General features: G+C 47.3%; 1 protein-coding gene across 3 annotated transcripts; it reads right to left on the bottom strand.

Moving 5' to 3' along the window:
- Positions 1 to 7716: 7716 nt before the first annotated feature.
- Positions 7717 to 56049, bottom strand: ZCCHC2 (zinc finger CCHC-type containing 2). 3 transcript variants are annotated; one of them, XM_037156429.2, is made up of 14 exons: positions 54730 to 56048; positions 43033 to 43144; positions 40859 to 40935; positions 38296 to 38367; positions 33932 to 34044; positions 29394 to 29488; positions 26923 to 27006; positions 25215 to 25272; positions 22853 to 22988; positions 21713 to 21777; positions 21239 to 21333; positions 16151 to 16279; positions 10886 to 12292; positions 7717 to 9788 (listed from the first exon to the last, which is right to left on the bottom strand). In XM_037156429.2, exons 1-14 carry the CDS (start codon positions 55675 to 55677, stop codon positions 9721 to 9723), a joined length of 3459 nt encoding a protein of 1152 aa, XP_037012324.2. In that variant the 5' UTR covers positions 55678 to 56048; the 3' UTR covers positions 7717 to 9720. The 3 variants fall into 3 exon arrangements, with proteins under 3 accessions (XP_037012324.2, XP_053520129.1, XP_053520130.1); XM_053664154.1 differs by lacking the exon at positions 38296 to 38367; XM_053664155.1 differs by lacking the exons at positions 38296 to 38367; positions 40859 to 40935; positions 43033 to 43144 and having other exon boundaries at positions 54730 to 56049.
- Positions 56050 to 68392: the final 12343 nt, after the last annotated feature.

Here is a 68392-nt window from a genome sequence, read left to right as displayed (position 1 = left end):
AGGCAAAATTAGGGAGATGGTGAAGGACCAGCGGTTGGGAGGGAGGTGGGATGAACAGGTGGAGCACAGAGGGTGTCGGGGCGATGGAGCAACCTGCGTCACACTGCGGTGGTGGGGACACAGGATGAGGCGTCTGCCGGAGCCCACAGAACGTAGGACACGGTGAGCGTTGGCGCGGACTGCAGGCGTTAGCGATAAAGAGTCAACACTGGCTCACCCATTGTGAAGAGCGAGGTATAAAACGGATGTAAAGGGTGATCATGAGAAATAAAAGTGGCTAACCCAAACAAAAGACAAAGCACAGTCTAATCTGAGAAGGGGGCAGTCCTAGTGCTGACATCGGAAGGCCCGTCTTCAATGGGAAGACATTTTTAAAGGAAGAGAACCACGTGCTGCTTCTACCTGCGGGGGCGGGGGGCACCCCATTGGAGCGTATAAGCCCTCCCACAGCCCAGCAGGTGGACACTGTTGTCACCTTCACTTACAGGTGAGACGCTGTGCCCAGAGGCCCCAGCTCTGGTGGCAGCTTTGGAGACCAAACACCCGTGCAGATAACCACTATGTTATCCTACCTTCAGACAATGTGCAACCAGACTGAGGTTGAAAGGTTGTTCAGGGACCTCCCCAAAACCAGAGCTGAATTATACTCACTGCTTTGGCAGTAAACGGGCCCTTCTGAGATGGTCGTCCTGGCAGTTTGCCCCCGGAACGGCAGTGGCACTCTTGTGTCCAGCAAACTGCTCTCCCGCCCCTCTCCCCGACCGAGTGACAGGCACAGTCAGCCACTCACCTTCTCGGGTTTTTCTGTACATCCAATCAGTGCTGTTTCCCACTGGCCGGCTGCTCCTGCATTAAGTTTAGTCTGTCCCACTTGTACTGTGTTGAGAAGACAGGTCTTCTGGTGGCCGGGGACTCTCTCCTGTCCCCAGCTTGTTGAACTGCTGGGAGTTACTAGTGACTTGCGGACAAGGTTTGGGTCTCCTGGGACTTACCTGGGAACCGTTCCCTAGAAGCCAGGCACAGATGGAGAGCCGGGAAAGTGAAGGCGGAGGAAGAGGGAGGCGGCAGCATCCTGGGGGCCTGGCAGGAGCCACTGAGGCCTGACTTCTGTCAGCAGACACCCCCATTCCTTTCCTCACCATTGTCTTAGTGTCACCAGTGACTCACTGTCACAGAACCTACTGGGCACGATTCCTTCTCTGGGCTGCACGTGGCAGTAATGACCACTTCATTCGTGAGAGCTTGCTTGCTTTCTTTTTTTTTTTGGTCTTCAGGGCACGTTCAATTCTCACGATCGGCCTCTGCTCGGCCCTCCCCTCGAGTTTTGGAACTTCCATTCTGAACGTCTGCATCAGTGGAGGCAGAGCCAAGGCATCCGTGGTTTTATTTAAGCCCCAGCTGGTGCTCCCAGGTCACGCTTGGGGATGAACACGGGGCTACCAGATGTCACTTGGGCATCTAAAGTTCAGCCTGAGCAAGGGACTGCAGGCTTTTCTCTTTCAAACCTACTCCTCCTGTGGCCTTTCTGGGTTAAGGGGAGGGTTGGCACTCTCCTGTCCTCACCCCTGGCCACCCCCTGCCACCTGGACCTTGCTCCCTACTCCGCAGTGCTTTCTCTGAAATACACCTTTGATGACGACTCTTTCCTTTGCCACCATTCACCCCTTCACTGAGGAATGAGTATCTCAGGTCTCCGCCCACCTAAATTGTTGTCCTTTGAAAATCCTCCCCCCACCCCCGTCTCGGCGGGCAAGCTCACCTCCGTTCTCACTGTGACCCCACCGCGTGTCACCGTGTTGCAACACGCCTGCCATGCCCCTGGCTCCCCCGGGCTCCCAGCCAAGAGACTCCGCCATGCGCACGCCCCACTCGAGCCCCAGCTGCTCTTCCACGGTGCGGTGTGGACACAGCACCGACAAGGACAGAGTGCAAATTGCTACTATACTCACAACATTAGGGCCCGAGAGGCACTGGCAAGGGCGTCTCTATTCAGGGCAGGGAGACACATCAGGGTCGGCCAGTTCTTCCCACGCGGGGCAGACGCAGGAAGTTTCAGGCCCCGAGGCCCAAGGCCTGCCTGTCAGAACTGCTCCCCTCGGCCGGGGCAGGAACCAAGGCCCCGGAACTACGAATGCACTTTCTTGTAGGGCCCGCTTGGGTTGGGTGAACTTCACTGCTAGACACTGAAACGTGAATTTCATCTAGTTTTCCTGTGTCATGAAAAAGGATTCCTGTGTTTGTTTTTCAACCACTTAAAGAGGTTCGGCCTTTCTCAGCTGCCGCTGTGGTTTGTGCCCTGTATGGGGCCCCTCCGAAGGCTGGGCCTCACCCTGTGCTCAGGTTGAGGCTGTATACAACAACGAGCTTGACCTTGACGGTGTGACCGAAGGGGCTCACAAACACAAGCAGCAAAGAGCCTGGCTGGAGACTTGACCACCAGGGACGAGGCTGTGGGCCAGTGTGGCTGGAACGCCTGTTCGTGCTGCCATCTAGTGGCTGGCCTGCCCAACGCGCGCCCTTCCGTCCCGGCTTGTCCTGGAGCCAGGAAAACATTCTCCCCTCCAATCAGCTGTGGTGACAGCTGGGGGTCTGTGTCCCGACCACACCAGTAAGGACTTCAAGTCAGTTAAGCCCGAGGTAAATGTAACAGCAGTGAGTTAGAAAGTCTTGACAACTCATTTAAAGTGAACAGCTTCCAGCCACAGAAGTTTGAGATCATTGAGTTGGGACCGAAAACACTCAGCTTCCAGAGGAGGAAAAGTCTGGGAGGGCCTGCCGCTCTCAAGGACAGCAGCAAACGCAGAGCCTGCCTGGGGGGCAACCCACCTGACCCCCACACAGGCTTGGGGTCCTTGCCCTGACACAGCCCAGAGCAGAAGCGGAGTCTCCCAGAGGTAAGGGCGGTGGGTTCCAATCTCAGCCTTGTCACTTAACTTCTGAGTCCCTGGACACATGCTTAGCCTTTTGCCTCAACTTCCCCAACTGTAAAATGGGGCACAGTACCTACCTCTTAGGGCTGTTGTGAGGCTAATAGTGGCCAGCCACTAAAGGGCACGGCGGTGTTGGCTAGCGTTAAGAATTTACTGTGCGCCCACTATGCGTCCCACATTCAGCACTTTACGTACATTGCCAAAGGTAACTGCTGTCCCTGTTCTACACAATGAAGGCCATCCCCATTCTGTAAGTCAGCCGAAGGAAGGTCATGTGTATGGTGGGTGGTGTGGGAACAGTCATGATGGCTGCCACCTCCTGTACCAGTTAACAGAGGTGTCCCATGCACAACTGGGTTACCACTTTGCAATGTGACCCAATCCCGACCGGCCAGCAAGAGTGAGCACCAGGGAATACCTGGCAACCTGGTGGCGTTCTTAGGCTTCCTTTGGGGGTAGGTGTGACTTTCATTGCTCCTGCTCCAAGGCCACGGCTGTCCTCCTGGGTGTATCTGAGTAGTGGCGGCTGCTAGAGGAACAATCTTCATGCAGATATAAAAGCTTGAAAAATACCAGCCATTGCATGCATCTCTTCTGCCTGCCCTGATACTTTCTTAATTTCTGACGTCTGCACAACCCAGTGTTTCAACAGGGGGGTTTGTGTTTGTGTAGGTTTACAACCTTGGACACAGGTGAGAGTTGAAGCTCATTAGTTCTGAGATAAGCATGTGATTAAAGCCTGGTTCTGAGAACCCTGAAGTTCCCACTCTGCAAACGTTCCTTCATCCCATGTCTTCAAGTCCTTCAACAGACACACAGAAAAGAGACGCTCTGATCAACTAGGACCCGGCCCAATCCTGTCTCAGGAGTCCAGGACGCCCATGGTTGTTAAGACTGTGGCTCCCTATTGTTTTATATGGTTTTTAAAGGCTATTGTCTTTGCCTTGGCTGGTGTGGTTCAGTGGGTTGGAGTGTCATCCCATAACCAAAACATTGTGGGTCAGGGCACACACCTAGGTTGCGGGTTTGATCTCCAGTTGGGAGTGTCCGGGAGGCAAGTGATCAATGTTGCTCTCATACATCGATGTTTCTCTCCATCCTTCTCTCCCTGCCTTCCCTTTTCCATAAAATCCATGATCGTGTCCTCGAGTGAGGATTACAAATAAGTCAGTAAACAATAAATAAATGGGAGGTTGCTGCTCTCAGTTCTGCAGAGAAGCACCTGAGGCAGGGGGCGGTGCAGGAGGTGAACACTGGCCTGCAGTTGGGGCCTGGCCCTCATCGCTGGCATGTTTGTGGCCCTCAGCCCCTCTGCACCCCGAGTGTGCACCATGTACCATAGGGAGGAGGGCGATTCCAGGCCTTTCACAGTTGTGCTGACCAGTGACTACAGAGAAAAACTGCCAAGTACCATGGATGCATTTAAGATGTTCCAAACAGACTCAGACCGCAGTGGCCTGAGGAGGAGATTGCTGATTGCTTCCATGGCCGTCTGCCTGCACTCTTGAAGGTTTGGGGCACAGGCTTGCAATCTCAAACGTTTTCTGTCTCATGCTCAATGTTCTCTAAATTCGATCAGTGGGAAATGGCATCTGCTTGCATGCACTATCCTCGCCCACCACAAGGTGGCGCTGCTGCCCAATGAGCAATTTTTTTTTTTTTTCCGGGGTGAGGCTGGTGGAGACCGGTGCCAGCAGATCAAGTTGGAGCTGCCAGAGGAAAAAGAAAAACAATGAACAATCGCCCCACCCTAACCGCTCCCCGGTCACCCCCCCCCCCCGCCCCCGCCATCTCCAGGAGCAAAACGGGATCCCGGGAATTAAGAGTGCTGGTGGCCGAAACCTGCAGTCACAGCAGAAGAGTTGTGACTGCTTGGATGTCTCCACTGTGTGGTACCCCACCCCCCAGCGGGTGAGGGGAAGCCTACAGCGCCCCTGCTCCCGGGATGGGCAGACGTTCGCAGGCTCAGGAGGCGTGTGCCGATGGCTCGCGTTTCCCAGAAGAGGACTGATGAGACACTGACCTTAAGAATCCGCTGTTCCGGGACTGCACGGTACTGCCCTCTGCCTCCGGGTGAAGGGTCCAGGGCGCTGCAGGGGGGAAAAAACCACCCAACCAACAAAAGAAAAACAAAAACAAAACAAATGCGCCCTCGGCCTGAGCGCACACCTGCCCCTCCACCCTCACCCCACAGCCCTTCCTTCTCCTGACAGCTGACCTGAGATGCAGTCACCATGTTTGAAGTCAGAGCACCCCCAGACCTTCACCCCCGACACCTCACTCCTTTCTCTAAAAATAAATAGGCCGTTGTGGAGCGGTGGGTAGGGTGGAGGAAGTTGGCGCTTTTTCTGATCTGAGATGGAACGGCGGGGGGTTCTGGGGCTCAACTCTCCTCTTGGCTGGCCGCCATCTGGTGCCGGCCTCCACCTTAACTGGTTTTGTGATCAGTACGGAGAATTGAAAAGAGGTGTCTTTCAAGCTCAGAGGGATGGTGCTCGCAATTACTAGATGCTGGGGTTTTTTTAAAAAAATATTTTACAAGGGTGCTTTAATGTTTTTGAAACCATTGCAGAAAAAAATTTAATTTTTAGCACTGACGTAAGAGAATTAAACGTGAGTTTGTTATTCTATTTTGGTGCTAAAAATTCAGGACTGTGGGACAGAGCTCCTGTATTAAGAGCCCATCGCTGCCTTTGATTGGGAAGCTCTTCGACCAGATATAATCTTTGAGGACCAGGGAGGTTTGATGTCTCTTATGTTCAGAGGCGAGAGCTGAAATAATGACACTTGATAGAGCGGAGAGCTGCTTGCTCTCCAATCACCAGCCGCCAGTCACGGCCTTCGCTCAGACTAATCCTCTTCCACTGCTCCTGTCTCTTAAACCAGGATGCCCATCTGTTCGTCAAAATTGAATTCCACGAGCATTTGAGTGCCTTCCTGGTGCTTCTGGGTGCATTGTGTTGGACCTTTGCCGTTCATTGTTTCATTGACTCTCCAGAGCCTCTATTTAAAGGCAACAATCGCACTGCACGTCCATGGAAAACAAAGCTTGGGGGCCGAGTTGCGGTCTGCTTGCCTCTTCCATCCCCCCCCCCCCCAAACCTACCCAGCTTCTGAACGCCCAGGTTTTGTGCAGGCTCAGCCATCCAACGGTTTCCTCAGAATCTATGGTCAACATGTTTCCGACGGTTTCCTCAAAAACTACCGTTAACGTGTGTTCCCTGTTCGAAACCTGGTAACGTCCACCTTTTCATTCAGTTGGCTCGCAGACCTCCACTCCAAGTCTGTTCTGTTGAACCACATCTCTCGTAACCCTTTCAAAATGTTCCCTGGGCTTCAGCTGCCCTCGTCTCCTCCTACCTCCCAGTCTGCGCCCCTGGCACACTTCCTCCCCAGACTGCAGTCCCTTCCCCAGTAGGGGTCCCCCCCAGACCTGCCCCTACTGGAAGGCTCTGCACACTCACCTCTGAGCCTCACAGAAACACGCCCAGGCCGCCCTGGGTCCCCCTTGCCAACCTCCCGTGGCACTGTTTCTGTACCACTTCGGGAGGGTGTCAGGAGGCGGACTGAGGGACTCGTGTGCCTCAGGTGGGAGAGGAAACCTCTTGGAAAGTGGTACGGCCTGTCTTGCGATGTTTACATGTGCACCCCGCCCCCATGCAATGGAATATTGTAAAGTTAGTAAAAATGGCTAAACCTCGGGAAGGTAACATCAGCTACAACCTTTCGACCCTCAGAAGGCATGTTTCTTATGGCTGGCTTTCATCTTGGTGGTGGTGGATATTAAAATATGAACGTTTGAGAGAACAGTGCTTTTGACTTTTAAAATTGCAAATTACATTTCTGCCAGTTAACTCAGGAAGGCACATGGAGCAGGATGACCGAGTTTGCAGAGGAGGCCGGGCCCAGGATACGCCGTCTATGACGTCGAAGCCTATTTGAAGGAGGAGGGCGTAGAATGTGTGAAGAATGAAATTTAGAGTGGTTCTTCCCTTGATGAGGGGGTGGGGAGGGTGAAGGAACAAGGGAGGGCACAGGTAATGATGCTGGAGACCCACACGCCAGCTCAGAGGGGCTCGAGTGTGCGTCATGCACAGGTGCGCGCTTGCTGGCCGGAGCGGGAAGCTGGTGCCCTGTACACCACTCTCCCCCCAGCCTACTGGGTGCAGAGGGTCTTCCATCAGATGGCTCCAGACGGTCATTCGGTGCCCTGAGAGCTGGGGGACACCCGAGGGGTCTGGGCTGAGTGACATTTGTCGTTGCCGGAGGCCATGACAGATGCACAGACACCTGGGAGGTGCCGCCCCATCATCTCTTAGCAATCGAGGACTGTGTGAAAACTGACCTGAGACTGGGTCATGGATGATTTGACCAACGAAATAAAGATACGCAGCATTGTGCTGGGAGGGTGGCTGGGCAAACAAAATCGTATTAATATGTCTGAGAAAGCAAACTGTGTCCTCTACATTCTCAGTGAGAAAGGCCCAGACCAGCGACACGGCTCCAGGGTGACGAGGACTCTGTCCTGGCTACCAGGGCAGCACAGTGTGTGTCCAGGGAGCACAGGCGTGCAGCCGCCTGGTTGAGGGGCCACACGCCAACCACAGACAGGACCAAGCTGCCTGGGGGACTGACGGGCGTCCGACGGCCACTGACGCGGGTTCAGCGCCTGCGCTGCCGAGCGATGGTGGGTTGGTTCTTCAGAGAGAAAGACGTAACCAGCGATGTGGCATTTACTCCTACGGCTCAGGTTTGTAACATTCGCAGTAAAGCACAACTCTCAGGCTGTTTTTCATTTTTTTATTGCTGTTAATTCAAGGAAAAAAGGTTGCATAAAATCCAATCTGTTCTAGAAATATAAGTGGCCTTTCCAGTACATAACATTTCAAATATCAAAGTATATGGTAAACATACAAATAAGGAGAAGGCAGCACACCCCCTATGTACAGTACAGTATTTCAAATCATAAAATAAGCTCCGTAAAGTACAACCGGCAAGCGACTCACAACGCGGCCCATCCGTGGCTCATCAGAACTCAGTGGAGTAACTCAGCGGCAGCGTAACAATTAATTTAAGAACGTGGTCCAAAGGTACCCAGATCAAATAAAATATAATTAATCAAAATAATTTCCTTTACTCAAACTCTGCTTCTCTTTAAATTAAAGCTTTCCTCGGCCCCTTCCCACCCCCCCTCTCCCCTCTAACACCCAACCCCTGAAAGGAAGTTTCAAAATGTACATCGGTGCTATAAATATAAATGCTACCTAGGAGGCATGACATGAAGCTTCTTTTTTCTTCAAGTTTTTCCTTTTGTTTAGCAATCTGTTAGGCTTCTGAACCAAGACCAAACACCGACATTCCTTGGCTGCGCACCGAGGTACTGCGGACGACAAAACCCTTCCGTCCGGGCTCCGGGCTCCATGCCCAGGCGCAGGGACCGGCGCCCACCTGGCCCCCGACCCCGCAGCCGCGAGGCGCAGGCGCCTGTGGCCGCGAGGCGCAGGCGCCTGTGGCCGTGGGCTGCGGCAGCCCGAGGAACGCACCTGATCTCCCAGATAACCTCAGTGCACTTTAGGAAATCAAAAATTACCCGGAAGCAATTTAGTGCGTAGATTGGCTTTAAAAAAAACCTTTTTTTAAAAAAAACAGCAGCATTAAACTTAGTGACAGCACACACATGACTGACACGGTCTTGCGCTCGGCGGCCTTGCACATTGTCGTCACGCAGAGCGGTGGCTGGTCAGGGAAGCGGCTCTGTGACCAGGGGCAGGTCAGGGCGCACAGCCCCCCGCGCCGCTGTTCGGGCTGCGGTCAAGCCCACGCATTTCCACCGCAACGTGACGCTGTGACAGGTGGTGCGGGAGGGAGAGCTGCCACTCGGGCAGCGTCCGAGCGTGACGTCAGGGTGAACTCCAAGTACAATCGGCTGCCACGACCAACACAGACACGCAGAACACGCACACGCACACGCCAGTTCATCCACTTTCTGTCTCTCTGAGGCAACAGGCTAAAAAGGGTGATGGGTTAAAAAAGTCGTTTGTTTGTAAGAAAGAGCTCTCTGTCCACTTCACACATCACATTTTTCCTGGGTTATATTAAGGTTTTACTTTTTCCATGTATTTAAATTTGCACTGGGACAACATGCACTGCACGTATGCATTTCTGTGATGTTGTTCGTCACACACACACTCCTTCGTGAATCTGACTCCTGCCTTATGATTCCGGTGAAACAGCTGCCCTTCAGCTTGTGTGCAGAGCAGTTCACAACGGTGGTGGGGACCAGCGCACCGGCCACCCGCCCTGCAAGGGGCCACTGGGAAGCAGGAGGGGACAGGGGGAAAAGTGTACTTTAGGGTGAGAGTGAGAAAAGCTGGGGAAGAAGCAAAGTATCTTTTTTTTTTTTTCCAAAACCATACGACTGTCACCAGTGTTGTCAAAAAAAAAAAGGTCAAATACACAGTTTTAAAGATTCAGTAAACATTGCACACAGCGAGTATTCAGTGTAAAAAAAAACACCACGCATCCATTTTCTTTTGATAGTTCGGATGTTTAAATTACACGTGTCACAGAGACAAGCCTGTTGTTGACCTAGGAGACTGGAGGCTCAAAAGCAACGCGTTCTTTTCTGTTTTGGACATCAGTACAGGAAACATGAGAAACCCCAACTGCATAGAAATTTTGGAAATGTGTAGACAAAGAAACGTGAACAAAATACCTTTCCTTTCCTGCCCTCCACACCCCACCAGGACCCCCCACACTTCCTGGATTAGGCAGGCAAGCTTTACTCGGTTCAGTCTGCAGAGTCCAACGTATCACTAGGAGGGGGGAGGGGAGGTGCGTACCTCAGTCTGTAAGTGCCTAAAACGGGAAAGACAGAACTGCTAAGTCACTGCTCACAAGGCAACGCATCACAAACCACTACAGACAGCAAACGAGCATGCTCACTAAAGGCCTCTTTCTCCGCACTACTACAATTCCAAAGTGGGAATACGGTTACTTTTCAAAGGTGGCCTGAAGTTTGTGCTCTAAGTTCAACCTAAAGCTATCAAACTCCAGCTTTTAAAAACGCCAAGTAGCCCTGGCTAGTGTAGCTCCGGGGACTGAGCACCAGCCTGTGAACCTCAAGGTCACCAGTTCGATTCCCAGTCAAGGCACATGTCTGAGTTGCAGGCCAGGTCGCTAGTTGAGGGTGTCCTAGAGGCAACCAAATGTTTCTCTCCATCTTTCCCTCCCTTCCCCTCTCTCTAAAAATAAAATAAATGAGTAAAAAAACTTTAAAAGTGCCAGGTATATACCCCCAATTTAAGACTCTTTTTGGCAAAATGACAAAAACCAAACACAAGTGGAAGATAATGGTGTGAGGTGTATCTGGAGTTTTGTAGCTTACTCATATGCTTATTTAAGAACATCTTGGTTTTTTTGGTGGTAATAATAATCAACTTAGGTCAAATTCCCTCACTACCAAACCAGTGCTTAACATATTTTGTTCCTTAAAATGCAATAGCATTTAATTTAAAACACCTGCTGGGCAGGAAAAGCGCGTGGGGGTTACGCTGGGCCCCTTGGTAATGCGCAGAGATACTAAACACCTAAAACCTTGCACGTCAGGTGCCTGTCTCACTTCCTAGCTTTTCAGTACGTAAAAACTTTGCTTACTTCATGAAAGAGGGCTGAGCCTCCTAGAACAGTGCTGCGAGCCAGAGACTGGTGTTCTATGACGCAAATTCCCACTCTGCTCCTCCAAAGCGCCTTTCTGGTCTCCTCCGGACTCGGAGGCCGAGCCCGGTGGACTCCCTGGTGCCGTGACCTGCGCCTACGCTAGGCTCTGCCGCCCCGTCCGCAAGAACCACATCCGTGAACGCACACCACGGCTCTGCCGGGACACAGCCCTCGCGGACAATAAGGCCGGGGCGCGACCCACTAAAAGCAAGTCCGCTGCGAGCCCTGGGGATTACCTTGTTGGCTGGCCTCCATGGACGCCTGCTTGCACTCCTGGGCAAAGTGTCCGCTGACGCCACAGTTGTAGCACGAGACGCTGCCGCTCTTCTTCGGCCCCGAGCCGCTGGTGTTGGCAACCACACTGGGCGCTGCGTAGACAGCGTAGTACCTCCCAAATCCCGCCACCTGCTGCAGGCCGTAGCTGGCTTGGCTCCCCAGGACCGGGTCGTGCACCAGCCCGTTTGCATACGGAGCCGGAGGCAGAAAGAAAGGAAGCTGGTTTCCGTTGCTCTGATGTGCTTGGTTGAGGTAGCTGCCGTTGCAGATGGACGGCAGAGGGAAGAGAGGAGGGACTCGGTACATGGGCACGTGGTTGGGGTAATAGTAGCTGCTCAGCTGGAGGTTGCCGTTGGTCCCGCAGCCGCACCTTCGCCCGCAAGAACCGCAGGGCCCCGAGCCCATCTGCGGGGGCGGCAGCACCGCGCCGCTGGTGTTCGTGCTCCCCACCGCACTGATGTAGGACGCGCCCTCGCTCTGCGCGGTGCTGTGAGTCAGCGCGGGGCTCGGGCTGGGCGCGGGGCCCGGTGTGTGCGTGGGGACCGCGGGCTGGGCCTGCGCCGACGGCGCGGCGGCGCCCTGGCTGGCTAACCCTCCCGCGGCGGCGAGGGGCGAGCCGGCCAGTGCATAGGGGGCTGGTGGCTGCGCGGCAGAGAGGCCGGCCGCTGAGAGCACTACGTTCACACTGCTGGGCTGAGGGGCTGTCCCTGCGTTTCCCTCCATTTGAGGCACCATTTGATTGAGTCCCACCACCTGGGAGGGGGGTTTGGTGGTGGGGTCCGTGGCAGCCCCAGGAGAGCCTGGAAACCCTGCTGGGCTGTGCAAAGGGAGGAAGGCAGTGCTCGGTGACCCCAGGCTCAGACCCCCGGCCGGCTGCTGCACGCTCAGCGCGCAGCCCTCGGAAGGTCCCTGCTGCGGGGGCAGCTTCAGCCTCTGAATGTGCGGGAGGAATGTCGCCGGGAGCGGTAAGGACGAGGCCAGCAGCTCCAAGTGCTTTTCTGAATCTCCGGCAGAGGCTGCGGGCCCTAGGAGCCCCATGGGCGTCGCGCCGGACTCCCTCAGTGCAGAAAGGGCGACAGGACCGGGAACCAGCACGCCCATCGTTTTGCCATCGCCAGGTTTGGGGGTAGGAACGACCACGTCCGACTTCTGGGCACCGCTGTGCACGACACAGTGTAAAGTCGGCACGAAGGAGACGTGCTGATACTTGGGCGCGCTCGTGGTGTCCTCCATGAGGCCTCCGCTCTGGTCTCCCAAGGAAGCGGCATCTCCCGGCGGAGGGACCGCAACCGCCTGGGCGACGGGGCCGGGAGCGGCGAACCTGCACGGGGCCGGTGTCCCTGAGTCCTCGGAGTTGCTGTCGGTGTCTGCGGGAGAGGACGGACATGCGCGTTGGCACGGGTGCCACTCCCACCGCCCCTGCTGGAGGGGGAGGCCTCGGTGCGTCTGACACTGACTCTGACATCTGGGGCTGCAGTAAATGTGGCCCCTCGGCTCCCTAACCACCAGCCTGGCCTTCTTTTCATCTTTGGCTCTCTATGGACTTTATCTAAAAAACAGAGAGATTCCGGAAAAGGCAACACCATGGACACAAAAGAAGACCAACGGCGGCCAGGAGTGGGGGGTGGCCGAGGGCGGACTGGGGGCAGGGAGACTGTCAGGCCAGAAGGCTCTGCGCAATGACGCAATGACAGACTGTGTCGCAGATCCTGCGTCTTAAGCCACCAAGAGGGAGCCCGCAGGAACGGGGCTCTGGGCGGTAGCCACGCACCTAGGTTGGCTCATCCTTGGTTTAAAAAAAAAAAAAAAAGATGCCATTGTAGTGAATTATGTTGAAAATGGAGGAGCTTGTACATGTTTGGAAAATCTCTGTACTTTCCTTAATTTTATTGTAAACCTAAAACTGCTCAAAAATTTTAAAGTCTTTAAGAAAATCAGTGGAGAGAAAAGCAACAAAAGGTTAATTGGAGACAATGAAGTACAATACAAAATACAGAGATTTATTAATTTCACCTTATTACTGATTAAAGGATCAGATACTTTTAAATGTAATCAATTTTAGGCAATTCATTTAATTTATAGTCTGCACTGCCAAAGCCATGGTCTTTTATTTGTTGCACATAAATGATACAATTTAAAGGAGCTCAATTCAGAGTGTATTTAACTCAAATATCAAGAGGTAGGAAGTGGAAGAGAGCTTTTCCAGAATAAAATAAACATTCTTAGGCTGAACTACTTCAGTGGTGCAGGCGAGCGAGCGAGCGCACCAAAGGCGGGGAGCAGGGGCCGGGAGTGGGGGCGTGGAGCTTGGCGCCAGGCGCTCGCCTTTCTCAGCAGCAGTGGGAGAAAGGGGTGGGGGAGGGGGGCAGGAGCCACACAGGGTTTAGTGCCGCGTGGCCCTATGCGGAAAGAGCTTCAATCCAGATTCCCGCCTCCCTGACTTCCGTGTAGGGGGCAAAAGATCAGATCTCAGTCACAGGGTTGGGACACGCGAACCCAGGTGTTGCAGTAACAGGTACAGAGAGCGTGCAGTTAGCCGTGGTGTCTGTTCTACCGCCTCCGTTCTCAAATATAAGCAGAATTGCAAAATATATGTAAATGTTCACACTTCTTAAGGTAATAACTAGTTCTCTGCAGCTAAGATGTGAAAAGTATTTTAAACAGAACACTAAAAACAAGTCATTCAGGCCTTTCTGGAGAAAGGTTAACCAGAACCTGCTCAGTGTCAGGCTGTCCACAGTGTCACTAATTCAACGACCAGAATTCACATTTGAGGGAAGAGATTCAATTTGTGAGTAGATGGTTCTAGTATAAACTCCCCTTAATGAGTGTTTATTGCTAAACTTTACAAAACAAAAAGTATCCAAAAATGAATAAGTTATTTAAGGCATTATATCTGTAACTGTACCATAATTATGAGTACAGTTAAACATTTGGTCAGGTAAATTTCTATGAGCTGAACACAATCTTCTTGGCCCTGCCCTCAATTATAAGAGGACATTTACTTAGAAAGTTACAGAGGAAGCAGAAGTGAGCGCTGGGCTGTGTGGGCTCAGGAAAAAAGTCTCAGAAGCAGAAGGGCCCTGGGAGCTGAGCAGAGAGCAGGGCACCGGGCAACGCGAGGGGGCAGCGGGGGCCCTGCGGCCTCCCGGGAGAGCGAGCCTAAATCCTCCTAATTCAGCAAACAGCCCCTGATTTTAGATGGTCCCAAATGGTTTTCCGGGCATTGTAAGCACCCATCTAGCTATTTAGGAATTGGCTCTGTCCTTTTTTTTTGATGCTGACTTTGAAAGGTACAAAGTCTCAAAACAAGACCCCATTAGGACCAATAAGAACAATAGCAACAGTGCCATATGGTTTTCAAAGCCACCATTTCATTCACTCAAAATCAAAGCTTTTTAAAAAAATTTAATTGCAGTGGGTATTTACCCTCTTCTGGTTTTAGACAGTCCCAAAGGAGTCCTCAGTTAGAGAAGGCTCGTGCAGTCACCACTACCTACGCCCACTGCAAGAGGGTGAGCCCTCGCACAGGCCACCTCAGCCCACCCGTGGAATGGGGTGCTGTCCAGTGGCCCCAGTGTGCAAGTGTGCTCTGCAGATCAGAAAGGCCACATGGCTGCAGACTGGGACACGCGCAGGGAGAGTCACCGCATGCAACTTTTGGCAGGACTTGAAAATGACTGCAAAAGTAAAGAGTGGCTTTAATAGTAATGACATAGCAGCACAAGTGCCACTGTCCCTGAGACCTGACACTGTTGACGCAGAAGCTAGGGTCTCAGAGAGCGGTGGGCTGCCCAGGAAGAAGCCGCACACGGCTGCTCCCCAGTTCCAGGGTGAGCCCGGGGGCATCACTGACTACTGCCGGCAGCACAGGACACCTTACGACCAAAGGCTACCGCTCAGATGTGGACAGCGTGTGCAAAAAACGACGTCCTCATTCAACTTGCATGTTTTGGGGGGCCTCACTTCTGGAATAGCAGAGTAAGGACTTCTCACACTCGACTCCTTAAAAGCAACAAGAGTCCTGGCAAAAACTGTCAAAATCAAAACTTTCAGAACTGTGGAAATTAACTAAAGACTTGAGGCAGTCTGAGGAATGTTTATTCAAGAAAAACAGCTGAATCGCTCAAGAACTGCAAGTACTGTGGCATCTTCCCTTGACTAATTCTCTCTCCCTCTCTCCATCTCTGATGAAGCCTTAGAACCTTCCAGTCCTACAGCTGTGGTCGCCGGGAAAACCAGCAGCTGGGCAGCTGCTAGGAGCAGCTTGGGTGTGGAGCTCCACAGAAGCCATCCCTACAGAACGGTCACCATCTGACGGTCTGGCAGCTTGAGTTCACTCTTTCACTGCCCTTTACCCACAGGCATTGGTCACTTAGATCAGCAGCAACTGTTTAACCGCCTGATGGCCTGAGGCAGCATTACCAGTTAGGGCCAGCAAGGAGGAGGACCGACACACTTGGGAGGAAAAACTGGAGAACGAGACATCCACAAGGAGTTCTGAAAAGCTCTGCTGTATCCCTGGGAATCTAGAAGGCCACACTCACGTCTAGGGAAGTGTGTGTGCCCAGGAAAGACCCTGAACTCTCATTTCTGGCTGACTCTGAGCCTCTGTTTAAGGAGGAATTGAAGATGTAATTCATATAAAACCCAAAACCCAAATGGCAGATGTAAATCCTAACTTATCAATCATTACAGTAAGTTTAAATACATTAAACACTCCAATCAGTTGACAGAGGTGGACCGAACGGCTGACACACCAAAACCCAACTAATGCTGTAACAGACACGCCTCAGATTCAAAGACACAAACTCTGGTTTAAAGGACAAGGATGAAAACGGAGGTGCCCTGCAGACAGTAAGCGAGACGAAAGTTGTTACCTGACACAAAGAAGGGTATGTTATAAGGATAAAAAGGGTCAGTCCGTCAGTAAGCAAAGAATTATAAATATATGTGCACCTAAATTTTCAATATCTCTGCACGAACTCTCCATTTGGTTATCACTGTCTTCTTGCTATTTAATTTCATATGCAGTCAAGTGATCTTTTTTTTAAATCAACACTGCCAGGACCTGCTACCTCACCGGTCTACATATTCTTTACACCAATTAAATTAAAAATCAGTGGTGATGTTCATGGGAACATAAAATTACTTCTCTTTGACTGGTTTTAAGAGACAACACACATTTTCCTCCACGACCCCCATGTTCCCTCCAGAAAGCAAACCTCTGTCTTTTTCCTCTTCGCTTTCAAAGCTTTCTCTTCCATCATGTCGGGGACTAGAGGGAGAACTGTAACTCTCAGAAGACGTCTCTCCGCATGTGTCATGTCCAGATCCAACGTCCACATTCACATCTAGAAATAATAATTCTATTTTTAAAAATAATGTTGAGTAGTTAAAGTAAATTCCAACTTAAACCGTTAGAAATTAGTTCCAGCTATAGTTCTTTTTTCAGTTTTCCTGCAATCACCTAAAAAGCTGGTCCCACAGCTTTATAATAATGAAAAAATTCATTATTAAATCACTATTTTAATTGAAAGTAATTTATAAATACAGTCTTAAAGCAACAAAGGCAGAAGAAAAAGTCAAGCTTATTGACTCTAAAAACTCAGAGTTAAGGCTCTGTCCAATACCAGCATGTTGGGCCACTTTCAAAGTCTGGATATTTTAACTTCTCAGAATTTGTTGCACATTCACTCTTTAAAAGACCTTAAGAATAGGACTGACTGCCAAAAAATGCCTCCTCAGTTAGAATCACTGCGCCTGCGCATTCAAACAGAGTCCAATCCTACCCAGCAGGCTGAGTAGCTCTCTGAGTTCTGCCCAGCAGGCGAGGAGATGCTGAGGAGGGTGGGGGTTGGGGTCATGGTCAGTTAGCTACATCTGTTTGGAGCACACGGCAAGGTTATTGGCATAACTAGTGCTGGCCAATCCTGTACTGGCCCCCACTTGGGGGGCTGTCCCACTCATTTCTGTAAATCCAGTAGCCTGCAGAGTTTCCGCCTTGCAGCAAGCATTCAACCTGCTCGGTGTGTACTTTAGTGTATAAATCCCCATGCGAGGGCTTCCAGAGGGATCTTCAGCACTAGAGATAAGTGAGTTGTTTCCATCACCAGCTGGCAGACACAAACAGAGGTTGCAACTATTGATCGCTTAGACAAAGTATGTGTTAGAGAAAAGATGTGGTTTGTGATGGCCAAGTTGACTAATCTGTGTCTTCTGAAGGGGGGAAATTTGTAACTGGTAAGATTGTTAAGACGACCTAGCCTAGCCCAGCAACTCAAATGGTAGATAAATACTCAAATAACAATAAAGTCATTAGATGCTGCTAATTCATTTTGAGTAATAAAATGCAAAACCAGCCCGGGAAAACTGCACAAAACCTCATAGTGCTGTAAGTAGCTGAGCCATCAGTTGGGCGAGTAAAGACTTTACAGAAAAGGAACCTGGCGTATACTCGTGCATGATACTAGCATTTGAACTGATCTGTCGCAGTGTGACCCAGGGATGCAACACCAGTGGCTACCTGGGACAATCTAAGGTGCCACAATGGCCCGACGTTCAACTGCACTGGTGAAACAAAACATAAATATAAAACTGTGGCACATACAGAAATTCTGCATAGAAGTATTTCGACAGGCATAGAACAAAACGAACCATTTAAGGAAGAAGAGAATCAAGGACTCAATATGACAGTCTCAAAGTAGAGCGGGCGGGCTGGCAGGGGCCTCTGTGGTCAGGTGAGTGGAGATTTCCTCATCAAAACTCAGTCGCTGAAACTACAGTGGAGTCTTTGAAACTTCATAGAGTAAGTTACAGAATATGCTTTTTTAAAAGCAGCTATTTCTCAAAATGACACAATTTAAAAAATTATTTTCTTTAGATTATATAACTAGTAAACATTTGAAGCACCAAATTATCATATATTAATTTGCAGTTTTCAGAGAATTAAGTACATAGATCTAAACCTACACTAAACATCACGTTCTCCTCTTGATCACCCACAGGGCGCTTTGGAATTGCACACAGTCCTTGGAATTTGTATGGGAAGTGATGTGATAGCCCAGAGTCAGATGGTGTGCAGGCGAGGATGTGCCAAAGGACATTCCACAAACTGCCCATTTAAGTAAATCCGAACTTTATTGTTTGTCACCGTGTCTCACAGGGTAAAAGATCATGCAAGAAGACAAGAGTCAAAAACTTACAGTAGTCACTATTCTAACAGTGAAAATCCTGGGTATGAGTATTTGTGAACAAACAGGAATTAGTCCGGCTTAACTGTCTAGGTACATCAGCACCACAGTTAGAGAAAAGCAGGAGACTTTAAATCACTACCATTTCTCTAAAGAGAGAGATTGAGAGGTCAACCACCTCGTTCGCCCCAGACTTCCTGGTGCCGTGCCAGCTACTGGAGCGTGGTGTTGAGGACACAGGGCTGGTGCACTGTAACAGAGGCTTAACAACATCGCCATGGAAACCCTACTTCTCCTCAGTGGAGAGATTTAAGGCTTGAGGTTTGAAAGCAAATCCACTGCAAAGAATACAGAAGATGAACGGCACTGAGAACTTTCTGGGAGGCAACCACGTGGAGGGAGACAGTAAGTGATTATTTTGTCCCTTTTTGTACCTTTAAATTTTCAAACTACACGAACATATTATTACTCAAAACAGAAGTTAAATTTTTTAATCAAAAATAAGTAACACTTATCTTAAACACTTATTGAGTTATTTAAAGATCCAAACAACATGAATCAAAAAGACCCAATATTTTGTTTCAATACAATTTCTACATTTTATGATAAGTGTCATTGTTTCATAAAGAAAGAAATCTTAAATAGATCTTGAGTTTACTAAATGCTAATGGTAATACCTTGATACCTTAATATATTAAAGGGAAATTAATAAATGGGTTTTTCCTAAGTTGGAGTCGGCAAACATCTGAGCTATATTTGATGTCAACGAGACAAGTTGTACAAAGCGTATTTCATTTATAGTCATACTCTGTAAGTATAAATATATATATCAATCAGAGACATATATACAGGATAAAAGAGAAAAAATAAGGTTTATCTTTTTCTTTGTAGTCCTCACCAAGGACATTGCCTTTAGAGAGGGAAGGCAGAGAGAGGAAAACACATTGACTGGTTGCCTTCTTGTAAGCGCTGGACCGGGGATCGTACACACCCAGACTGAGGATTGAACCTGAAACCTGTGTATGTGCCCGGACTGGGAATCAAACCCACAACCTTTCAGTTATAGGACACTGCTCCAACTGAGCCACACTGGTGAGGGCCAGAATAAGGTTTATTGTATTCAAACACCCTCGGGTTGTATTGTACATCCATAATATTTTAAAATAAAGAGGAAAGAAAGCTTGCGATAGTACTAAAAAGATCTTAATAAATTTTATGGCATGTTTTCTCTTAGATGGTGAAAAGGCACTAAATTCTAGAACACCTGTGTCCTCAGCACTAGCTAACTGCTTTCCACACGCCATCACATTCAGTCTTTATGATCTGGTGAGGCAGGTATTGTTCCTGTTTTATAAGTGAGAAAACTAAGGCTTCCAAGAGGCCACACACTTAAGACACGGGTGGAAAGCTCTGGCTGGTGTAGCTCCGTGGATTGAGCGGGGCCTGTGAACCAAAGGACTGCAGTTTGATTCCCAGTCAGGGCACATGCCTGGGTTGCAGGCCAGTTCCCAGCAGGGGGCACACGACAGGCAACCATACATTGATATTTCTCTCCCTCTCTCCTTCCCTTCCCCTCTAAAGATAAATAAGTAAAATCTAAAATAATAATAATAATAATAATAATAAAATTATGTTAAAAAATAAAGTGGAACTCTTTCCATTTGAAAATATATTTAAAAAAAAAGAAACTGGGGGGAGCACAAGATTCCAAGCCACATCTATCTGAGATCAAGTCCATGCATTTCTCCTCTGACGGCGGGAAGCTGAAAAGGGAGAGTGTGGTGAACTTGTCTGGCGAGCAGCAGTTCCCACACCACGTGAGAGAGGAGGGACAGAGGGATCGTGAGAGGACCAGACATGCAGGGGCAGGCAGAGCAGGCTCACAGTTGTGAGCACACCAAACACAGAGAGTGGTCCCTGTGTTATCAGTATTTACTAATTAACTATCTTCCCACACCTCCTTTGAGCTCCACTGCACCTGACCACAGTTCGGACGGGAGAGCGCCCTGCCCCTGGCTATCCAGTGCGTGCTGCGGAGGACGGAGTGCTGGGGTGCGGGGCTGACCCTGGAGGAGGAAGGACAGAGGCCGGGAAGCCAGGCAGAGGCTACTGCCCATCACGCTCGGGCAGAGTCCTCCCGTGTTGTTTCAGTTCTCCCCTTCTTCCTTGTCTGCCGTCCCCACGGGGAACATCAAGGTGTTGCAATACACTCATACGCAACACAGCTTGCCCCCCAGGTCATCCCCCCAAAGACAGCCCAGTTAATTCATTCGATGGTTGGCCCAATGATCTTAGAGTCAAAATTAACCACATTTCCTTTATCGATATTCGATCTCTCTAAACAAATATGTTAATTAAAGAACACTCCATTAAAAACATTTTGGTTATTTATGGTACGTCGCAATTTAATGTAGTCACATTTGAGTAAAATCTAAATTTTAACCCTTATTTGCAGGATCAGTCCAGCCAACAACTGTGTTAGGTACACAAGTGAACAAAACATTCTCCTCGAGGCCTATGGGCCTCTTTTCACTTTCTATCTTTCCTGTCAACAGTGAAGGTCAACATAACACAGAAAAGTGAGCACTGAACCAGCAGAAGGGACACTCCTCAGTCAAATGAACACAAAACGTTCCACCTAAAAATAAAGGGACCTCAGAATAGCGCTGGGCATCCGGAGACCACACAAATCTAGTACAAGAACCTGGGGGTCCGAATTCCCCCAAAGTGCCATAAAACCCCAGAAGATGGCCATTGCACATGATTCTACACAGTCGACAAGATTCTAAACGGGGCCTTCATATACGAATGGGTCCCGAGTTCCACAAGGGTGGGGAAGACCTTCCGGGTCCTCTGAGGCGGGGGCCGGCTGGAGGAGACAAGCGAGGAGACTGGAGGGAACGAGAGCTGGCAAAGGTAACACGCCTCCCCGGCGGCCCTGTATTTCCTAAATGGACTCCGTCCATCCTCCAGAATCGTGTAATTCTGAGACCGCTGTTGTACCAGTGCAGGGCAAAAGTACATCAGGATCTGACATAAGAGCTCAATGTCTACTCTAAAAGGCATCATAGGAAATGCATTTAGGTGATGGGTATTTGAGACGAAAGCAAATGTCCTTACCTTTCACAGAACTGCCCTGGCCGTGCTGAGGAGTGGAGAGTCTAATACCATTTATTCTACTATTCAGTCTGCTGTCAGCTTCCTTAACCTGCTCCCTAAACCAAAAGCATAGAGGTTACCAACACTCTTTATGAGATTCTCTGGAGAATACATTAAATGCAGCAGAATTATTAAAATTCCCCTCAAAGTCTTTTATAATTAAAAAAAAAGTTCTTAGGAAGGTATAATCTAAAAGCAGGATTTAGTGTGCAGTTCTGACAGTTGCCCCTCCAAATGGAACGTAATATGTGACAGTAGCTTTACTTTTATCACTTGCATATGCTGATTATTGTGGATAAAAAGTAAAGCCCAAAAGTAAAAATATAAAGAAAAGGAATGGAAAAATACTACTTACAGTACATAAACTAAACATGCCCAGAATCAAATGCTGTATTTTCCCAATTTCTATTACAGGGGACATTAAATTGAACCTACTTTTCTACATGTGGTTTTCCTTTCTTCTTATTTACTGAAGACAAACTTCGCTTATCAGTTGAATGCTAGTGGAAAGAATAAAAAGATATCAAACAGACTAAAGCTAACCCTTATTCTTGAAGGTACCCTCTTATTTTGATATCAACGTTAAAATGAGATGCGTTCTCAGTTGCATATTCTAATAAATTCTTATTCTCAACCTATTATTGAAGTTACCTGTGTGAACCACTAAAATTTTTATATTCCCTGACAAATACTTAATACTATCAATCATGAGGAAAACATCTAGTTATTTTTCTGCTTTTAAAATGGACCTGTATTCTTTTGTGTATTATTTTGACCACAAAATAAAACACAATCAAGTAACTGGCATTTGCTATAGGTGTGCCTGTACTTTCTTAAAGGTCAGGCTGGCAAAACCACAATGCAGTTTTTCCAAGTGTACAAAGAAACGGTGAACAGACACTGATTTGGAGGTAGAAAAGGTATAAACACTGTACTAAAAAAATAGGCCATTAAGTAAGTATGGCTAAGATAACATACAGTGTCTCAAAACACACCTTAATGCTTTAGTTCATAAAAACACATTCCAGGCAAGGTTAACATCTGGACCTGAGTGTCATCCAGAACTTGAATCAGGTTAACAGATCCCTGCCTTCCAGGGAGAACAGGGTTCCTCCACCGCTGCACCAGTGGCCACGCCCACGCCCTGGGAGCACTGGGCCTCAGCATCACACCGACTCCTAAGGAAGCACATCGGTCCTAGTCACCCTGGGAGGCCCAGTGAACTGGCCCTGCTCCTCACGAGGAAAGTTCCATTTCAATATTCACAACACCAATAGCAATATAGGGACAGAAATGTGAATAATTCTTTCAAAAGCAAAAAAGTTGGCAAAACAACTTCATGTACCCCTAGTAGGAATTAACATTTTAATCATCACATTAAAATGTACTACTTTTTTTAGCAATAAAAATAATCTAAGTAAACTTTTTCAGGTCTCAGGAGAACTTAGATCACATCAACCCATTGAGTTGAGAGTCTAACACTTAAACATTCCCTTGGTTCTTCTCGCCAGACGTGCTACCTGACATGACTCGGCTCTGACCACGGCATGAAGACCAAACCATGCCCCCAGATACCTGGTCCGCCGAGTTCACACAGTGCCCCGGGTGCTGGGCGGTGGTGCAGCCCTGCCTCCGCCAGTCCATGACGCCGTTCTGTTCGGAACACTGCACGGTGAGGCCGTCCAGTGGCGGACAAGTTGTACCAGTAGTGCTATCGGAGGCAAAGTTTACACAGGAATGAACATCCAACCTACTGCACTGAATAATGAGGAAGCCACAGTAACCCTTTCCTTAGAATATTTTATGGAATACACCAAAAAAGCAAAAGATACTATGAGAATATACCAGTATACAGTGATCTTATCTACTCAACCATTAACCCGTCTCTGAAGAGATTAGTGACAGATGCACATTCTCTCTTTAGACTCTATGCAATGGTCATCCCCCCACCTACAGCTGGGGTCTGCCCCGTCTCGAGAGAACCACCAGGCATGGGAAGGAGCAGGCTAATACGACATGACAAAGAAACAGACAACAGACTCAGACAGAATCCAGAGAATAAAGTTACTCTACATGGATCTGAAAATAACAGCGCTTAATATGATCAATGACTACAAGGTTGAGAATCTTAGAACACTGGAAAGTATAAAAAAACAAATGTAAATTCTGTAACTGCAGAATGAAATGAAATGAAGGATGCAATGGACAGAAACAGATGAAAAAATCAGAGAAGAGGAAATACGGTCAGAAGAAAATAGATGAGGGCACCAAGAGAAAAAATGTATGGAAAAAAAAAAGTCTCACAGATGCGGGACATGGTGAAAAGTCTGACGTGAGTTCTCCGAGTCTTAGAAGAGGGAGCAGGAGAACGGGAAAGAAGCAATAGCTGAAGAAGTAAGGGCTTGGGCTCTTCAACACCAAAAGAGGCCGAGCTTCAGACTCAAGAGGCAGAACTCAATTTGAAGAAAGCACAAACATACTATAGGCCCATCGCTGGAAACCAGACGAGAAAATACTAAAGAGAGGAGTTTGAAAAGCACATTAACTTCCAAAGAGCAACCAGAAGACTGAAACGATGGATGCTAACTGTCCTAAAAGCAGAATCTGGGATGTCACCGCAGACTTGGGAGGTGATCCCAGGAGGCAGGAGCAAGGATCAGAGAGAATGAAACAGGACGGGAGGAAAAACCAGCGGAGGGTCCATTACCAAGGGAGCCGCTGTGAGCAACAGAGGCTCCAGCTGGCTGTGACCCCCCCCAGCTGTCTCCCCGAAGGACAGGAAGCTGGGGCTCCACCATCAGTTAAGGACCAACCTCCAGGCAAGCTGACTGGCATGGGTCAACTGCGCTTGCTGAGGGCCAAGCAGGCCCAACAGAATCAGCAAACGGCCTGCGGCAGAAGGTGGAAATTCTTGGGACGGCAGTAATGTGAGGGGAGACAGAAATCATGTAAATGACTTTACGTGGTTTGTAGCAGAAATCAGAGGAGACGATGAGGAGCTGGGCTGAGGGGAAACGATGCAAGGGACGGAGGACTGAGATGGGAAGACAGTGAAACTGCATTGGAAATGCTGTGGGTTAGGTTCCAGATTAGTCATGAAGCGAGCATCACAATGAAGCAGGTCACACAAACTGTTTGGTTCCCCAGTGCACATAAAAATTATGTTCACACTATGCTCTAACCTATTAAGTGTGCAATAATAGCACTATGTCTAAAAACACAATGTACATACCTTAATTAAATATATCTGTGAAGCACAATAAACCAGGGTATGCCTGTGTAGTTTCAAAGAACTAACAGAAAATAACTGCCAACCCAGAATCTTATACCCAGCAAAAATGTCCTCCAAAAACTGAGGGAAAAACAAGTATTTTTTACAGATAAAAACCAAGTGAATTCCTCACTGGCAGATAAGACTACAGGAAATAGTCAAGGGTTCTTCAGACAGATGGGAAACGATCAGAGATGGACACCCAGACACACAGGAAGGAGTAAAGGACAATGGAATGGTTGATGTTACACTAATAAAAAAAAGGTTCACGAGGTTTAAAACATAGAATTAAAATACATGACCGCTGTGGTTTGTAAGGCAGGTGGAGATAAGGGAAGTTACAGCGTAGAAGGTCCTCACATGGTAAGTGGTGCAAGCACAACTGATATCAGACCTTAGAAAGTCAAAGATGTGCAATATAATGTCCAGGATAACCACCAGAATAATCCAAAAATGGGGTGTAACTATCAAGACTCATAAGGACAAAAGAATAAAAACCATCCAAAAGCATGAAAGAAGAAAAAAGAAAGCACAGAAAACATATGACAAATCATGAGCAAACAGTGAAATGGTAGACGTACAGCCAACTATTTACCAGTAGTTACAGTAAGTGAGACAGGAGTTAACATGCAGTAACAGTGCTCATTTCAGGAACGAAATACCTACTTCCCAGAGGGACTTTTCCCAGCGTGTTTCTTGTGCATTACCGTGTGCTGTAACACATCTAGGGCAGAAAAAAGACAAACCATTTATTACGCCAAGTGCTCTGGTAAAATCCGGAAGGATCGTGCCATGTCAGCAGACCTGGTAGAGCATTTTTCACAGAAAATTCCTTAAAGAATCCATTTTTCAAAAGATACAATAAATGATCGAATTTCCTTAAATATCACCTGAAATGTGTTCACCTAACAGTAAATCAATTTTGTCTAAAACTAGAAAAGTTAATATGAGCATGCTACTGCAAAACTACAACATTCAATTCCAGGCTTTAAAAAAACCATTAAAAAATGAAGTGTCTCAAATATTAAAAATACACATCAGTTAGTGCAACAAACACCCATGGACCCACCTCCGCAGAATCTCTAGATGTCTCTTCCTATTAAGTAACAGAACGGCCCAGAAACCACTGGGGCCCTCGGCCACCCGCCCCACGCCCCTCCCTGCCGAGGCTAACGGCTGAAACACTCCAGGCTCATTTTCACTGTCGCTGTCCTCATCTGCAGAAACAGGTGGTGGTGTTGTCTGTCTGAAGACACTGTAATTATTTTAAATGACACCCCGAGTGGCCACAAATAGGCCACAATTTACTTTTAACTTGATTAACATTGAAAGCTTGTGGGTTAACATCGGGTGTGGGCTATTATGCCAACGGTGCCTTGAGAACCCAGCCCCTGACCCCTGACCCCTGACCCAGGGACAATCTTCATGGAAGTGGAATGGCCAGCAGTAGCATCAAGCATCCAGTTAATTACCTCCACCTCACCAGTGTCCAATTGCTGTCCAAAATCCTTGTGCCAATTTAAATTCCCATCAGCAGTAGATAAGAATTCCTGTTACTTTGCATCGTTGATGTCACAGAGAAAATGTTTTGCCAATTCAAAGACTGTGAAATGATACTCCTTTGTACGTATGTATGTATTTAGATATGTACGTGTTTTAATTATTTTCTATTGACTTTTTTGGAGTAACATTGGTTAATAAAATTATACAGGTTCCAGGGGTACAATTCTATTATACATCACCTATATATTGTATTCTGTATTCACCATACCTAATTTTTTTTCATTTGCATTTTTCCAGACCACTCAAGAAGTTGAACACTGTTTAATGGCTTTTCAAGTTCCTTCTTCTGTGAACTGCCTGTCTTTGCAAATGCTGCCAATCAGACTGACTTTTTCCCTGGCTGTTGAAGAATCTCTGGTGTAGTGTGGATGTCACCTCACCTGCAAGCATCTTGCCCTCGTCTTCCAATCCCAATTGCTCGTCCCACGTTAAATTCTAACTTAGAGTAGAAGGAGCTCCGCTCAGGCTTTGCCTTGTCAACAAAGCCTTCTTGTCCCAGATTAACATTTAAAAGGTTAAGTTTTATATTTTATGTATTACACTAACTTTATGTTACATACAATTTGTCATTCACTTGAAATTTCTGTGCTTAATATAAGTAGGGATCTAATCCTATATTTTCCAATGGGAAAGCCAACCAACACCATTCACTGGGTGGTCTCTCCTTTCCCCACTTGTTTGTACGCTACCTGTTACATTCCAGGTTCCCATATATCTGTTTCCTGGCTCCTTATTCTGTTCTGATGGCTTCTTTGCCTATCCGTGTCCCAATATCAAGCAGAATGACTTATTCCAATGAATCAACACTTACCTTCCTCTTGACTTGAAGCTTCTGAGCTGTCTTCTTTTAAGTGTTCTAATATCTTGGAAGTCTTCAGAGAGGACTGCAAGTTATCTGTGGAAAGTATTCAATGCCATTAACTTTTTAGAAAAATTACCACAGAGAGATACACACAACAAATACAATGATTATTTTCCCCCCAGGGAAGATGAGAGTGGAGAGTGAGCGCAGGACGTCTCCACCAGACAGAACCTTTGAGAAAGCAGGACACAGAGCACAGAATGCTGGACTGGGCCTGGGGACCCCGAACTGTGGAGCCAGGTCTCCCCATTAAAGCCACAGGCCTGGAGCGGGTGCGGCATGTGCTCCAGTGCTTCTCTGACACTTCGTGTTGTGAGGCTCTTCAAAATCTCTAGTTGTTGTGGGCCGGTACTTTTATAAAACACAACAACAATGTTGTGGCAATGCCCAATGGCTACAAAGACTCAGGGTGTCCTCTCAGGGTCCCTTCTTCTGGTACAGAGCAGGGGCTGGCACCCCAGGGACCGGCACAAGCTCAGAGCACGCGGTGACGGCCCGGGATCACTTCTCCCTCTAAGTGCGGGCTGGCGGGCCCCAGGTCGGATGTTGCAAGTCATTCGGGAGTCCAGCGTTGGTTTTCGCAGGCGTCCGGCTGCGGAACGCCACTCTCTGTCCCACAGGAGAAAAAGGCGGAGCTGCTGTTCTCCAACAAAGCACATGCAAATGAACTGGGACATCGTGTTCTTTGGTGAAACAGCTTAGACATCCTGACCAGATTTCCCATGATCTCAACATGTACTTTATTTAAAAATTGTTTTCACAACAATCTGAAACCAAATCTCCCAGCTTCTTTAGCGTTCATTGCTCACAGCACCTAAATCCTGCCAAGCTCTCAACATGCGTTTCCTGCCGTTTACATATGTGCTACTCACTTGGCTGAGGTTTCCTGGGCAGCCCATTAAAATTGGAATTAAAAGTTTGACTTTGTGCTCCAGTGCCTTTTCAGAACCAGACAGATGTGATTTATAGGCAGTCAATGAAAAGCACTTGAACTTGGTTTAAGTAGAAAGCACCGACTGTTGAATCTACAGCAGCTCTAAAATGACCAGGATTCTCTTTTCTAAAAAAGCTACGGCCACTATTCAGATGCAGATTTAACCACATGGTTGTTCACCTGGCTGTAGTCCACTGGTCACGAAGAGTCATTCATCCCAATTGCTACTTAGCTGTTTAAAATATTTAAGGCATATACACACACCTATACACATAAATGATTCAAAAACTTTAAAAGTTAACCCGTATGTTACAATATCTAATCATACATTTTTACCTTTTCTTCTCCCATCTAAAATTGAGAAAACAATGTATTTTCTTTCTCCATTAAATACAGGAAAATAGGACTTTCTTGAAAGCAGGAGGAAAGATTTAAAAAAACAAAAACAAAAAACTTAGCCACTTGCCATTGTGGCTGTGCTTAAAATTAGCAGATTCTCCTAAGGCACACACCAATGTTACTGGCAAAATATTTGTTTAAAAAGGCAGCTGAGATAAACGTGCATAAAACTAAACACAAGGCAGACTGTGATGAATGCTGAAATGTAAGGGCAAAATCAAGCTACAGGAACATAAGAAAAAACTAGAAAATCTTCATGACGTGATACTTCTGTTGAGCCTTAAAGCAGGTATGAGTTCCACAGGCTGAGAGGAGAGGAAGGATATTAAGACTGGGCGTCCAATGAGCCCCGACGCTGGGGCAGGAAAAGGCCGGGAGCATGGGGGGCCTGTCCCACCGGCCAGCAGCCAAACCACAGGAGATGAGGAAGGAGGGTCGTGAGGCTCCAGGCAGGGCTTGAATTCCACACCAAACTTTGTTTGAACAGGTGATTAAGAAACTGACCCCTGACATGGTCCTGGGAGAGGTTAAAGTACGGTGAGAATCAGACCGTGAGAGAAGGGCCGGGCTTTACCCAGTCTCTGCAAGAAAGAGAAGACAAAAGGCCTCCCGGGCAGCAGAGTGACCGGTAGGGGGGGGGTGGAACGGAAGGCGTCCTGTGTCTGGTGCTGCTCGGCTTTTCAACAATGGCGTCAGAAATGGGAAGAACAAGGCCAAGGTCTGCAGCCTGGGAGGCCGAGAGGTCGCCCTGGGAACAGAGGGCGTGGGGGAAAGGCTGACTAGAGGGTGCTGCGCACCATGCAGCCAGCGCCGCGGCTGCTCCATGGCCGTCACCAAGGAGTGCCGCAGAACCCGGGCACCCTGCGTGCCCACGCGTGTCAGAGGCTCGGCCCCAGCTTCGAGTCCGGCTGTTTTGTGACGTTATTTTCCGTAGAACTGCAGCATAAAATTCACTTGAAACCACACGTTCATTCACAGTATGCCTCTATTCTGGGACTATCACTGCAGTGACTGCCCCCCTAGGATGGCAAAGCAAGAAACCCAGGCAGGAAAGCCGCCCAGCACAGACAGAAGAGCAGGGGCTTACTGAGGCCGTGGCGAGGGTCCGATGGGATGGGCTGGAAAAAGCTGTGCACTTTCTGACTCTGCAGAAAAGCTCGGGATGAACTTGAAAATAGCTGCCTGCGTGTAAAAAAGAAAAGAGACTTGTTAAATTCATGTCATATAAATACACAAGAGTCAGAGTTCAGACTGTAAATCAAACTCAGGTGGTCGTTTAATTCAGGCATATAAAAATAAATTGTTTTCCTAAGGAATAGAATATTATTTTCCAATGCATTTCCCAAAGGAGGAATTGAATAAAACTTAAGATTGGCAAGACTCTGATAAACAAGCTTATTTTTAATTTTACATAATATAATGGTAAGGTTTCAATTCTAGTCAAAAACGCATGCTATTTCAGCCTTTGTCCAAGTGGTCCGGCCGCTCTGATCAGAAAAAAGTGGGACCTCTTTCCTCCTCCTCGTGGAGAAAGCTCCCTGTACTCTGAGCACAGGAGGCTGGGGAGGCTGGGGTGCTGGGAGCCCCGGACACGAGGGGGTGTAGCGGTCAGGTTAGTTACGGGCACCACTACGTCCTAAAGCGCGACTAAGTGACCGTTGGCTTCGATGTGCATCGCGCCGTGATTCTCTGCTCATACCTCTGCACACTGACTTCTCATATTTTATTAACATAATTAAAAGATTGCGACTGGAGGTCTTTCCTACGAAAAGGGGCAGAGTGACAGTTCCATCTAATGGAAAGTTTCCTCCTGGGCCTGAATGCCAGCTCAGCCACTTAAAAGCTGAATGACCCTGCACAAGCCTTTTGGCTTCAATTTCCTCACAGGGAAACCCCCAATTCCTCAAGGTCAGGGGCTCACAAAAGTACAGGTGCATTGAACTGTCACCCTGCTGCTCAGCATACAAACCCCCTGTCAGTACTTCTGAGCACTTGAAATGCTCATTTAAAATGTTAATTCGTAATTTCTCCCCAAGATTTTTGACATACCATTCAGATTAATCACAAACCAATAAATCCCATACTAAGATATGACCCTCTGGGCCACAGTTGCCTTATACGTAAAGTGAAATTGCTTTACGGTACTCAAGTGTAAAAGTAAATATTCAATAGGAAAACAAAAGGGGGAAATGAACAGATGAAAGGAAAACTCAGATATGAAGTTAGGAGCTGACCTGAATCTCCAGGTCTAAACACATCATATAAAACTGAGGACCGAAACCCAAAGGCAGTGGTGGCACCTACTACCCAGTCACATTTACAACCAGGAGGTCACAAGTGCAGGCTGGCTCGCCTTCAGTTCCAGGCCCGAGTCCCGAGAGACAACCCAGGCCGACCTACGACTCCACATGCCAAGTGCGAATGCACCACGGGAACCGTGCCTGAGACACCGGCTCGGGCTCAAAGTCAGTCACAGACTGAAGTCAAGGTTCCTTAACTCAAGACCAAACCATGGCAAGTACACCCATATTAAAAAGTCAAAGAGGAAACAAACTACTTCACAGTTAACAAGAACAGCGTCTCATTTTGACACGACAAACCATCCAACGCCACGTGCACGCCGGCGCCACGTCCCCTCTTCCTCACGCGCAGTGTGTCTGGAATGGCGCGCAGTGCGCCCTTCCATGCTGTGCCATCTCCACTTCACTCATAAACTCACTTCCTATGTCCCATGAGATAATTAATATTTTGAATTTGAGAAGGAAGGCCTCATCTTAATGGTGTTGAGACCACAGGCAGATACCATGCTAATGAATTCAAAAAATGATTCCAAAGATTTTCTGAAAAGGGCTATATCAAAAAATTTTTTTTACATACCATTTCAGGAAGAAAAGCTTTTCTAAGCAGGACACAAAACCCTGAAATCATAAAAGACTGAGAAGAAAATCTGACTAGAATACATTTTAAACTACCTGCATGGTCAGGAAAGGACAAACAGGGCTCTTCAGTGGCTTCGCCAGGCTTCTCTGCCCTAAAGTCACTCTTCTCTTTTGTTATTTATTTCAAAATGAACTCATAATTTCCTATCTTCTTCCATGTTAGTATTATTTACTCTGATGTTCGGTTTGGCCACTAGAAGCCCCTTCGAGCTGGTTCTGTGCCCTTCTGCCCCGGCCACGCCGTCTTGGAGCCCTGCTTTGGGTCTGGCCCCACAGCCTCGCCTCGCACTCTCCCTGCTCCAGCCCTGCAGTCAGCTTTCCCCACGGAGCCCCGGTTCCACTCAGTGGAGGAGGATGTTCCCAGTCCCCCAGGTGCCGCCCACTGCTACTGGAGTGTGGCTGCTTCCAGACCCTTTCAGTGCAAAACATCAGCTCACCCAGGTGACTCAGCCCCTCTACAGCCCAGATTTGGGGCCCTGCAACTTTTGGCATTTCCCCGACTAAATGCACCTTTGAAAGGGAAGAGATTTCAGACTATCGATGAGATTCAGGAAAACACAGTGGGGCAGCTGATGGGGACTGGGAAAACTGTGTGAGGTCCCAAGGTGCCTACTTTGAAGTGGACTGAAGCATTACTGTCCTGTGTACAATGTTTCTTGTATCTTGTATCTTCTTCAATAAATGTCTTTAGTTTTCACATTACATGGCTGTATACTTCGTATACCGACAATCGTGAGTTCGCACCAATACCTTCAATTCCGGTGAGACAACTCTGGGCTTCATTCCGTTTTTCTTTTTCCACACCATGACTCTTTGCTCCAACAGAGAGAAAACCGGCTCTCACTACTAAGATATTCAGGCCACTCTCCCTGCAGTCACTCGCCTGCCACTGACACCGTTGCTCCCTCTCGACCTCAGTGCAGGGGCCCTCCGAACCCCACCAGGGCTCCGAGGGCCTACCAGGGCCACCCCTCACGTGTCTGCCCTTGGAACCACAGTGCCAGGCTCCCCCCACCATCACGGTGGGTTCCTCAGGGTCCCTGTCTTTAGGTCATTAGGCTACACCCCCCGAACCAGACACTGCTGCCTACCTTGCCCTGTCCTACTGAATGGCTCTAGGGCTCCACAGTTCGGAGGGACAGGAGAGAAGAGGACGGGAGCTGACAAGGACTCTGTTATTACCCACATCAAAATGAACTCTAGAAGGCTCAGAGATTTCAATGCAAGACAGAAAACACGCAATTTACAATCTGGGTATGAGAAAACTTCCAAAGGACCACATAATACCTAGAAACCATTAAAATCAGAAATTTGAATGCTCAAAAATAAAACTTTTGTGTGCTGTGGAAAAGGACATACAATATAATCAAAGTGAAGACAAATCTCAAGTTCAGAAAAACAAGTCACATGGAGAACGTGGGCACTGGCATCGCAAGGCCTGAGTCGCAGTTCAGAGCACCTCCTGAAGTGCCTAAGAAACAAGCTTTGAAACTGTTTGAGCTGAAGAACAAATATCTGAGAACATGGAAGAGTGTTTTAAACTGCACCAGGAGTAGAAAGAGCCAGATCTACCAGCTCTTCATAGTCGATGAAGTTCTAATAATTAGCACGTGACCCTGCAACAAGAATGACAGGCCAACAGGGTGAGAAACCCAGACGTGTCGTATGCCTAAGACCGCAGAGTAAAGAACCATACAGGAAACCATCAGTTCAGGAAAGAGCCAACCCCTCGTTTGGAAACAGAAATAAACGGAGATCCACATGTTTCCTTAATTTCTGGATCTGAACCGCTGGGACGGTTTTCAACAATCACATCGACAGACCCAAAGCACCGCGGTTTGTGAAGCTCCCGTCCCAGCTGGGCTCCGACCCCTGTCCAGCGGCCCGGTCACCTTCTGCTCTCAAACAGTTGGTCCCACCCTCAGTCGGCCGCTTCTTTAGCACGTCTCTTACTCTAGAAGAAAAAAACGTTAGCTAAGAGGTTCCCTCAACTTTGCCTCGTGAAACTATATCCACACCTACCTGCCTGTGTAAGGACTCGTGCCACCAATGACCCCTGCCTCCACCTGCACCCCTCCCACCAACCCCATCTCCTCCTATCTCCCCAGGCACTCGGGTGCTTTGGGAGCTGACCCCAGACAGGGCCTGTGCTCCCCACCGTGGGCAGCATGTGCCACACTCCTCCTGCCCACGCCGTCTTTTCCAATCACCTTCAACCTCACAAGGGCAAAGCCCTGACCTCAACCACCACACTGTGCCCGCACCCCCGCTGTGCTGACCCACCGTGTCCCGGGAGCAGGCGTTCAGGAAGTGGTGTTTCCTTCACCTTCACACCCACTGGCCTAATCTTACTCGACAACTTAAAACAACACAAACACATCTCAAAGCCAAGCTTTGGACAAGGGCCTCTATCAATAAATACTTCCTGGGGAAAGGAAGTTTCACTGCACATCTGCATACCTGAGAAGCAATCATTTTGGATTCGGGAGAGGTGAGGCGCACAATGATAAAAGCATTAGTGTGGTGTCTTACTGTGAGCCCAGACCTAAATATCAGAAGGAGGAAGAGTCCACTGCAAAAAATCCTCCGAGAAAGAGCCCCAGGGCTCTGCCTCACAAGGCCTGCGGACAGCCGGCCACCAGTCTGGGACACCGCCGGGCGCCGGGGCAGCATCGGTGACAGGTACCTTAGGACGGGCTCCAGATCAGGATGTCGCCGCTCCTCTCGCTTCAGCGGGCCCTGATTCAGGGCTCTCAGGATGGTCTTGTCAAACGTCTCTGAAGACAATTCCTTGGGAAGCTGGAGAAGAAGAAGCACAGGGCCGGTGTTAAGTTTCCACTGGCTGGTAGGTGTGTATGCTGCAAACGACAGGAGGCAGACAGACGCCCCTGCTCAGTCACCGCACCCCCAGCGCAGCTCCAACTTCACCCTCACACACAGGGCCCCGCTGGGAAGTGGCACAGGGACGCCCACACGGAAACATGCCGCCCGCCTTCCAGGCAGCTCTCGGGGCTTCCCAGGGAGCAGGGGCCCCCAGCGGCTCTCAGCACGCTTCTGGGGCGCGCCTGCACCGACCTTGCACTTGAGCTGGCACATGCCACGCTGAAGGGACACCACACCGAGGTTCTTTAGTCTGAAGGAGCGTTTTGAACAGCGCAGCCAGTGCTATTTTTACCCTGAAACCGTGTTCTGAAAAGCATGCTCTCGCCTTTACAGTTATCCCCTCTGTGCCGCCTTTCCCACCGAATCTCGGGCAACATCAGGTTGCCGGTGCCAGACATGATATCAAGAGCTGGGTGTGAAAAACGGGGTGAAAACTCTGACTCTAACGTGCATTTAAAAAAAGAAACTCTAATTGAAGTGTTTAGTAACCTTTTCCTCAATGTGATGGAGGCACCCTCAGAACAATGTATAAGAAACCACAAAAAAAAAAAATCACTGGGCATGAAAAATTTTAAATTAAAGACAGAATTTTAAGTCATTATATTTAGAAACCAGTGTACTTTTTAAAATTCTTAATATAATAATTCTATATAAAACTACCTTTCCAAGTCTTTCAAGAATTCAAAGTTTTACATTTGACTTTTGATAACTAGTCTTTGCAACTCACTTTTAAATGACTGTCACTTCCATTAAAATTCAGGGTAGAACCATTAATTCAGTATCTAAGGAGACCCAGGAATACAACAGTCTATATGAAGGGTCGGTTGAGATATTGATCTTTAATCGGAAAACCCACAGTACGCATTCTTCTGACAAATCGGAATTCTGAGTCAGCAATTCAGAAATGGAAAATTCAACAAAGGCAGCAGAAAGTGGCATCCGTTTCAGGAAGAGTGAGATGGTGGAATCAGGGTGTTCCGTGAGAATGAAACTCCCGGTTCTTTATTAACCTGCTGCGGTCGACGGCTCGGCTGGCACCCGGAACACCACCGGGTCCTCTGACCAGCAGCAGGAAGAAACACGTTCCAAATCTGCACATTTTCCGAAGAAGTGAGTGCTCACGTCAGTATCTACATTTCGAAAGAGTCAGGACAGTAGGCATCTAGTCCCTGCTTTAAGCAGGGTTTCTGCTGAACACGTGCACCAGCCACAGGAAACCAGCTCCGTGGAGTCCACTCCCGAACTGCCGAGGCTGCTCTAAACCCAGGAAGGCGGGAGCAGGTCAGCCCCCACCTGCTCCACAGCTGTTCTCATGACAGCGTTCTCTCTGGGCAGTGTGTGGATGTGCAGAGATCTGCAACCCGACTTACTCTCCAGTGGGTTTTATCTTTAATTCCCAGAGACTATTTCCAGTTCTAGAGGAAGGCATACTTGCTAAGAATATAGCTTTAAATCGTCTCTTCTCTTCTAGTCACTGTTCTGGATTTTTGCACCCTCGGTCTCCGCTCCAGCACGCCTAGCCTCCCGCCTGCGGAGGCCTAGCTCAGCTTCAGCACACGCTCAGAGTGCTGGAAGGTTCGCATCTTGCTCTTGCAAGCTTTTCTTAAAAAAAAAACTCAGAGGCCTAACAGAGAACCAAGCCCCTACAAGGCTCCACCACAATTTCTGACTCCTTGTGTATTTGTTCCATCAACAAATCCCCCAACTGCCCCAGGCACAGTCACAGGCACTGCGGGCACAGCCCGGAACGAAGACACAGCCCTGCTGCTGCGGAGCTCCCACACAGCCACACGCAACGCCAGACAGGTGTCAGACAGTCGCTAAGGAGCAGCGGGCGAAGGGGGCTGGGAGGATGCGGAGGACAGAGGCTGCCGGTTATGGGAAAACAAGAATGTGAACGCGCTGACCTCGAACTCACTCCCCTACATCATGGCACAACAGAACCATGATTCAAGACCAACTACAGAAGTTAGAATGTACATGCTGTCCACAGAACGGTTTTTGCTCTTAGCGTTTGCAGATGACTTTAAAAGGAAGGTAAGAAATAAAAAGCTAGATAGTAAACTTGAAAATGTACTTGAAATAAGCAATACATTTCTAGAAGTACACAATGTTGCCGATTATTTCATAAAACCTGATAAGGCATTTGTCCTAATTTAGAAAAATACTGTATTCAAATGATGGCTAAGCAGGGGGACAATTAGTCATCATGGCTCTGAAAAGTGAATTATTTATTTGGGGCTGTATTTTTTCAAGTACCTAAGCTTTTAGAACAATTGCATGATGAAAAGGAAAGGTGTTCAGATGAACAGCAGCTGAAGCCTCGGGAGGCCCAGTGGGAGAGACTGCCCGGGCGCCAGGCCCCGGGCCGTGGAGGCGCAGTGGGCAGGTGAGCGGCAGCCCCGCTCACTCTGGGTGTGGAACCAGTGCGACGGCGGCAGCGCTGGACTCCGCCAGGCCCACCCCTGCACCGCATATGCGTATTGTAACGTTCCTGGTATTTAGTTCAGGGACAGTTAGTTCCGGCTGGCTGTCCATTGCCTGCAACCCGCCCTCCTGCACCAGAGCGTGGTCCCAGAAAGGGCAAGAGAAGACAGGAACAAGAAGCACACTGCTAACCCACACGAGCCTGCTCATGAGTACACCTGCCCGTCAACTCTGATAAATGTCTTCTGTCCAGAGAGAAAGGTCACAAATAGGTATAAGAGAATTTGAAACGTGTGTGTGGGGTGGGTTGGGGACACACTTCCATACTTGCTCCTCAGCAGGCAGGACATCAGCCAGGAGTGACTCTCTCCTGGGGGGGGCGGGGGGCTGCAGAGGGCCTCAGCCCCGACCAACAGGGCTCACCCCCCACCGTCCCTCCCCCACCATCCCTCCTCCCTGCGGTCTGAGGCTGACGCGTCACGTGCATGTGACCTTCAGTGATCTGAAATCAACAACCCCCCACCTTTACATGCAGTCAGGTTAAAACAGCCACGGGCAATGAAAATGGTCCAGTCGCCCCAGGGAAATCCCACCCAGTGGGGACAGCACGGTAATCTGAGGGCGGTCCCCCCCGCCCCCCCCCCCCCCCCCCCCCGCCTGTACCGTGCACAGCTGGGCAAGCTGGACACAAACAGCCTCTCAGCTGTACGGGCAAACAGAAAGCCATGTGACCCGAGAGGGCAGATGCACGGTGACAAGCAGACAGCTGAACACCAGCACTGTCCTGAGAATTTCGTATGTTACCAGTTCAGTCACTCTGTCCCTCCTTTACCTGAAAGTTAGTAAGTGAGTGGGGAATGTTTCCTGCTTCTGGACTTTGTTTTAGCTCTGTGTTAACAATAAATTCTGAAACGTCTGCTTATTGAGAAACAGTAATTTATTGGTTAACCATTTAAACCTATTCCCTATTTCAATATTTATCTCTATTCACATGCTGTTCTAAAAATTAACACTAGTAGAAAAGAAACAGAAGTGAGTTTGAACAAAATGATCTAAGATGCCTGTCACGTGGGTAAGTCTGTAATAAGATGTTTCCATTATCCCTTATTCTCGATACTTTGGAAATCCTATCCTTCTGAGGAGCAGAGGGCCACCTGGACCTCACAAGAACAAACGAGATGTATTCAAGGAAGCCCATAGAGGGAGCCAGAGAGCCACTAGATGGAAGAACCACAACCAAACACAAATGAGCCCTATCTCATTTTGCAGACTGAGTCTTGGGGCTCCTGCAAGCAGCCCCCAAGAACACATCTCGACAAGGAAGCAGAAGTAAAGTACCATTTGTTTAAAAAATGTTACAAATCCTTCATCATGTCCTTACAATGGTAATGTAAGGTAAGAATACTTGTATTCAGAGTAATGTGTCATTTTCCACAGCCAATGTTCATGGAGAGTTCTCCAACATGTATACATGTTTTTTAAAGTTTCTATTTTTTAATGAGAGAGAGAGAGATCACTTTGTTGCTCCCCTTACTGATGCACTCACTGGTTATATGTGCGCCCTGATGGGGAAGGAACCTACAACCCTGGCATTTTGGAGGCGATGCTCTAACCAGCTGAGCTACCTGGCCAAGGCTGCATATACGTGTTTTAATATTCCTGGTATTTATTTTGATATAAAGGTTTTGGATTCTGTATATTACGTAAAAGTCATTTTAACAAAGAAATCTATACTTTTACCTTCAGTAGAAATTCCTGTAGTTCTTGGTACGTTTTTGTTACTGTGGTAACTGAAAGATCAGACCAATTTACCTGATTTAAAAAAAAACACATATTAAATGGTTACTTCTTAGGCTGGGAAGAGACGGGAAAAAAGCCATGTGTACAACAAAGAGCCTACTTAAATTGTATTAAGATGTTAATAACTAGAAATGTAAAGTTAATCTGGCATTGTCATCATTTCTTCAAGTTTTTAAAATTAACAGTCCACTAATATACTCTACTCAAAAAGATTTTCGCAACTCCTTTCAAATCACATGGTCTTCTTAAAAATCTGTTTTTAAAAATACATGACTATATTGCAGTGATTTTTTGGAAAGGGGAGCGCCTCACACTCGTCCTGGGAGGTTGCAGAACCCCGCGGGGATGCTCGGACAGCACGGCTTTGCACCCCACGGACAGAAACCCCTCCTCCTGGGGCTTGCGGAGCACACCTTCCTGAGCGCACCTTCCTGAGCGCACCTTCCTGAGCGCACCTTCCTGAGCTCACCTTCCTGAGCGCACCTTCCTGAGAACAAGAACCAGTGCTGGCCCCCTCCTCAGAGACGCTGTGCTGTGTTTTTATGGGGGCTTCTGAGGAGGCTTCATCTTCACCTCAATTCTTTAACATCTGTTAAGGTCTATGGGGCACGCATGACCCATTTAAAGATGGGGAAATTAAAACTCAAAAAGGTCTTACTTAGATTTGACCCTATGTAACCACAAGTAGCCAGAACGAAAATCTATTTGCTGCTTTATCTCTTGGATACTTTTAATTCAGTGGACCTGACGGTGACCCACTAATAATTTCTACTTTATACTCGAATGAGCTAAGTAAATACTTGAACTATGCTAATATCTAAGGCTTATCAACTAATTGTATCATATTAATAATGAATCAGACACTTATAAATACAGTAAGTCCTTACTTAACGTCACTAGTAGGTACTGTGACTCAAATAAAACGATGTTGATAAGGCTGATTTTACCATGGGCTAACTGATACGAACAAGAGTTCAGTTCCTAGGGCATCTGATTAATTTTAATGAGACAACATTAAGTGAAAAGCTATTATGCAAGGACCTACTGGACATACAGAATTTTATCTGGCAAACCTCAAAGCAAATACCTACTGACACATCTTTCGGATGAATTTTAGTCACTCAGGTGTCTGTGCAGCAGCTACTTGGCAGACACTGTCTCAGGGAAGGGGATAGGAGTGGACAAGGCGCTGCTGGCTGGGGTCAGAGTGCGGGACACACGTGAAAAGAGCAGGCAGGTACGGTTCCCGCCAGCGGGCAGCGCTCCAGAGAAAATGAGCAGGGCGTGGTGCTGGCGCAGGGAGAAGCAGGTCAGATGGGGACCATGAAAGCCCTCAGAGGAGGGAGCAGGAGGGCCGGCGTGAAAGCGGCAGGGCTGGCGGTGGTGCAGGGTCCGAGGGCAGCTCGCTCCACAGCAGGGGGTGTGGACCTTGAGGAAGGAACAGCCGCAGAGCTCCAGCAGCACAAGGACGGCCGGTGACGCCGAATGCAGAGAGCAAGGCGCGGCTTTATGCCTCAACGTCACAAAACTCAAGTGGAAAGTAGGAATGAGTACTTAAAATCTGCAAATTGAGGATATTCCTCCCACCAAGCAGAAGCCAATGCTCTGGAATTCGTTCAACAAATGTGCTCAGTGAGCCAGACGTGGCCGGGTGACCGAGGATGGAGGTCCCTGCTCTGCCATGAGACAACAGTCCACTGGAGAGAAAGAGCACGCGGCCCGGGCGTGCGAGCCTGCGAAAGGTATGAGGGTGGTGGACCTCGAATGAGTGAGGATGGCCTGCTGGAGAACAGACGTGACTTCACGAGGAAGGCAGAGCTAACGTTCGGCAAGCAACACCTCTGGGGAGGAACCAAAGGGAGGAAGCACGGCGACGCGGCGTCTTTCCATTTGGTTCAAGGCGTGTATGACCCTAGAGAAAGGGACAGACAGGGAAGGCTGGCAGGGAGAAGCAAGGATGCCGTGGACAAGGAATCCATGTGACAATGGGCAGGCAAAAAGGAGACCTGGGCCCTTACAAAGCTGGGCTTGAAAGATAATTAGAGCTGCTTGAAGGGCAGAATGACAGGAGAGCAATCAGAGATAAGAAGACAGGGCCACAAAGGCCAGGGAATAAAACCACGGAGAAAGAAAAACAGGAGAAAAATATCAGGGGAAATAGCGCAGGACAAGATAAGGCCTGGGATCCTCATTCAAAAGTACTGGTGAGAGTGTTCCCTTTTCCTCCTGAAAGATTTATCTTACACCTTCCATCGAAGGCCCTCCCTCCTCTCTGATGAAAGGGGCTGGGCCGTCTCAGATGACGGTGGTCTGGGAGCTGGGCCACCCTGCAGCACACACTGCGAGCAGAGCGTTCCCTCCGGTCAGACAAACGTAGGCACAGGCATAGCTCTTCTAAGTTAGCAAACCTGCCAGAAGTTTCTCCAAAGGCCACTTTTCATTCTTTCCGAAAGATTATTTAACATGACATAGGAGGTATCTCTTGTGGGTGAGAGTAGCTTACTTCGAAGGTGTACTCCCAATATTTGTCAGCCCTTTTTCTCTGGACTCCTTTCAACATTATCTTCTCAATGTGCACAGCTGAAAGAAAGAAAACAGGCTGACTCGTTCTACAGAGACCAGACATGCATTTCAGTTACCCGACGCGACACACACAAATCAGTAAGCTATTTATCTTCATCTTTACTGTTGCCCTTATATCTTGAAATAAAGCAAAAAAAAACCAACCAAAAACCAAAACACCAACCCAGAAGCACAGCTATGTGCCACCCATCCATGAAGCGCTTCTTCTCTGCGCCCACTCGGCACGCTGGGTGCCTAAGGAGTCTCAAGCACTCTGCTAAGCACCAAAGATAAAAAAGATAAATAATAAAAAGGTGCCCACAGTGAAGATTATTTCTGAGATGATAATTCTGAAAGCTGTTATTCATATTACTACAAATACAGCATTTTAGATTCATTCAAAATAAACAGTACTTAAATAATAATGAGGCTGGTAGTAATGAAGATGATAAAGGGCTTGGGAAAGAAACTAGCAAAGTGACCCAACAGACTAGCACCACTGTTGGATTCAGGGGGAGGAGGTGGAGCAGAGGAGGAAGGGGTTCACTTTGCCTGAGAGGAAGAAGTTAAAATAGATGAAGTCGAGTACACAAAGTAACAAAAGTATGTAGGAAGAATTAAGATCGTTATAGATCACGGAAGGTGGGCAATGAGAAAGCAAGAAACATGAGACACAGAAATTTGCTGGTAAACAGACATTCATAATCAACTAAGGGGATCTCATTACCAGTATTTTGTGACAACTTTCCAAATAGACTGTGTCTGGTGGCCTGCTTCTGGGCCAGTTCCCCCTTAGTGGGTGACAAATGTTGAGAATGAGACAAACGAAAACCCCCATAGCCTGGCGAGAAGCCCGTGACTCCTCGGAGCTCCCGCAGCATCAGAGAGGCCAAAGTGGGGGAGGCAAGTCTGCTGCTTCCAAAAGCCTTTCCACTCAATTCCGCCAAGGATGCTGCTGCTAAACAAAAGCCATCGGAACTGACAACCTGCGTTCAGAAGTGTAACGCAGCTCGACCTCTGCCCATGGGTGGGCCGCAGCGGGGCCACCAGAGCGTTACGGCACACGGCTCTGTCTTCAGCCTCGATTTTGAGCTCTACCTGCCGTGATCTATCAGAATCCAGACAGAGGACAGAGGGTATGTGGTGAGGGATGGCTGATAATGCGAGGGCATCCTCCAACCTCAAAAACTGTAACTAAAAAGCATGGATTCCATACATGTGTTTGAGAAATTAAGAATACAGAAAAGTTATACCACCTTAACCCCTAGCATTTTGATACATTTGAAAAATATATATTTTTTTTTTTTTAAAAAGGACCTTCATGGTTAAACGAAACTGTGCCTTAGGGGACTCACATGTCCAGAGAGCTTGGATGAAGTGATTCAAGTAGCTGAATAGTCTTGAATGGAAATGTAAGCTTTTTTAAACATTAAACAGTCATACCTATTTTTCCTCCTCTGTGAGGAAAAACACGTTACACCAAAAGGATTATTACTGGGACTAACTTGGACAAAATCATGTCCGTTCAGGGCTGTGGTCACAGAATGTGAGGCTTTGTGTCCCCTCCCAGGCTGACCAGGTGGCAGTCTGCATTTTCCACGTCAATTTTTCCCTCCCCACAGGTAACAGACTCCCCAAACGCTAACAGAACGCCTGAACTCATTTCTTTTCACACAGCAATGTCTTCTCCTTCTCCCATCCCAGCCGTCGTGAAAACTGCATCACTGCAGGGAGCATGGACTCCAGCAATTTCCCCCTTACAGTGAACTTCTGTAAATTTGAAGTCTTTCCATAGACCCTGAGCCACATTCTAGCGATAAAGCCCTAAACACTTTGCAAGCACATTAAGGTCTTTGCCCTCCAGCAACATGCAACCAGATTCAAGACAACTGATGACAAGGCAGGGCCAAAAAGCACAGCCAGGACAGCCAGGCTCTGGGGAGCAGGAGCCCAGACAGGGACTCAAGATCAGGGATGCCTGGCACTGGAGCTAAACTCAGGACCAGCAGGGCCTCTCTCCTCCAGAAAGAACAGGGAAGAGTTAGAGCCACCAATGTAAAGAGCACTCTGCAGTTCTCCACCAGCAGGTGCTTCAGGTTCAAAATCACAGCGTACCTTCTCGCTGGGCTCTGTGAGGTGCTGCAGTAAGTCCGTCATGAGGTACTGGGGCTTGTTCTATCAAACCGGCCTCATTGCTTTGCGTGTAATCACCGTGAGCAGAGTCATTCTAGACCAGAAAAGGGGGCACGTGTTAATCAACTAGAAATAGAACATTCCATAAAAACAAACCAGATTAAAGACTTACACTTTTAATAGCAATCATTTTAATAGCAACTTTTAGAGATTAAGTAGGTGATTACAAAGTAAGGGCAGAAAAAATATAAAGTTTCACAGCAGCAAGGAAAAGAAGTATGAACATTTATCTTCGTTTAACAGTAATATTGTGTCAGTTATTCACTGTCCTGGTTTTCTTAGAGCATATCACCTACTACTATTCCCAACTGCCAACGATGTCAATTCTAAGCCAAAGTGAACCAGAATTGAAGAAACAAAGTAAGAGATGGTAACCCTTTATGCTAACTCACCATACGTAAAGGCCCTGGTATTTTCTACATTAATCACGATGTAGTTCTTACAGAATACTTGCTTTTAGGAGCAATCTGACAAGATGCTTTGCTGGGGAAAGTTCTACAAAATGTCCCATTGATACACGCCAAACCTTTCTAAACAAGATGTGTGTGGACAGTGAGTTTACCACCAGTGTTAAACCCCCTAGGAGTAACTGGGTGCTCCAAATCAAACCGAGTTTGCTCAGCCCGTCACTGGTGACCTGGTGGGTACTTGACTCCTAGCAGACCTGCTGCTTCAACTAATGAACACCCAGCACGCTGGTCTACACACAGCTCTCCAGAATTCAAGCACTGTTACTACAGTGCTTTATAACACGATATTGTTACTGTAACACACTGGTTACGACAAAAAGATAAAATGGTTCTTCGTCAAAACTCATACCTATCCCCCCTTCAAGATTAGAGTCTCACTATACCTCAAACCCCAAATCGCCTCAATTTCAAGAACCAATTACAGTTTTACAAATTTGTAATGAATAATATACATCATGTGTTAAAACTGTGTAAAGAAATGAAGCAAACAGAACAGCCTCAACTTTCCAAGAACCCTAAGGTGAAACCTTCGGTTCTGCGGTCTGACTCTGCGTCCCGGCCTGACAAGCAGTCTGTGCTGCCAGTGGGAGGCGCTGTTTCTGGGAATAAAGGCGCATGTTAGACACTCCCGGGAGCTGGGCCCCGGCCTTGCACAGTAGTTCGTCTTCCTCAAGAAACCCAAGGAAATAAAGATGGTCCACACAGAACCACTTAATGAGGGGAGAGCACAGGCCTGGCGAGTCGATCCCGAACGCCTGAAATGCCGACAGGACGGCCTTCGCCGCTTTCCATCAGCGCCGCTTTCTCAGAGCCAACGGCCGGAGCGCTTCTAACGGTGACACAGTCGACGGATGTCCTAACCGAGACCGCGTCATCTTTGCCACAAAGTAGTAAAGCCACATTGGCCTAGCACCGATTTTTAAGCGCTTTCAAAGTCAGTGTAAATAAAGCACTATACCCCGCTCAGGTACTTGTGTTAATTGGAAGAAGTCTGGTTGACTAGGCCAACCGTTTCCTACAGAATATTTTTCTGCCATGCTTACTTGTGGCTCATAAATTAAATATCACACACACCTTCAAATATAAATAGATGCAAAATATGGAAAAACCAATAGCTCTCGACAAGAAATGACAAATCCAAAACCACAGTGGTACCACTTCACACCCACTGGGATGGCTACTGTGCAAAAAACAGAAAACAAGCATTGGTGACAACGTGGGAAAACTGGAACCCTTGTGCGTTCACTGCCTGTGGGAATGGAATATAGCCTGGCCACCGCTGGAGGACAGCACAGCAGCCCCCTGAAAAAGTGGAACGGAGAACCCCCATCTGAGCCAGCGACCCCGCCTCTCCGTGTATACACCCAGAAGGAATGAGACTAGAAAAGACCACCTGTACGCCGATGCGCACAGCACCACTACGCACAACAGCCAAAGGAACAGACAGATGAGCAAAATGTGGTGTGTGCGAGTTTATGTACACATCTGAACACAAGCCTGAGAAAGGAAGGAAATTCTGACACGGGCTGCAACCGGGATGCACCTTGAGGACATTACGCTAAGTGAAATAAGCCAGGCACGAGAGAACAGATAATGTACAATTCCACCTCTACGAGGTACCCAGAACAGTCACATTCGCAGAGAAGGAAAGGAGCGTGGGGCAGGAGAGGGGAGTAAGGAGCATTTGCTTGAAGGCTACAGAGTCCCAGTTGGAAAGAAAGAGCTGTTCTGGGGACAGAGGGTGGTAATGGGCTGTACCGTGGTGTGAAAGTGCTTCATGCCACTAAATTATACACAAGCAAAAAGGGTTCAAGTGGCGAGTTGCACATTACCTACATTTTGCCACGATAAAATATAAATAAAAACTTTATCATGCTGCCTCCACAAATATTAGATTGAAGCCATCATGAGAAAGTAGTTTTCTTCATAATAGAAGTCACATTTTTAAAGTCTGAAGTTACTTTAAGAACACAATTTAGCAACTGATAAAAGACTTCCTGTTTCATCAACTAGGGAGAAAAATGGAGTTTGAGTCTATTCAAGGACCTAAGTTCATCAACACACAGAGTACCTACTAATTAAGTTTTCTTTTCCACCCAAAGTTTCAGCGTGTATCAGTGCTATAAAATCATGTACACTAAGTTTAGAAACCATTTACAAAATTTAAAACTTTATTAATTTTAGCAACAATTTAAGTGAAGGCCTCTTGAGCAGCAGAGGTGAGAACCATGGACTTGACTGGCCCCCGCAGGGAAGGGCCAGCCCTGCCGGCCCCCTCCCCACAAGGCTCGTGCTCTCTGCTCTACTTGGAGCAGGGGGAAGGGCGCCACGGACTCTGGGAATTACTGGTGTTTAACGGACTGTCACACAGAGGAATGATGCCCACTTTCTCCACCAAGTTCAGATTTCCATGCAAATGCAATCCAGATGACACTCAAGAGCGGGCGTTTTACACAGGCCGGTTCGATGACAGTGTCGGACCAAATGAAAAGCGGGGAACTTTTCTCCGCCTGGACTCAGACGACAAATTTAAAAAACTTCAAGCCTGCGAAAGCCCAAGAACACAGAGAACATCCGTGTTCGCTTCTCCTGCCCCCAGTCCCATGGCGAGCCTTCTCTAAGAGCTCACTGTGTCATGTGTCCCATAACACAGGTGAGCTGGACATCTCATCCACTCTGGAGATTCCTCAGGTTTAATTTTTACACATGAAGATCCGTCACAATGACATACTTGGCCAACAGTACACACCGCAGCAGGACTGTGTCTAAGCCACCTGCTAGAACAGGCCTCCTCCCCAAACTAACAAAACCACCCCCTCACACTCGCAGGGGGCAGCCTCTTTGTAAGTATGATGACCTCGTTCTCGAAGGCGTGCCCTCCAAACGTGCAGCATTTTCATTCACCTGACTATATGCTGTCTCTTCTAAGACCACTAAATTAGGGAATCGCAACCGTTTGAGATCCAAAACAAGTTCAACCACATGGTATGTTTCTTTACTAGCCGCATGGAGACATTCCTGACAAGAAACATAAAAATTCCACCAACTCTTAGCTTACACACTGCTTGCTCAGTGACGAAAGTAAGTTTTTAACATTCTGATCATAAGCAAAGTACAATCTCAACGTGTCAAACTCCCACCACCTCCAAGCAAATCACAGGTTGGAGATCAACACCAGAGAACGGCAGACAACCACCCAAATGGTAAGAAAGGAGTTTGTCATTTCTGACCTTTTCCATCCAATGAAAACATCACCATAGGTCTGTACCAACTGATGTGCCCCTTCAAGCTTAAGTAATGTAGGGAACATAAATGGTTTGGTTTCAGAAGAGCAATTAATAAACACGAGTAATCAATAAGCCCAAGTATTCAGCATTCACCTGCTGGAGATTCTGTTCAAATCTATGCTGGTCCCTGTTGTTTATCTCAAGAAACAGTTCCTTTTATTTCCAAAATAATTGTGCTTATGCTGTACAGCCACGAGTACGTTTACAAAGTAGTGGATAAATACAGTTCAATACAAGACCAAAAAAACCCATTCCCAGTGCGTTTTGTCCTAAAGCAATTTGCCGTACCCATGTTCTCCGGAGCTAACAGTGAAAAGCCTCAGCACAGGAAACTCTGACTTATCTTCGATACGCGCAATGTCGACAAAAGACAAGGAGTGACACCTGAGCCTTCGGGGAACTTAGAATCTACAAGGGAAGGTCAGTTTTGTATGTGAAAAATACTTCACAGAACTGCAGAAGTACCAAAATTATAACACAAGGTACACGCGCTACTGGAATTCCGAGGTGGCAAAGCACCCTAAGAGACCAGCACAGTGGCTACTCCAGAGAACATGTGTGAGCCCACCAGCCTCGGGTGAAAGGTAGGATGCATGACAAATTGTGGGAGGAAGAGACTTTGAGTCCAAAGACTTATCAGTGGCCAGGCTCTGGCTGTCACTAAGAGAAAACGTGATATTAATATTGCTTTAGGAGGAGGTGTCTGGCAGCAGGATCTCACAAGTAAGAGGCAGGAAGGCTGAAAGCAGGGGAACCAGTTAGGAGGACTATAAAATAAAAGTCTAGGCATCAAGTCCCAAGAGGGCACAGTGCCAGCAAGGATGAGGAAAGGGTGGACTCAGGGGCTCAGGGAAGGCCAGGACTTAGGTTCTCGAGCAAATCAGAGAGTGACTGGAAATATAATGGCAGTACTGAGAAAACTGGATGACTCTAGAAGATTTTAAATCAGTGATGCATTCTTTTCATACTTAGTAAGTTGAAAGTTGTGGTGGCCATTTCAGGCAGACATACCTCAGGCATGCGTGCACATGCACATACATACACACACACACATGCACACAAGTTTGTACCTGCTCCCACTGCAACCTCATGACAACTTACCCTTCCACCTGATCTTCAAGGCCCTGTTTAACCCAATCCTTATTATTCTCTGAAAACTTCTGTATTTCTGTTCATCCACTGCAACCGAAGTATGCGTATGCTGTAGTCACTCTATGAAACATACACACACACACACGATGCTGTTTACCAGATTTTTTCATGCACATGTTCATCTTCACAGCAGTTACATATGCGATTAACAGTGACGATACCCCTATTTTAAACTGAGCAGTCTGAAACTTGGGAAGACTAAACTTGCCCAAGTGACCTCTTCAAAACCTAATCTCACCTCAAATAAATTATTTCTAGAATGAACATAAAACCCTTCTAACACACTATGATATTTGGAAGGAGATTAAAGGCCGACTGCTCCCTGGAGCGTAGGAAGGACAGAAGGAAATGGACCACGGAGTGTCCAGCAGGTCTGCCACCTGTAACAAACGTCCGAGCAGGCACTTCCCTTCTAGAGCGACTGTTTACAGAGACTGGATGAAGGAGGCCTTTGTGACCAAGTGTGCTCTGTGAGCAGGACGCTGCTTCCACAGCCCTCCCGGACGAGAAGCAGAGGCGTAAACATGAGGCTCATCTGCTCTGAGGGGCGTGCCTGCCTTCTGCCTCTCTTTACGAAAAATACCGGCTTAGTATTTCTCCAGGAAGGACAAAAATATTAAATAAGCTCAATGATCAGCCAAGTTAATGGCATCTATAAATAAGATATTAAAAATGTTCCTTAGTTACCCACATATTCTAGTCTGTGCTATAAACCAACAAAAAGTATATAACAACAAACCTGCAGAAAGCTTTAAATTGTGGAATCATTTTCTAGCTAAATATAAAAACTAGATAAAGGTCTAAGTAGATTACAGTTGCAGAGTAGTTACTGATAATCCCAGTTAAAAACATACCTTCTCCACTCCCATTCCCAAATCCAGTGTGGGGAGAATACGTATTCTAATGAATTGTGGCTCAGAGAAATGCTGGGCTCTTTTCCCCTACGGGCTTCGTCTACCTGCCGAATACCAGACCTTCACAATGTAACTGTTAACAAAAATTACTGCCCCCAATAAATGTGCCTCAAATACGGCCTGTTCAATTACCCATCCTTCCTGAATGCCGATCAATTCAAAGTACGGTTGTGGAGAATACAGAAAATACTACACCACATGGATTTTAGTAAGTGGGGGAAAAACCCATTCCGAAAATAACTGGAAAAACAATGTGATGAGTGCATCCTAGTGGAGAAGAAGACTGCACTGAGCATCATTCTTGACAGAGAACTCATTCTCAAGATACGAGGGAGGACCCCCCCAAAAAAACCCAGAATTATTATCTGGAGTACAGGCCCCTTTATAGTATAGGCTTCCCCCGCTAGCTGAGTGTTCTAGGAACCCCCTGTATCAGTGTACCAACTGGTGTTGTTGTGAGAGGCTGCATCTGGCCTCAGTGATTTTTTTTTTTTTTTTTGAGGACTCTTTCACTGCATTTACCCATTTCATGACGGGTGATTTAGGAGGGCACCTGCGCACACCACTCTGAGTGTTCAGTGTTTGACCAAAAATGGCATGACCCGCATCCCCCATCCCCCTATTCAACAGATCTCACCCCAAGCAACTTTCTTCTGTTTCTAGTATGAAAAAAGTCCTCAAAGGGAAACGTTTTGCTGATGTGGAAGAGCTGAAACAAAAAATGGCAGAAGCACTAAAAGGCATCAAAATCAACAAGTTCAAAGACTGTTTTGATCAGTGGAAAAAAACATCTCGACAGATGTATTGCCTCAAATGGAGAATACTCTGAAGGTGAGTTAAGTTTAACCATGTAAGAATAAATACACAATTTTTAATAAATAAATTCTGCGGGTGGGGGATGGGTAACCCCTCGTAGTATGTGAATTATTTTGCATTTTATCTCATTAACTCAGTCACGATTATCTCCATTTTACAGATAAGACTTCAGCACAGGATTTAAGTGGGCTGGTCAACATCAGAGCGAGAGGCAGAGCTGGACTGAAGCCTCCATGTCCAGTGGGCCATACACCAAACAGGGCTGTCGCTCAAGCCTTTGAGGGCCTCTGCAACCCAGTTCCTCTCCCCTACCCCCATGCAATATCACCAAAGGAAGTTTTAAAAACGTGTGTGTGTATATTACACTGGTTAATTTCAGAAAAAGATTTAGCTTCCTGTCCATCTCCACAACCCTCTCCTCCTGAGGTATAACTGCAACTTTCATAAGTTCTCTTTACCTGAGAAAACCATTGCACAGGAAAACTTACATAACTGGGGGAGGATATACAATAGCTCTCATTTGTTACTAAAATCATCACTACTTAACTCTGACATTCCGAAAGCCTCTTCCAAAGGGCATATATAACTGAAACGCTTTTATTCTTTGCTGCAGCCGAACCAACCTACAGTTTCCCATGAAAGACACGGCTTCCTCTGGCCCCTCTCTGTTTGTGAGATGCTATACCACGTTTCTACCACCTTTCAAACAAGGCTGAACTTCTACCTATAATTGCTAATTTTTGTTGAAGATCCTGAGCCACATATTATTCTACATGTAGTCCCAACAATCCCGACAGAAGCACTGCCTTTTCCTCCCTCTGCAGGAGGGAGGAAAGCCTTCTCAGCAGGGACAATACCCTGTGAGTCTACTCAGTGTAACCCTCCCCGCCCCCGCCCCCCCAGCAGCAGCCAACAAGTTAAAGGTACTTATTACCGGTGAGCTTTAGAACTGTTCTTTTTAAAAATCACTTTTAGGAAGCATCTTTTCAGTACCCTCCCCTCTCGTTTTAAGACAGTGGTCTCACTAAGGTTCTGGTTGCCACATACACACTCAAGTTATCTTAGAATCGGCATTTAATGTTAAAAAAAGTCTTTGAAAATTTTCTTTCCAACATTACCAAGACATGATCTGTATTATTGAAATGAGCTGAGGTACTTGTTCTGTCAAGTACAAATAGCTAATTAACCTATGCTATGAGAAAGGAACAGTTTTGCAGTTTTCTTTTTTACTAACTCCATTGATTTCTCTGAGTAAAGACCCCGGCCTTTAATTTTTGTGAGTTCAAGTATGTCTTGGAAATTTTAAAAACACTAAGCCACAGGATGACCATGTGTCATACTAGAGTTTCTATCTTTATTCAAACATTACTACTATGTGCCAAAAAACTACATTTTGAGGACAGTGAAAACACAATCCCCAGACAAACCGAGCCACATCGAAGCACTAACTGCTATGCTTTTTTCACCTTTGTGTTGCTAATTGAGGGTTAAGTCTCCACAAATCTAACATTCATTTGCACGAACAGTTAACAAGTGTCTTTAGGCATTCAAAGAGAAAAAGCTTGGCTGTCTTTTCTCTTTTCAATGAAAAAAAAACAAACAAACAACTATTACTTTTAAAAATATTTACGCAGGGATTTCTTTGGGGGGGGGCAGGGCATTGCTATTGCTAACACATCGTTCACAGTTTGGGGTCCCAACGAGGAAGGACCCACTTTTGAAACCAGGTCTTTTCAGTTATGCTATGTACGTAATCTATAATTTCCTTAACACACAACTACATCAATGACCCAAATTTCTTAGTACGCTGTTGCTGTTAATGAGTATTTTCACTACTGCCCACTAACCTGTTAGCTGAATTTTACACAAGTGACTGGAAGTCAACAGTTATGAAGAACACAAGTCTTCAAAAAGCAATGCCAACACTTAGCTACAAGCCGATGTAACATTTACTCTAAAACCACCCGAATCACACAGAACTCTAGAAATGTTACTATTAGAAACAGACTTGTTTAATCCTCCTCCAGTTTTCTAAACTGACCTGGAAGGTATATTCTATCGGTTAAGTCTGTTAACTTGTCACCTCAGCTATTAACATTGTAATCATGGTACATCCATCACTAAACAGCTGCTAAGCCCAGTCAGCTGGAAAGCATGCAATTAATATAAAAAATTCGCGTTAAAGCACCTGTTCTATCCGTAAAAATGTTTTTTAAAAATTTTGTGGGAGAAGCTGCTTTATATGCGGCACGGAACACAAGTCTTTAAAGAGCCAGGAACACTATTTTGGGCTGGTAGACTTACTGTAATACAAAAAAAAGTTAAAAGCCTAGTTCTACTTTATCCATTCAGCATGGATGACGCTGACACAGTAGTAAGAAACGGATTCATTCCTACGCAAAAAGATCCTTGTGTCTAAAGGTTACTTCCGGGGCAACGCGAATCCCCCCTCTGCCTCCCAGGGGCCTGGCCCAGCGTGGGGACACCCCGGAAACGTCCCACCCTCGGCCAGCCCCCCGAGGGGCGGGGCCGGCCTGCCACTCAAACGTCACGTGGGCTGCGCGCTGCCGCCATCTTGCAGGACGGGGGGAGGGGAGGAGCCCCTCGAGACACGCCCGCAGTCGCGGCACCGCCTGACTGTCGCCCGCAGTGCCCCCAGCCCGCAATGCCCCCAACCTGCCTGTGCGCTGACGCACCGAGGACGCACGGAGACGCCAGAGACGCGGGCACCTCCCTGCAGACTTCAAGGTGAGCGGTCCCTGCCCGGGGGCACCGGCGGGAGGTCAAGACAAATTGGGTTGGACTACAGCGAACGAGGATGGAACGCAGTCCACCCCGCCCGCGGCTTCTGGAGCGACTGCATGGAATCAGAAGCAGAAATGTCTTCAAGGCCAGAGCATGACACAGCTGGGGGACCCGGTGTCCACGCTCAGAGGCAGAAAATGAGGGCTCGTCATAGCTTAGCGAGATGCAAGAAACTGGTTATGGTAACTGCAAACCACTACTGGAGAACAGCATGGAACGCATCACCAGTGTCCAGAAATCGCCTTCAGCGGCCACTCCATTCCCCGTGTGGCCGGTGATCTCTTCCCCCCACTTCAGCTCGTGGCCACAGCACTGGACCCTGTCTGACAAGGAACAAGGTGCTGAAACGGCGGCACACCCAGCCTCACTTTCTCCACTCTGCCCAGCGTTCCCCGGGCGCCAGGAAAGGCCGCACACTGCAGTCCGGATACAAATCTCACTCTCTGGTGTGCACGCATCTCCCCCGTACCTAGTCGCCTTCCAACAAATACACAAAATTTTAAAAGGGGGAAAGAAAAAAAAAAGACTCCTAGCTATTAAATCAGAAATTGGTTACCCTTGTTTAATGATATGAATGGAATAATATAAACGGTTCTACAGTAGCATTTTCATTATTCTTATGATCTAAGGTTATCTTTACAACATAAGCTATATCAAGAATTTTTTTTAAAGATATAAGCATTGCTCCCGAGTGCAGGCTTTCGTTCCTAAACTTAATGGCAGTGGCACATAGAACTCTCCTGAATTATTTCAGTGAGTAGGCTGAAAGATTGAAAGGGTTTTTACCATCAGTATACACAGTTGCACACTACTAGTAAACATTGTAAGGTAACATTTCAAGCTAAGAAAATTGGGCATTACTACATCTGAGTTTGATATTATATCCCAAAACTGAGACAGTTACTTCACAGAAGCCTCATTTTAAAAAGAAGGGGCTCAGCCTATATTACCGCTAAATACCTTCCAGACCCCTAATTCCTGGATTCTATGGGTGGAGTTCACACTGTCACTAGATAAATACGGTATCCAGTTTTAGTTCCAGGATACTGAGTGATAGCAGATATACGAGTTAAATTAACTTTCAAGGGGACAGGGGAAGGGGTGGTGGGCAGGCTCCTACAATATACCAAGCCGGAAACCACCTAAATTGAAAAGTAAGGCATTCAAGTTAATACCTTTTAAATAATTGTGAACCATGGAAATTCACTTATTGCACATAGTTTTCACTCTGAAAGCTCCTTCTCCATTCAACTGTCACATTCAAGGACTTTATATGGGGCCTACATTATTATTAAATTGCTTTCACGGCTGTATAAAATAATGTTTGGGGCAAGGGACTCATCTGGCCTCTCACTTCCTACACTTTGGTGTTTAATAACTTTTTAGAAAACAACTCTTAGGTCTATAGTAAAGAGTCAACAAACATTCCCGGACCCAAATCTGGAGGCACTGCTGCAGTGCGTTAGGAGCAGGCTTTGCCAAAGGTAAAGGTATAACCAGCCGGCCTTAGGGGAGGCTCCTTACCCGGGCAAGCAGCGCTACTACTTAACTACTTTGAGTCAGTTCGCAGGTCCCCACTTTCAGATTTTTTTCTGGAAATCAAGTCTTTAAGCAGGAGCCAAAAACACTGTTACGACCCCTTATAATTCAGGCACCCACTGAGCACAAAATAACCCCTTACGCCAGACAGGACAGCACGCGGGGAGCACACCGCACCTCAGGGCTCTTGGCCGAGCAGTTAAGGCAGAGCCCGAAAACGTGCGAGCAGCGCGTCAGACCGCGAGGAAGGCAAGGCTCCGCCAGTGGCCAGACTGCGGCTCATACACCGGCTCCTCCAGCATCTAGGGATCAAGATGCTCAAAGCCAAAAATGTCCCGAGACCCTTCATCCGGGGTGGGGCGGGGTGAGAGTACCACGTTTTCCGTGGCAACTCCTTTACGGAAGAGACTTCTAGAGCATTCTGTTATGGCGGGTGCCTCTGTGTGCGGGGGGTGGGGGGGGGGGAGGGGTGGAATTGAGGCGGCCCAGCAAAACGATTAGTACTACAGGGCCTGGGTGGGGATTCGAAGCCACCTGCGCCAGTCAGGCTCGGCCAAGGGGTATCCCAAAGCCAGGCCCCGGAGGCTGCCGGGGCGGTCACTGCCCCGCGAGGGCTGGGAGGCTCGCGCGCCCTACCTGGGCCCTGGGGCCGGCAAAGTTGCACGGCTCCACCTCCACCTCCGCATCCTCCGGGCCCCGGCGGAGCGCGCTGCGGAGCCTCTCCAAGTGCTCCCTCAGGGTGACCCGCTGGTGGAAGGAAAACGCCGGATGCAGCGAAGCCATGGTGAACAGCAGCAGCAGTTCCTCCTGGGCCCTGAAGCCCAGCCCATCGCCGGCCCGGGACTCGGCGCCGCTGCCTTCCGGGCCAGAGCCGTCCTTCTCGGCGTTCTCCTCGCCCACCCCGTCCTCTCCGCGCTCGCCGGGCTCGTCCTCCGCGCCGCCCCGCGAGCCGTCGCCCCGGGCCGCGCAAAGGCTCTTAAGCACCGAGTCCACCTGGGGCAGGAGGCGGTGCAGGCGGCCGGCGGCCTCACGGTTCTCCGAGCCCAGGAGCGCCAGGTAGACGATGAGCCGCGAGCGTACGGCGGGCTCTCGGAAGTCGGTCAGGGGCCCCGGGTCCGAGAGGCCGTTGGCCTTGGCCTCCGAGTCTCGCAGGTAGTGATAGTCCTTGCGCGCCAGGTCCTCCAAGCACGAGCCGAGGAAGCGCAGCTCCAGCGGGTTGCATAGGTCCAGCAGCCCGCACATGAACTCCAGGCGCTGAGCGGAGCCCAGCACCAGCCCGAACCACTCGTACACCCGCTCCTGCTCGCGCAGCGCCGCCGCGGGCCCGCCACCCGGCATGCCCATTCCCGCCGTGGCTCCGCCAGCAACAGGCGGCCCGAGCCCCCGGGGCGGCGGCGGCGGCGGCGGCGGGGGGGCGGCTCGCGACGGGCCTGCGGGAGGCGGCGGCGGCGTGGGGCGGCAGTCGCGGCGACGGACCCGCGGCAGCGCCTTAGTCCCCGGCCGCGCATCCGCTTCGGGCTCTTCCACCTCGGGCGGCGGCTCCACGGGGTGCGTCGGCTTCAGCGGGAGCTTCATCCTCAGCATCCTCAGCTAAAGCGGCGCGGACATGCGAGCGGAGGCGGGCGGGAGGGGAGGGGCGGAGGCCGAGGCGCGGCCGTCAGGAGCAGAGCTCCTCCATGCCGCCGGGGGAGGATCAGGGGCGGGTCTCAGCCGGCGGAGGGGGGCGGTGGCCGGCCGGCTGAGTCGCCGGAGTCCTCTTCCCGGGCCGGGGGCGGGGCGTGCCCGCGGCGGCTCCTCCCCCAGGCCTCCGCTCCGGCTCTCGGGTCCCCGGTGCGAGTGGGGGCGAGCAAGCGGGTCCTCCTTCCACCTCCCTCGGTCTTGTCGTCCTCACTGTGCTGGGTGCGGTGGCGCTGGAGCGGTTCCCTCGCGAGCCGGAGGGGACGGAGCAGCTGGGAGACGAGGCGGGGACGCCGTGCCGGGTGGAGACGCTTGTGGGCTCCGCTCAGGCGCCTCAGCCAATCAGCGGTCGGAGCCGACGATTGCGTATGTATCCCCGCCCCCAGGGGCCGCCTCTCTTTAGGAAGCCACGCCCAACTGCTGTCCGGCCGCCTCCCTTTCGGCAGTTTCCGCGTGGTCTTAATGTCTGGGTGGTGGCAGCCGGTGGGAGGACGCGGATGGGACTGTGGGGCCGCAGCTAGGTGAGCCCGCGCGGGGCGAAGAACACGCGAGGCGCACGTGATTGGAGGGAAGTAAGGAATTTAACCTTTTCGATGGACCCTAGCCCCACTTTTGACTACTAATACAGCGCTCTGCCCTTCGCTTGAGCCACCGCCCCACCTCCGCCTGCGCGGCGCGGTGGCGTAGAGCGTGTCCCCGGGGGCGGGGGTAGGGGATCCCTCTTAAGTGAGAGCGCCAAGCCCAACGGGGACGCCTTCTGGCGCTTACAACCTGGTCAGCCTTCTGGAAGTCGGCAATGGGTTAATTCCCACCACGACTTCACAAGGGTCAGTTGTGTGGACTGTGTGTTGAGGATCACGGACCCCGGCGGGAAGCAGAATTGTGGGCTTGGTTGGGGGGGGCCCGGACCGGACACCTGGATCCTGCGCGAGCGCCCGCGCTGCACGATGCGGAGACCGCGACGCGCGGCCCGAGCGAGGGGTGCAGAGGCGACGAGACCTGAGGGCGCCTACCGTCTCTGCGCCGGGGAGGGTCGCGCTGGCCGTGGCTGCCCTTGGCCTAACGGTTGCCCCCGGTGTGTACCACTCTTTGAAAACTGTCCCCACGACAGTTTGGCAAAAGAAACCCTTCCCCCGACCTTCCATCTTTGGGGAATCATTTTATTTGCCAAGTAGCGCTTTTGTGCCTAACACTGGCATTTTGAATAGTGTGCCAGTGTGAATTCCCTGTGACTTGAGGAACTTAAGAAGCTACCACCTTGACAGGCTTTCAGCCTGTTAAGTTTTGTTACATTTTTAAGGTTTGAAGACCTCCGAAATAGATCATTGGTACCACTTGCCTTTTTTTTATTAAGACCCACCTGAATCTTTTGAGGGCTAATTTAAAGGGTGATTTTTTTTTTAAAGCCCGTAATGTTTAAAATTGAGAAACCTTACTACAGCTACATAGTAGAGATATGTAAAAAAATAAGAATCATTGTTACTCTTTTCTAAAATATCAGAAGTCTGTTGAGAAACTAATTTAAAATTTAGTAAAAGGCTGGACTGAAGCCTCAATCAATTTCATCGGTAAAATGGGGAGACAGAGAATTAGTTTCAACGCATTTGAAATTGGCAGTTGCCCCGCCCTGTATACGAAAGCATGTTGCCATTTCCTTGCATTCTTAGAGTGTAATTGTAGAGATCCTTAAAATCAGGAAAAAAAAATTTGTAAAGACTTTCAACAATTCTTTTTCGTCATCCATTTCAACTGCCCTGGAATCTTCTACCCTGTGTCATCTGCTGTTCCCACATTTCTCTAAAGTACAGTGTGAAACACTTCAGGCAACAAATAATATTACTCTTGCTAGACATTCACAGGTCCGTCGTAGTGAGTCCCCTATTTAGACAGAGATATTTTGTGTAGGAAGGTAGTATTTTACCTCTGTGGTGATTTTTGTATGTGACCCCCGCAAAAAAGGTCTTCCATTTCTCATGGCAATATGAAGTCATTGGTGTGAATGATCGCTCCACAACACTTGATCCCTAAGTTTTATGTCAGAATTCAGGTATGTATTCGATAGTGATGGCTTCCCTCCTTACATCTTTGGCCAGTATTAGGAAATACAATGATCATAGCTCTTACACATACATGATATATAAGGTCTGCCCAGTAAAAGTCCAGCCATTGTTAATGTAATAAGAATGGTTTGCACGACATCGATGTAACCTGGCAGCCAAGGAGAGTGGACTGGAATGTGCATGTGTGAACAGTGACATTTCACTGTACTAGTTGGTGGGGACTGTAGATGCCATTGAGGGAGCACGTACACTGTATGGCTGTCCCATTCAAAATGACTGAGCAAGTAGAACAACAAATCTACCTCAAATTTTGTATTAAGCTTGAACATTCCTCTGGGAAAACTATGCAAATGATGCGGAAGGCCACAGCTATGGGCAGCTGGTGACTGGCAGCTTCATGGTGACAACACTCTTGCATCACATCTGGTGCAGTGTTTCAGCAAAACATCAGATCAACCAAGTGACTCAGACCCCACTTCAGCCCAGATTTGGTGCTCTGTGACATCTGGCTTTTCCCAAAACTAAAATCACTTTGGAAAGGGAAGAGATTTCAGACCATGAATGAGATTCAGGAAAATTGGGGGGCAGCTGATAGCAATTCCAACAAAGGATTTGCAGTGTTTTGGACAGTGGAAGAGACACTGGGAGAACTGTGTGATGTCCCAAGGTGCCCACTTTGAAGGGAACTGAGACATCATTGTCCTATGCAGAATGTTACCTGTATCTTGTATCTTCTTCAATAAATATTTCTTTTTCATAGTACATGGCTGGATACTTTCTGAACAGGCTTCATTTATACATGCTTTTATGATTCTGGTTATCAATCGTGGGCTGGACAATTTGCTCTTTTTCCTCCAGTGCATTGTTTCAAAGCCCTCTCTTAATACTGCAACTCAGTAGACTAGGCCTCGGTGATTTCCCCTAACTAAGGTAAGGAAGAGAGAATGCCTTCAGTGAGGGTGATACACTACTGCAGTGCTTTCCAGGCAGGGGCCCACCTGGAAATCCCAGGGTGACGTGTAGGTGTGTTTAGTTGGTAAAAACTACCTGGCAGATTCTAATAAGATGCCCTAGGAAGATACTCCTCCCACTGGACCACCTATATATTACCTGTCTAACCATTCAGGTGGGCTGGGTTGTGTTACTGTGGTAATGGGGGTGTACTATTGTTTCCTGTCCCTAGGTGGTATTTAATGCATATTCAATACACTTTGTCTTATTTGCCACTTTAACAATGAAGATGCTATTCTTGACATTACTGTCCAAACATCTATACAGAACCAGAAGACTGTTTTCAAGTTAAGATTCTACCTTGAATTAAGAGAGTAGCCAGTGATTGAGGATTGAGGAGACTTCCCTTTTGCAGTGGGGTTACTGCAAGATATTTCTCTAAAGCCACAGTTAATTGGGTGGTTTGGCTCAGACTCATAATGATATATCAACTTGATAAAAAGGATACCCAGATACAGCCACTTCTACATTCTGAATCAGCCAATCTGATTCATACTGAATTTGTCTCTCGTGAATCTTGACCTATTTGCTCCCTTTCCCATTACACCTGCCTGCCTCTTTTCTCCCTGAGAATATAAATATCTTCACAACAGTGACCATGGCTTACTCAATTGCATATTTTGATCTCTGGAACACAGTAGATGTTTGTTGAATAAACAAACGGTTGAATAACACTCCAGGAACCAAAAGTAACTGCCAACAGCTCCTGGGATCACTGGAGTCCTCGTCCATACTGAACAGGGAAGAGAAAACATCTGTGTCCCAAGCCAGACTGGTCCTGAGATTCATTCTAACTGAATTGACTTAGGGTACAAGCCCCCATGCCCGGTCATTCACTGGAACCGGAGAAGTGGAGTCAGCGTCTTCAGCCTGACGTGGGCCCTCCACCCAAAGCGCAGAGCTGCTGAAAAGGAGGAAGGGAAACAGGATGGCGGGGAAGCAGCCAACATGTGTGTGATGTCACTGTAGTTGCCACCGTGGTTTGGATCACTTACATTGTCATGGGTTTAAGAGTCCCTCAAAAATAAATCTTTGTTCAGTGGGATCACATATTTTTGTTTAGATCATACATTTTCAGAGAGATACCAAATATTGTTTCTTTGATTTTATTTTTCAGATAATTTTATGAGTTTATTTGAGCTAAAACTGGAACAATTGCCAAGAAGCAAGATCCCAAATGCTTCCTTAAGTTGTTTTTAAAGATTACAATTAAAAAGCTGGCCAAAAGGTGTTACAAAGAGCACAGGTAAATTATTCATGGATATACAACTTTAGGAAAAAATAACTGCATATTTTTTTTAATTTAAGTTTTTGTAAGGTTATGAAAACACTGCACCAGACAGACGTGAGGTGGAAATCATCGTTCGGACACTGTGACAACACTCCTGTTGATGAACTGGGGACCCGCGCCAGCTGCAGCGGACAGTACATCTCTGGAGGATTAGCACTGGGTGAACTTCAGAGTCTCCCTGGCGTTGTGGTTCCGTGTGTCAGAACGTTCTTAGGGACTTAGACGGACCACGTACCCAAGTTCTACCACTTGCCCATTAAACTTTTGTATAAACCCTGAAATCCAACAAATCTTTGAAGCCTGACCAGGAAAAAAACTTGATTCTAAAGTGGGTTGGTTTAGAAGATTCTTGGGCTTCTGGCATGGGTTAGACCGAGGAACTGGCTGACATTAGGCACCTGTCTGGGTCTGTGGATTGTCTGCAAATAGACTTTTTACCCAGCTGTTCACAAACACAGGGGCTGTCTCCCCCAAAATACAACATGGCCTTTTAGGGACCCATGGACTGAATTCCTGGAAGGTTGGCTTGCTAGATAGAAAAATAACCACTTCTCCAACGGTGTTCTCTGGGATGGAATTTGCTGGGTTCATATTCTTTAAGTACGTGGTTACATCAAAGTCTTGGTGAGCTGTTAACCCAGCTTAAACCCATTATCTATTACTCTTTTGCCTTCATGAAAGAAGCCAAATTTATTTTTTAAATTAATTATTCAGCCTTCTCTAACAATCCTCTGTGGCTTGGGGGACACTTTCACCAGTTCCATTGGACAGACCTTGATCAGTAATCCAATGAGGGGAGCCCATATTTTTTGCCAGTTGATTCAGAATTCCTGAAAGACTGGAATATGTTAAAAAAAACACACAAGCCAATAAAGTCTACATGAAGCAGCTCCCTTGGCCAAATCAGGCAGAATTTGAGTATCAGAAAGAATAAGGTAGTACAAGTGAATAAAAAAAAAGAATCTAAGTCTGTAGGGGTTCTCAAAGAAAAAGGCAAGGAGGAGGGTGCAGGGAAAGCTGTTCTTTACGGAAGAATGCCAGCTAAAACATTTAGAAGAAAAGGATAGTTTTGCAACCACCCAATGTAATGACTGAGGCGTTTTCAGCACTGGGTGCAGAGTTGTTGGAAGGGAAGCATTCACATGTTTTCAGGAGACACCGCGATTGAAAGCAGGGAAGTTGCTTTCACATGGGTAAATCTGATGGCTCATAGTCATTATTACCAACAGGAGAATCTACTACTCTTCCTCCTGCCATGGATGTCACTGAAAGTATGTGCAGTAATTTTCTTCCGATGTTTACACTGAATGTAATAAGGCAAATCTGGACTGTGGAACATTATAGAAGACGGTCTTTGAAAATACCAATGTCACGAAAGCAAACACAGGCAGGAGACTGTGCTAGACTAGAAGAAAATAGACACGATAACCAAATGCAATCCATCAGCTATGATTGGATCCTGGGTTAAACAAACCAGTAAAAAAAGTCTAAAAGACATTTTGGGCTAATTAGGTATATTTGGATATGGACATCTTATTAGACACAGCACTGTATCAGTGCTGTTTTGGATGACATTGTGAGTGTACAGGAAAATTCTCTTGTTTTTAGTTGGTACATAATGAAGCACGGAAGGTTGAAATATCATACTTATAACTTACTTTTTAATTAAAAATTATATATAAATAAAAAAGCAACTGTAGCAAAATATTAACAATAGGCAAATGTAAGTGAAGGTTTTATGAGTGAACATTTTACCGCTTCATCTTTCCATAGATGCAGTATTTTTTTTTTCGAAATAAAGTGGGAAAATGGAGATCACAAGCAAACACCCATAGAATGGATTAAAAAAAAAACCATGATCCGTAGCTTTCTAGGAAAAGCGCGGGCAACTCCGGAGACTCCAGGGACTGGAGCCTAACACCCAGGAATTCACACGTGAGATTGAGGCGCGGCTGACGCGTGTCAACAACTGAGAGAGCTGTACACTCTAAAACTCTTCTGGACTTCTGCCAAGATGGAGGTATAGGTGGATGTGCCGTGCCTTCTCACACAACCAAGTTTAGGGACAACTAAATATTAGCAACAGAAATCACAGCCAGAACACGGAAAATTGAACTTTTCAGAAGTCCGTTAACAACAAATTCTTCAGCCTGACCGGTAAGGGGCGAAACCAGTGGCTGGTGGAGCGGGGTTGCACAGGAGGACTCGGTCAGACTGGCTCAGGCGCGGAATCCAGACTCGCGGAATCCAGGCGCAGGGTTGGACCTAGTGAGCGACTGAGCAAGTGACCAGGCAAGCGACCGGGAGGAGACAGCGGGGAAGCGGTGCTGCGTGTTGACTGTGGTCGTGCATTTGTGCACGGGCAGTCAGGCGAGGGAGTGGGCAATTGGACCGGGCCCGGTGGGTCCCCGTGGCAAGTGGCAGTGAAGGGCGCCGCCATTTCCCCGCTCTGACCACGCCCCCACATACAGCGTCACAACCCAGCGACCTGGGAGTCCAAGGCACCGCTTCTCACACTTAAAGGGCCAGAACAGACCAAAAATGTCGCAAGATCTCAAAGCCCCAGAGCCCATAGATCTAAGTGATGAAGAAATAGCAAAACTCTCAGACGCACAGTTTAAAACACTGGTCATCAGGATCCTCACAGAACTGGTTGATTATAGCCACAAATTAGAGAAACATATGAAGGCGAAACTAATTGAAATGAACGGAATTGCACAGGAAACCAATAGCGATGAAAATGAAACTGGGACTCAAATCAATGGAGTGGACCAGAAGAAAGCAAATAATGGCCAAACAGAAAAGAGTCAGGAAGCAAGAATTCAAAGAAATGAGGAGAGTCTTAGGGAACCTCCAGGACATCTTTAAACGCTCCAACATCCGGATTATAGGGGTACCAGAAGGGGGAAAGGCACAACCACCAGTGGAAAACGTATTTGCACAAATAATAAAGGAAAATTTCCCCAATCTGGCAAAGGCAATAGACATCCAGGAAATCCAGGAAGCTCAGAGAGTCCCAAAGAAGTTGGACCCAAGAAGGAACACACCAAGGCACATCATAATTACATTAGCCAAAATTAAAATGAAGGAGAGAATCCTAAAAGCAGCAAGAGCTAAGGGGACAGTCACCTACAAAGGAGTCCCCATCAGACTGTCAGCAGATTTCTCAAAAGAGACTTTACAGGCAAGAAGGGGCTGGAAAGAGGTATTCCAAGTCATGAAATCCAAAGACCTACAACCAAGATTGCTCTATCCAGCAAAACTTTCATTTAGAATGGAAGGACAGATAAGGTGCTTCTCAGATAAGATCAAATTCAAGGAGTTCATCATCACCAAGCCCTTATTATATGAAATGTTAAAGGGACTTATCTAAGAAAAAGAAGTTAAAGAAACATGAACAGTGAAAGGACAACAAACTCACAGTTATTAACAACCACACCTAAAATGAAAGCAAACTAAAAGGACAGCTAGATCAGGAGTAGAAACATAGAAATGAAGATCTCAAGGAGGGTTAGCAACAGGGGAGTGGGAGGAGGAGAAGGGGGGAGAAGGTACAGAAAATAAGTAGCATAGACAGTAGATAGAAAATAGATGGGGGGGGGGCAAGAATAGCATGGGAAATATAGAATCTAAAGGACTTGAGACACATGGTCATAAACTAAAGGGGGGTAATGGTGGGGATGGGGGGGTATGGTGGAGGGGAATGAAGGGGGGAATAGAACAACTGTAACAGCATAATCAATTAAAAAAACTCTTCTTTGATAAAAAAAAAAAAACCAAAATTATTAAATTTGTGAATGCAGTTTAATACATTTAAAGTAGTTTAACTGGTTTGGTAAATGGGTCAAAGATTAATCAAGGTCCTCTTGAAACTATACGTGAAGTAGAACTGTAAGGTATGTCAAAGAACATAGAGGCTTAGTAGAGATTTGGTTTTTTTAATTTGTTACCTCAATATATTGGTCTTTTAAAAATTAGAGACTGAAGGGCTTAGAATCGCCTGGTCATGGCTTGCAGAGTCAGAAAGTGTCCCATGAGTTAGCTTGTCATTTTGTTCTGAAGGAAACCTGGGGCACAGCCAAACACAAGCAAGGCCACCCTCAGACAGAGATGCTCCTAAGGAAGGGAACAAAGTAATTGCTCTGGATCTGAGCTTCGCAGAATTACGGGGAAGCACCACAAGGATGGTGTTCCATGTGGAGTACCTTATAATTAAGTTATCTTAATTAAAATGTTAAATCTTCTTCTTTCAAAAGTGATTTAAGGACACTGCTCATAATCCACAATAGGGAACATGGACAGTCCTCACATTCAAGCCTGGTGCCAACTTTTCAATGGAAACGGCCACCCTACCTGGTGGGCATGAGTCTCCCATGGCTGGAGACACGCGCTGTCCTGGAGAAGATGCGGTGCTCGGGGCCCTCCCCTCGCCTTCAGGAAAAACCTCTGAGACCACACAGCTTTCACACTGATTCCGGTTCAGAATTCCGCCGTCTTTTGATTAGCAATTCAGCTTCCCGTGACTTAATGCCGGGAGACCAGATACCCTGGTGATGGAGACATATAATTCATTCCCAAGGAAGGGATCTCCCACGTTGTAAATAAATATGCTGACATTCTGGTTTACCAGTCCCCTGTAAGTTTAATTAGAGGGGTCACTCGCCCTGAATCTTACCCATTCGGGGAAACAAGTATCACTTCCTTCGATCCTGGTCTGTACACGGTGACGTGAGCAGCCTGCTCTCTGGTTCTTTGATGTTATTTTAATTGATACGCCATGTAAATGTAAATCATCATTTAGATCTAAACAATACCATCTGAAGAATACTAATCTTTCTTGGGGAAAAATCTGTTTGGAGGAATTATTTTAAATAAACTATAAAATGTTAAGTGTTTCTTATGAACTGTAGAGGGCGGGGTGCAAACCTTTCTGTAGAAACACATACTAAACACTCTTACTTAAATCCTGTAAACAACTGATGCTCTGTAAGATTTAATTTTTAAAAACTGACTTCCAGAACAAAAAGTATATTTAAATCATGTTAAACAAATGAGGGATTTCTTTCATTCATTTAAAACTAGTCCATTAAAACCCGTCCAATTTGTTTATAATGTAGAAAAACATTTGTTTTATTTCTCACTTTCAACCAATTATGATGGAACTATGTGGATACAAGTTAAGCAACTCTAAACTAAACAATTCTTTTGCTGTGTTTGTCTCAGAGCATTATCTATATATCAGGACATTGGTTTTATAGTCTGACTAGATTTGAAATACTCAAAGATATTTATTTTGCCATTAAACCTGAAGTCAAAGTTTATTTTTCTTGCGTGTAATGTTGGCATTTAAAATGTGTCATCACCACTTATAACGTCAAAGGTTTTCCTCGTAACTCTCTATTGGTGACTCAGGCAATCAGTCATAAGGAAGAGATGACAACATGCTGCTAAATTAAGACTCACACATGTTATCAGGTCTCCAAATTCTTCCCCCAGCACCCTCTCTGCTTCCACGAAGCTTCACAAGCATTATACATCTGATGGCAGAGAGGCAAACCCCGGTGTGGGACCGTCCTAGCTTCTGACCCCCATGGGGACAGCTCCGGCGTTGGCTGTGCCACAGCACGCCTCTCCAGCACATCCTGCCCGTGAAGTTCGGCAGCGACCTTACAAGTTGGGACGTGCAGCCACTGAGCGACTCAAAAGTAGAGCTGCGCTAATAACGCAAGGAGTGGCGGTCATTAGGACCACCTAATCCTTGTGGTCCCTCGTGTTCCTGGCTCTGATGACTTGAAGAAGTCAGGCCGAGCAAAGAAAGAACAGCCAGAGAAAAGAAGCATTCCTCCACAGCGAAGCGTAAGTCTCTGAACAGCAGCAGTGTGAGACCCTTTACTGAGCACTGAATTGTGTTCCGTCACACCTTCTGTCTACACACCTTCTGCTCTTCATGACGTTCTTTAGATGCATGGCATTTTGCAGGTAAGGACACTGGGACTGAGAGGGGAAGCTGTTCTCCCAAGGTCTCCAGCAAGGAGGTGGTTATAATCCAAACCCTAGTTGGCTCTCCCACAACCACATTTTCAGCCTTAATGCCAACTAGATGATGTGACGTACTTTCAATTCAAGGGCCTGAAGAGTTTAAAACTAAATGCACCATTTGTTTCTGACTCTAAAACCCACACATGTTCACTATTGAGATTTTTAGTAGAAAAGAAAAATTCCAAATAGACCATAATTCTATGTATCTACCCACAGATAAGTGCTACACAATGCATTTCCAATATTGTCCTGAGATTGCATGAGTGTGACGGTGCACATGTGTGTACAGAGGTGTGCAGAGCACACATATACACTGTAGTGTTGGGGATGCTTCTCCCTCAGTCACTGCAGTAATTCTGCCCCTGTTTCCCCTCTCCCACAACCCCCGGTTTTTGTGGGGGTGCAATATACATCTTTAACTTTCCACAGTCTCCTTTGGATGATGTCATTCCCACATCATGCAAAATGTAAGAACCTTATGATATATAGGTTCATTCACCACTGCTTAGGTTCATATGTAAGTTAATCATACTTGTAATATACAGGTTCACTGACCATTTATGGAGCATGTAAACATGGCCCCCACTTCCTGTCCTTTACACTACGTTACCATTTATCTACTACATACATCCACAAACAACATCTAGGGTTTAGATTCCATAGCTGTCAAGCGTCTTTTCATTAAAACAAACAAACAAACAAACAAACAAACAAAAAACCCAAACAAACAAAAAAACTGCTTTTAATGGGGAAAGAAAATTACAACAAAAACTCTTCACATGTGTTCTGCATCTGTCGACAGCACCTGTCTACCTTGTGGTTTACTATTCTTGAGAGAGGAAAGAAAACCCCTACATTTTAGGGACTAGTGCCTAGAACAGTCACTCTAATTCTTTCACTGTACGAAAGGTGCAGAGGAGGATCCGGGCCAAAGGTATTGTGTGCAGAGTGACTGATCAGTGTGTACTTGCAACACCTTTGCCCCCTTGCAGAACTGAACTTACAACCTTTTACACCAGGAGAGAATTAGCATCCACCAGCATTTTTTTTGGACTATGTGATCACTGGTCATTAAAGTCTTTTAGACATTTCAGAAAATGGTACATTTCCCATCCCAGACTGTTGGAGTTTATAGTAATGTCATTAGGGAGAAGTTTTTAGGGTGTGTTTTCTGTTTAGTTGTTTATTTTTTGCAGGACAGATAGTTTATTTACTATTCAAAGCTATCTTTCAGAATATACATTTTCCTCTTGCCCTAAAGTTACCTCTTGGAGAGGGGCACTGTTAAGTTTATGCTCTATGTACGTTTGTCTGCTTGGTTATGCCGCATTTATCTATTTTGGAAAGTTAATTTTTAGTGCTCAGATAACGTGTTTATCTCACTTGCCCAGAGTGAGGTACATTGGGCTTCCGTTTTATTCCTTGCATGGACGTTTCTTATCTCCTCCTCATTCTTCTAAATCTTAACCCTCCTCTAGGATCAGGCTTAAATCTCCACTCTCCCGTGGCTCTCCCACCCAGAAATGGTCTTTTTCTCTTTCATTCATTCATTTAGCAAATATGTACTGAGTGCCCACTCTTTGTAAGACACTGATTAGGTAACAGCAGTTATGTAACAGTTGTCTGTATCAAACACTTTTCCGACTGTAGATACGTTCCTGTATTTTTTATTCCCTCAGCTTAACTGTGAGTTGCTTTAGGCGACATTGCATTGCCTATAAAATGTAACAGGGGACTTGTTAGTAAGGGTTCAAGAAAAAGCTTCATTAATCTGATGGTCACATTTGTAGACTTTCTTTAAATATACTTATGTATGCAAGACACAAATAGTTCTGATAGTTACCATTAATCACTGCACACAAAATATCTTAATACAGTATGAAACTAAACTTTGAAGCTATTCAAAACTCAGTCACCTCCTTATATCTACATAATCATTCCCACCTGCATTTCCCTTCCCTTATATTCTCTGGCTCTGTAAGAATGCTGTGTTTATGTGTGTGTAAACACGTAAAAATAAAGCATTACAGAATCCTGGTCTCCATCAGATTCCCACGAGTTACACCTGAATGTAGGACCCAGGAGAAAGAGCCCTGGGGATTAGTGTTTAAAGCTTCTAATCCCTCACTAATGTCCACTTCCTCCTTTTCAAAAGGGAGGATATGAGAGATATTGCACTGAGCTATGCCTCTTCTAACTCTGAAACTATTCGAGCCAATGT

The sequence above is a fragment of the Artibeus jamaicensis genome, unplaced genomic scaffold (genome assembly GCF_021234435.1).
Source record: "Artibeus jamaicensis isolate MK-2021 breed Jamaican fruit bat unplaced genomic scaffold, CSHL_Jam_final contig_354, whole genome shotgun sequence".
Lineage (NCBI taxonomy): Eukaryota > Metazoa > Chordata > Mammalia > Chiroptera > Phyllostomidae > Artibeus > Artibeus jamaicensis.
The sequence above is the reverse complement of the archived record's forward strand: the minus strand, read 5'-3'. Positions and strand labels throughout refer to the sequence as shown.

Excerpts from the sequence above, each read along its gene's own strand:
- ZCCHC2 (XM_037156429.2), bottom strand. The coding sequence starts at position 55,677 with ATGCTGAGGATGAAGCTCCCGCTGAAGCCGACGCACCCCGTGGAGCCG. Across the intron at positions 25,273-26,922 it reads AGCTTCAAGTCAAGAGGAAG|ATGTGTTACAGCACACGGTA; the intron begins GTAAGTGTTGAT and ends TTTCTGCCCTAG. Across the intron at positions 22,989-25,214 it reads GGGAAAAGTCCCTCTGGGAA|CACTACTGGTACAACTTGTC; the intron begins GTAGGTATTTCG and ends TGCCTCCGATAG.